General features: G+C 46.6%; 5 protein-coding genes across 7 annotated transcripts in view; 2 read left to right on the top strand and 3 right to left on the bottom strand.

Moving 5' to 3' along the window:
• Positions 1-9,904: 9,904 nt before the first annotated feature.
• On the bottom strand, positions 9,905-21,503 carry bcs1l (BC1 (ubiquinol-cytochrome c reductase) synthesis-like). Its single transcript, XM_080535373.1, has 7 exons — positions 20,406-21,503; positions 17,227-17,366; positions 16,797-16,991; positions 14,937-15,000; positions 12,699-12,874; positions 11,861-11,978; positions 9,905-10,310 (listed from the first exon to the last, which is right to left on the bottom strand). The coding sequence occupies exons 1-7, from the start codon at positions 20,723-20,725 to the stop codon at positions 10,058-10,060; spliced, it is 1,266 nt and encodes a 421-aa protein (XP_080391499.1). The 5' UTR covers positions 20,726-21,503; the 3' UTR covers positions 9,905-10,057.
• Positions 21,504-22,300: 797 nt separating this feature from the next.
• On the top strand, positions 22,301-23,368 carry LOC308160965 (zinc finger protein 142-like; the record flags this gene model as incomplete). The annotated part of the gene is made up of 2 exons (XM_080534888.1): positions 22,301-22,814; positions 23,238-23,368. Coding segments are annotated over 2 exons (645 nt in total), but the record flags the coding sequence as incomplete, so codon positions are not given.
• Positions 23,369-23,384: 16 nt separating this feature from the next.
• Positions 23,385-31,222, top strand: znf142 (zinc finger protein 142; the record flags this gene model as incomplete). Its single annotated transcript, XM_080534889.1, has 7 exons — positions 23,385-23,501; positions 23,807-24,673; positions 24,901-25,078; positions 25,564-26,159; positions 26,382-28,588; positions 29,085-29,190; positions 30,711-31,222. Exons 1-7 carry the CDS (start codon positions 23,444-23,446, stop codon positions 31,220-31,222), a joined length of 4,524 nt encoding a protein of 1,507 aa, XP_080391015.1. The 5' UTR covers positions 23,385-23,443.
• A 1,250-nt stretch (positions 31,223-32,472) lies between these two features.
• Positions 32,473-55,423, bottom strand: plcd4b (phospholipase C, delta 4b). Of its 3 annotated transcripts, none has more exons than XM_080535293.1 (16): positions 55,117-55,423; positions 49,642-49,689; positions 47,970-48,128; positions 47,280-47,508; positions 46,459-46,588; positions 45,324-45,555; positions 42,122-42,323; positions 41,034-41,178; positions 39,979-40,131; positions 38,279-38,425; positions 38,000-38,147; positions 37,351-37,467; positions 36,040-36,218; positions 35,436-35,568; positions 34,771-34,920; positions 32,473-34,171 (listed from the first exon to the last, which is right to left on the bottom strand). In XM_080535293.1, exons 2-16 carry the CDS (start codon positions 49,661-49,663, stop codon positions 34,062-34,064), a joined length of 2,256 nt encoding a protein of 751 aa, XP_080391419.1. In that variant the 5' UTR covers positions 49,664-49,689; positions 55,117-55,423; the 3' UTR covers positions 32,473-34,061. The 3 variants fall into 3 exon arrangements, with proteins under 3 accessions (XP_080391419.1, XP_080391418.1, XP_080391417.1); XM_080535292.1 differs by having other exon boundaries at positions 49,642-49,692; XM_080535291.1 differs by lacking the exon at positions 55,117-55,423 and adding an exon at positions 51,363-51,702 and having other exon boundaries at positions 49,642-49,692.
• Positions 55,424-61,563: 6,140 nt separating this feature from the next.
• The window catches only part of osgepl1 (O-sialoglycoprotein endopeptidase-like 1), a 16,380-nt gene continuing 6,596 nt past the window's right edge, over positions 61,564-71,347 (bottom strand). Inside the window, exons 4-8 of the mRNA XM_080533333.1 lie at positions 66,277-66,481; positions 64,097-64,245; positions 63,613-63,743; positions 61,833-61,904; positions 61,564-61,727 (exon numbers count right to left, since the gene is read on the bottom strand). Of these exons, the coding sequence (XP_080389459.1) occupies positions 61,643-61,727; positions 61,833-61,904; positions 63,613-63,743; positions 64,097-64,245; positions 66,277-66,481 (642 nt within the window). The 3' untranslated portion in view covers positions 61,564-61,642. The remainder of the gene's footprint in view (positions 61,728-61,832; positions 61,905-63,612; positions 63,744-64,096; positions 64,246-66,276; positions 66,482-71,347) is intronic.

Below are 71,347 nucleotides of genomic sequence, written 5' to 3' on the forward strand. Positions count from 1 at the left end.
TACCTCCTAAGTGAAACGTGATTGCTGCGTGATCGCTGTACCCCGTGAATTTGTGTTGTATATCTCCTATTTCCTTTTCTATCCCCTGTGATACTAAACATAAATCTATTCTACTCTGCTTCAAAACCCCACTAACTACCTGTCTTCTTGAAAACTCTCTCTTACTTGTGTTCCTAACTCTCCATACATCTATTAAATTCCTCTGCTCTATCATTTCTAATAACCCTCTCCTAGCTGAATCTGTCTTAAAACTATCTACTCTATAAACATCCATCTTAGTGCAAAATACGTTAAAATCACCCACCAAAATACAATTCCCTGTGCAGTGCAAGCTCAGTTCTACAAAAAAATCCCTCTTTTCAACCTCTCTATTTGGTGCATACACATTAATTAATCTAAACATTACATTATTTATATTAAATTCTATCCCTATTACCCTGCCCTTCCCGTCATTCAAAACCTCTCTTACATTCTCTACCCTATTCTCTTTAATTAATATCGCTACCCCACATGATTTATTCGTCCCATTATTTGTAAACAGCATACCCCTCCATTTCCCCTTGATTTCTGTCATTTTGGTGTCTGTCCACTTTGTCTCCTGCAGTACCAGAACATCAGATGTGAAAGTCACCAGCACCTCCTCTAGCTTCTCCATGTTATTGAGCCCATTGATGTTTATGGAGGAAATCGTGACCATTGAAAACAAGTGTAGGAGGATAAATATATTTACTGCCATTTTTATTTCATTTCTTCTTTCCCTCTATGTACTGCAGCTTTGATTTGCGCTTTAGTTTCCCCGCTAAAAGCGCCCTCTTCCTCCCTCCCACTATCGTCAACAGCTCAGACTCGTCTTGCTCACCGCACCCCTCGTCACTGTTTGTTAACATCTTTTCAGATGTTTTCGGGGGGGGGCTTACGGGTACGGCCTCTCGCCATTCCGACTCGTTGTTCATGGGGGTTCCCTCCTTCGATTTGTTGCCTGCCTCTTTTGCTTCTTTCGGGCGCACGACTCTCGGGGGCAAAGGCTCTTGTTGGGAACCTCTCCCCCCGGTCGTCTGTGCGCTCCCTTGCAACTCCGATGCCTGGGTTACCCCCATAAAACTGTCGAGGCTCGACCCCATGCCCCCCCCCTTCCCGCTCTTTCCTGTCAGTCTCGACCACTCCGTTCTCTGAGTCTCTGGCACAGTCTGAGCTGTCAACGATACTCCCTCCTCCATCCCCTCTTCCTCCTCTCCCTCGCTCTTCTCTTCCTCCTCTCCCTCGCTCTTCTCTTCCTCTTCTCCCTCGCTCTTCTCTCCCTCTTCTCCCTCTCCCTTTTCTCCCTCTCCCCCCTTTCCCCCCTTCCCTTCTTCCTCCCTCTGTCTAAAAACAGTGGATGGACTCATCACTACTTCTTCCTCCCTACACTTGCATTGGGATTCCAGGTCCCCACACCCCCTGCACTTGTTTTCAAAAGTCGCGCATTCCCTCGCATAATGCCCGCTGAGCCCACACCTTCTGCACTTGAACTCGGGACATTCCCGTAGGATGTGCCCTGGCTGCAGACACATCCTACACACCTTCACCTGTCTGTCATGAATCACCCGAAAGAAATCAGACCCATTGTCCGTCTCGAACTTGGTCGAGTACGGCAGTGATTTTACAACATCATTAAACTTCACTTTTACAAACCGTGTACCCTCGCATATGCTGGTCCCCGGCCACATCCTCCTCTTTATCGGGGAGACCGCTTGCACCCCCCAGTCCGTTAATTTCCGGATAATGTCCCCGTCCTTGGTGTAGACTGGCAGTCCAATGAATGAGACCACCATCTCGTCCCCGCACAACTCCCTCGCCATGACCCTCGTCTCCTTGATTTTAAAGCCGTCGAGCAGCCTCTCTTTCCCCTTCGGATGGCTCATCGTGACTTCGTATTTATTTAATCCGATATAGCGACAGCCCACGACGAGCCCGCACACCTCCTTCGTCGCCCGTAGCAGTGCCATCATTGTGATCCTCTCCTCGCCGACCAGTTCCACCGCCACCGTCAGTTCCTTGCTGTATGCGGGGACCTCTCGCTCCGCTTGTTGTCTTGCTTCCGCCTCCTGTTTCTCCCTCGCGATTTTCTCTTTCTCCCTTCTTATAAACCCTTCAATTTCCTCTCTTACTTTCTGTCTCTCCATCTCTTCTCTTTCACTCTCTCCTTCTTTCTCTCCTTCTTTCGTATTGCCTGCTTCCGTGTCATTCTCCGTCTCTGTCATTCCGCGTGTCTTCACCATTTTTGAGCCGTCCATGCACAAACAAACCGAAAAAACAAAAATATCCCCCCTAACAGCAAGCTGCTGGGGGAATAAACTCTCACACACTAACTCTCCTTTCACTCACACAAACTACGCAAATATCCAAACACTTAAACTCTCATGCACACAAACAAATTCCAAACGCTCACGCTGCTAAACCGCACTTTTTACGACAGGTCGTATTCAGGGTGGTATGGCCGTAAATGTTCTTTCTGAATGGTGAATCAATCTGAGCATTGAATTAAAGCTGAGAATCTCTCTTTGTAACCCCATAGTAATTGTTTGATTTCAAATCCAAACTGTTTAAGTATAATAGACCTAAAAGAACACCAAATGCTTCCTCTTTCCAATACTTATGGAGGACAGTGTTCACACACAGTTTGCTGTGCTCCAAGTCGTATATAAGTTCGGTGCCAGTCAGAATGGACACACACACACACACACACACACACGCACACACGCACACACGCACACACACACACACAGTGAGTGAACTTAGTTCTAACTACAAGGTGGATAGGTGTTCCTAGTGAATCAAAGACTATAGGCCTAGTTGACTACCCTCTGCCAATGATTCCAAATTCATTGGAAACATGCTATGGCCAACATGAAGCTGCCTTCATAGTTTGTAAAGCAGTGTAATAACCATGATTTTCTTCCACTTGTTAAAAGGGTGGCATAGTGCACTCTACTGGTGGAGGTTGAGAAAAGCTTACGGCACCGGGTATTCCCAGGCGGTCTCCCATCCAAGTACTAACCCGGCCCGACCCTGCTTAGCTTCCGAGATCGGACGAGATCGGGCGTGTTTTTTTTTTTTTTTATCTTTTATTATCAAAAATACATTTCACAGATAATTTGTTCAGTTGGTTATTTACATTATTCACAAAACACATACAGATACGATACATAAATAACACAGTGAGACATGACTGACAGCACAACACACAATGTGGGACAGACATAGAATAGACAAAGGACGACAACAAAAAAGACCAAGTAGCATACCAGGTCTTATCTATGCCTGGCAGCCCTTGGTCAAATCAGAAAAATCATAACGTCAAACATAACAAATAAACCATACGCAAAATAATCCAAACAAAGAGACAAAAAGAATGCTACAACAAATATAGAAATGATAAAACAGTAAAAAATGATGAAGCAAAGGACATATGACACATAAAAAACGGGTGATTCATGACAGACAAAAAGTGGGACAGACACAACCCTAACCCTAACCCTAACCCTAAACCTAAACCAGAATAGACAAACCAACATGAGACCAAGTAGCATACCAGGTCTTATCTATGCCTGGCAGCCCTTGGTCAACTCAGAAAAAACATAAAACAAACAAAAACACTGACTCAAAACCAAACACAGATACTAATCTTCTATATTATAACCTAACATCCCTGATCCTGTAATAGTCACCAAAGTGCTATTATTGACAAAGTGTTTACAAAAATCTGCTTTCCCCAGTGTGTGCACTAACCTAACATCCTTTTTAAATAGTGACACAAACAACTCCCACACCCTGGTAACTTTCCCCTCATAATGTGCTACATTCCTCCTACATACAATTGCATACCTTACGTGACTCAACAAAAAATTAACCAAAATCTACATTCACTTCTTTCTTTTTTCCCACCACCCCAAACAATAACAATTCCTTCCATTCAATCTCATTCCTGACGGTAACCCCACAGTGTACACTTAACAACCCCTTTACTTTCACAAATAAGACAGACAAACTTGGACATTCAACAAAATAGTGGTCAAAGTTTTCATCCCTCCCTTTACATACATCACATACCCTACCTATATTCCTATCCATTTGGTGCAAAACGACATTTGTGTAAACCCTATTGTGCCTAATCTTAAAATCATTGTGCTCACATTCTACGCTATTATATTTCACACCCAGATTTGCCCATACCTTTCCCACATCAATACCTTCAAAAACCCTTTTCCACACCTTCTCTGACGCTGGCCTCACCAACCCATCACCCAGTAAATCCATGTATATCCCTTTCGTTTTCACATCCTCAAACTTGACCTCTAAACCTTTCCTTTCTACCCTTAATTCTACCATCATTTTTTCCTCACCTGCCTCTCCCTGTCCTAACATTAACGTTTTCCATTCCCTACTTATACTGTCCCTAATTCTATTATACACTCCTGCAATCCCACCTTTCCTTATATCCCTATTCCCTGCCCTTATTCCCTGCACTATCTCCTGCTCTGTTTTGAAATTGTTCTCTGACACTATATGTTTTATCTGTCTAAACCCTGCCTGTTCAAAATGCTTACTAACTATCATCTTGTTATTGTACTTTATCTTGGGGTTGAAAAAGATGGGCTGATTTAAAACCTCATCTTTCCCTACACACTTGTACCTTACCTGCTCTAAATATTTCCCCCATGCTTCAAACACCTCTCTATAAAACAGTGACATTCCCTCGTACCGTGGTTTATTAAAAACCATTAAAAGACCATTCACACCACACCCTCCATATCTGTGCAAATAATCCTCAAAGAAACCCATCCAACAATATTCATCCCTACCATACAAAAACTTTTTCACAATTTTGACCCTAAGTGCCCTTTTCTTCACTTCTATATCTATCAATTTTAACCCCCCATTCTTATAACTATTTATTAACACCCCGTGCCTAATTAGTGCCTGCTTGCTATCCCACAAAAAACTATTTATCACCCCATTCAATTCTTTCGTGACCCACAAAGGTAAATCTAGTGCACTCAACACATGATTCACCTTTGATAGGATCAGGCAGTTTATTACCGTCACCTTTCCCCTTAGTTTCAGTTTTCTCCTTCTCCATGAATTCAGTGCTTGTTTCACCCTGTTCAAAACCCCTGTCCATGTTACATCCCTTGCTTCTTTTTCATTCACACCCACATTCACTCCTAGCACTTTTATCATTCCTTTTGCCACTTTCAAAGGTATATCACATTCACTCATGTCTACACTCCCTACACACAGTATTTCTGACTTCTCTACATTCATTTTGGCCCCTGATGCTTTCCCATATACTTCTAATAACTTGACTACTCTCTTCACACTGTCTACATCCCTAACTGTTATGTTTGTGTCGTCTGCATACTGATGTATTAAACTCCTCCCACCCCCTGGAATATGTATACCCTGAATGTGTTTGTCTGATTTTAACAACGTCGCCAGTGGCTCTGCTGTAATGCTGTACAGCAGACTGGACAACGGACAACCCTGCCTAACTGATCTTTCTAAACTAAAACTATCTGTCAAAACTCCACTACACTTTACCCTACTCTTTGCACAACTATACAGTAACCTAATCCACTGAACTATCCTCTTCCCAAAACCAAACTTCTCTAACGTCCTAAACATAAACTCGTGCTCTACTCTATCAAAAGCCTTATTGAAATCTACACTCAACACTATCCCTCCCTCTTCCTTCATGTGTTTCACTGTATCTCTGACTGATCCTATTGTATCCGCTATATCTCTTCCTGGTATGCTATACGCTTGAGTCGATGATACTATGGACCCTACTACTGACTTAATCCTATTGGCTAAAATCTTCGCTAACACTTTGTAGTCTGTATTCAATAAACTAATCCCTCTGTAATTCCCTAACTGTAACTTACTACCCTTCTTGTATAATAAAGTAATTAACCCTGTTGCCATCGACTCACTAACCTTCTCTACACTTTCCATTTCCTTATAAACCTTCAACAAAATCTTACTAAGCACTGCACTAAAACACTTGTAGAATTCACCTGGTAAGCCATCAGAGCCCGGGCTTTTGCCATTATTTGAGCTCTGAATGGCTAAGGTGACCTCCCCCTCTGATAAATCCCTATCACACCCTTCCCTGTCACTATCTGCTAACCTATGCTCAACTGTCCCTAAAACTTCTCCTACACTGTCATTGTCTACACTACCTTTTTTGAATAAATTCTCATAATACTCCTGCACTGTCTCTAAAACCCCTACATAGTCCTTCACTATCTCCCCTTTTCCATTCTCTATCTCTTCTATGTATGTTTTCCCCTGCTTCTGCTTCTCTAACCCTAAAAAGAACGCTGTGCATTTCTCCCCTTCCACTGTATACTGTGCCCTACTCCTAACTATAGCCCCTCTACACTTCTCCTTTTCATACGCTTCTAATTCTCCCCTAATCTCCATGTATTTCACTACGCTTCTATCTGGGTCCCTGTCTATTTCTTTTAGTTCCTCATCCATCCTCCCTCTCAATACACTTTCTTTTCTCTTTCTATCCTGACTTCGTTTTCTGCAATAACTAATACTTAATTGTTTTACCTGTCTCTTAACACACTCCCACCATTCACACACATTCTCTTCATACATTCCACACTTCATTCGCTCACTAATATGCTCATTCACCATATCCCTATACTCATTCTCCCCTAATACCCTCGTGTTCAAACACCACACCCCCCCCCCTTTCCCTGTGTGCCTACCTCCTAAGTGAAACGTGATTGCTGCGTGATCGCTGTACCCCGTGAATTTGTGTTGTATATCTCCTATTTCCTTTTCTATCCCCTGTGATACTAAACATAAATCTATTCTACTCTGCTTCAAAACCCCACTAACTACCTGTCTTCTTGAAAACTCTCTCTTACTTGTGTTCCTAACTCTCCATACATCTATTAAATTCCTCTGCTCTATCATTTCTAATAACCCTCTCCTAGCTGAATCTGTCTTAAAACTATCTACTCTATAAACATCCATCTTAGTGCAAAATACGTTAAAATCACCCACCAAAATACAATTCCCTGTGCAGTGCAAGCTCAGTTCTACAAAAAAATCCCTCTTTTCAACCTCTCTATTTGGTGCATACACATTAATTAATCTAAACATTACATTATTTATATTAAATTCTATCCCTATTACCCTGCCCTTCCCGTCATTCAAAACCTCTCTTACATTCTCTACCCTATTCTCTTTAATTAATATCGCTACCCCACATGATTTATTCGTCCCATTATTTGTAAACAGCATACCCCTCCATTTCCCCTTGATTTCTGTCATTTTGGTGTCTGTCCACTTTGTCTCCTGCAGTACCAGAACATCAGATGTGAAAGTCACCAGCACCTCCTCTAGCTTCTCCATGTTATTGAGCCCATTGATGTTTATGGAGGAAATCGTGACCATTGAAAACAAGTGTAGGAGGATAAATATGTTTACTGCCATTTTTATTTCATTTCTTCTTTCCCTCTATGTACTGCAGCTTTGATTTGCGCTTTAGTTTCCCCGCTAAAAGCGCCCTCTTCCTCCCTCCCACTATCGTCAACAGCTCAGACTCGTCTTGCTCACCGCACCCCTCGTCGCTGTTTGTTAACATCTTTTCAGATGTTTTCGGGGGGGGGCTTACGGGTACGGCCTCTCGCCATTCCGACTCGTTGTTCATGGGGGTTCCCTCCTTCGATTTGTTGCCTGCCTCTTTTGCTTCTTTCGGGCGCACGACTCTCGGGGGCAAAGGCTCTTGTTGGGAACCTCTCCCCCCGGTCGTCTGTGCGCTCCCTTGCAACTCCGATGCCTGGGTTACCCCCATAAAACTGTCGAGGCTCGACCCCATGCCCCCCCCCTTCCCGCTCTTTCCTGTCAGTCTCGACCACTCCGTTCTCTGAGTCTCTGGCACAGTCTGAGCTGTCAACGATACTCCCTCCTCCATCCCCTCTTCCTCCTCTCCCTCGCTCTTCTCTTCCTCTTCTCCCTCGCTCTTCTCTTCCTCCTCTCCCTCGCTCTTCTCTCCCTCTTCTCCCTCTCCCTTTTCTCCCTCTCCCTTCTCTTCCTCTTCCCCCTTTCCCCCCTTCCCTTCTTCCTCCCTCTGTCTAAAAACAGTGGATGGACTCGTCACTACTTCCTCCTCCTCCCTACACTTGCATTGGGATTCCAGGTCCCCACACCCCCTGCACTTGTTTTCAAAAGTCGCGCATTCCCTCGCATAATGCCCGCTGAGCCCACACCTTCTGCACTTGAACTCGGGACATTCCCGTAGGATGTGCCCTGGCTGCAGACACATCCTACACACCTTCACCTGTCTGTCATGAATCACCCGAAAGAAATCAGACCCATTGTCCGTCTCGAACTTGGTCGAGTACGGCAGTGATTTTACAACATCATTAAACTTCACTTTTACAAACCGTGTGCCTTCGCATATGCTGGTCCCCGGCCACATCCTCCTCTTTATCGGGGAGACCGCTTGCACCCCCCAGTCCGTTAATTTCCGGATAATGTCCCCGTCCTTGGTGTAGACTGGCAGTCCAATGAATGAGACCACCATCTCGTCCCCGCACAACTCCCTCGCCATGACCCTCGTCTCCTTGATTTTAAAGCCGTCGAGCAGCCTCTCTTTCCCCTTCGGATGGCTCATCGTGACTTCGTATTTATTTAATCCGATATAGCGACAGCCCACGACGAGCCCGCACACCTCCTTCGTCGCCCGTAGCAGTGCCATCATTGTGATCCTCTCCTCGCCGACCAGTTCCACCGCCACCGTCAGTTCCTTGCTGTATGCGGGGACCTCTCGCTCCGCTTGTTCCCTTGCTTCCGCCTCCTGTTTCTCCCTCGCGATTTTCTCTTTCTCCCTTCTTATAAACCCTTCAATTTCCTCTCTTACTTTCTGTCTCTCCATCTCTTCTCTTTCGCTCTCTCTTTCTTTCTCTGGTTCTTTCGTATTGCCTTTGTCCGTGTCATTCTCCGTGTCGTCTGTCATTCCGCGTGTCTTCACCATGTTTAGCCTTCCGTGTACAAAACAAAACGAAAAAACAAAATATATCCCCCCTAACAGCAAGCTGCCGGGGGAATAAACTCTCACACACTGACTCTCCTTTCACTCACACAAACTACGCAAATATTCAAACACTTAAACTCTCATGCACACAGACAAATTCCAAACGCTCTCGCTGCTCAACCAAACTTTTTACGACAGGGCGTGTTCAGAGTGGTATGGCCGTAAGCAAAGTTTGCTGTGCTCCAAGTCGTATATAAGTTCGGTGCCAGTCAGAATGGGCACACGCACACGGACACGCACACGCACACGGACACGGACACGGACGTGACACGACACAACATTTTTTGGGATTTATTAATTCACAAACGTACGAACAAACATAACAACAACCCAGTGAGGCGACAGTGGAACATGTCGTCAAGTTAACACACACGTGTCTGAGAACATTAGTTCATTTTCGGAGCAGTGCGTTGTGAGGAGAAAAATGTCCCCTAAAGGCTTCTGGGTAAATGAACATCCATGCAGTGGTTTCCAACATGACCATCATACATGACACACTGTATAAAAAGGTTGAAACGTTGCGAATTCCAGTCAGTCTTGTTCACAGTAAAGTCCCTCATGTCCTCATTGTCCACTGTCCATGTCCACTGCTGCTTCTGTGACCTCTGACCTTCTTTCCCAGAAACCCTTCGCAGGGTTCGACAGTATATATAGCGCTTTTATCCAAAGCGATGTACAAAACGACATTTTGTACATCGCTTTGACGGCGCAGGCGCCAGACCAGACTAGATGATCGTGGAGTGAAGATATTATCAAAGCGTACGCGCCTGTCGATCACCCACTCCACGATCATCTAGTCTGGTCTGGCGCCTGCGCCGTCTGTTGTTCTTCCTGCACACAGGTAAACATATCCGGGATCCAGCAGCGTCGTCGGGCTCGCGCAAACAAACCTGGCGAATGTCTTACTGCTCCGGGCAAGCGGGCAAGCGTTACTGTGGACCCCTGCTTTCTGAGGCTCCCTCACTGTACCATCTGGGCCAGGTTGTCTATCGAGCCGGCCGGGTCCGTTTTGTACATCATGAAGTGTCCCTGCACCGTGGCGGCGCTGATCTCAGGGTGGGCCGCCAGCGCTCGCTCTGCGAACCGGTCTGCCTGGCCGGCCGGCTCCGCAGGGTAGAAGCGGCGGAACATCTGGGTCAGCTGCCAGTGGGTGCAGGGCCCGACGTACTGCTTCAGATCCACGCGCCCGGGCCTGATCAGAGCAGAGTCCAGCCTGGAGGGAGAGAGAGAGAGAGAGAGAGAGAGAGAGAGAGAGAGAGAGAGAGAGAGAGAGAGAGAGGGGCAGGGTTCCTACGAGTTTCAACTCACAAGTCAAATTTAAGACCTTTTTATTTAAGGCCTTTGGCCTCTAGTCTAGTTTGTCACTCTTGTTGTCTTTGTTTCTTTGCTTTGTTTTTCTGTTCTGTCTGTCTGTCTGACTGTCTGTCGATGAAATCTGTTAAGTGTGCTTGGGTCTGAGAAAGGCGCTATATAAATCTAAGATATTATTATTATTATTATTATTATTAGGGGACTGAGATGGCCATTGGCAGAAGCTTGATGTTGTGTTCAGTGAAGCATTTTTGTGTTCATTTGAACGTAAGTTTTGGATCATTGGCCTGCTGTAAGACCCAATGACCCTGCTGTAAGACCCAATGACCCTGCTGTAAGACCCAATGACCCTGCTGTAAGACCCAATGACCCTGCTGTAAGACCCAATGACCACCCAGTTTTAGTTTCCTGGCAGAGGCAGACAGATTTAACATTTCCAGTAGCGTTTAGCATACTCAAATGGTGAATGGTAAATGGACCGACTTACATAGCGCCTTATTCAAAAGCGCTTTACAACGGCCTCTCGTTCACCCATTCACACACACATTCACACAACAATGGCGGCCAAGCTACCATGCAAGGCGCCGGCCCGCTCACTGGGAGCAATTTGGGGTTCAGTGTCTTGCCCAAGGACATTTCGACATGTGGCCAGCCGGGGCTCGAACCGCCGATCTGCCAACCTTACGATCATTAAACGGCGGCTCTACCTCCTGAGACACAGCCGCCCCTACTCCAGAAGTTTACGTTTGTGGTGAGATAACAGGAAAGGGTTTTTCTGGCGTCTCTTCCAAATAATGTGTTGGCATGGAGGTGGCGTGGGGAGGGAGAGAGAGAGAGGGAGGGAGGGAGAGGGGGAGGGAGAGAGAGAGAGAGAAGGTGGCGTCTAACGGTAGTTTTGGAGACCCCGAGATGCGACTCTCCTCTGTCGTTCTCCCACAGTGATGCTTGGGGAGGAAGGGATGGAGAGGGAGGGATGGAGAGGGAGGGAGAGAGAGAGAGGGAGAGGGAGAGGGAGGGAGGGATGGAGAGGGAGGGAGAGTGTGTGGGGGCAACATAAACGTGGGTCCTCTTTCAGGCAAGTTCGTAACAGTTCCAGTTGCTTTGAACTTTTTAGATCTCTAGAGGCCGTTAGCTGTGGCAGTTGTTTGCTGTGGTGCTCAAGTAGATTTCCTGTATTATTGTCATGCTTTTTTGTTTTGTTGCATTGAATTATCAAAGAGCATTTGTATATACTGTATACTAACTACAATCTAAATGTACAAATTCTGCATACCACTAGAATCTAGATCTGGACATATTGTCATCATATTCCATCACCTCTTCAAACAAGACACCTCAACATGGCAAAGACCATACCTGTCAATAAAGTTGGTTGTCAGGGGCCGTACCTGTCAATAAAGTTGGTTGTCAGGGGCCGTACCTGTCAATAAAGTTGGTTGTCAGGGGCCGTACCTGTCAATAAAGTTGGTTGTCATGAAGACGATCCGGGCCTCAGCCGAGGCCACGCCGTCCAGGGAGTTGAGGAGTCCGCTGAAGGTCAGTCTGCCCAAGCCCTGGTAGGCCAGCGGGTCTGGACAGGGACGCAACAGACAGTCATACAGTCAGCCAGGCCTTCAACAGACAGTCATAGAGACAACCAGTCAGTCATATATAGACAACCAGTCAGTCATACAGACAGTCAGCCAGGCCTTCAACTATCCTCCTCTCTCTCTCACCCATCCTTCCTCTCAATCTCTACTGTCTCTATCATCCTCTCTCTCTCTCTCCTCTCTCTTCTCTCTCTCTCACCCAACCTTCCTCTCAATCCCTACTGTCTCTATCATCCTCTCTCTCTCTCTCCTCTCTCTTCTCTCTCTCACCCAACCTTCCTCTCTCTCTTACCCATCCTTCCTGTCATATCTCTACTCTCTCTTCTCTCTCTCACCCATCCTTCCTCTCAATCTCTACTGTCTCTATCCTCCTCTCTCTCTCTCTCTTCTCTCTCTTCTCTCTCTCTCACCCAACCTTCCTCTCAATCTCTACTGTCTCTATCCTCCTCTCTCTCTCTCTCTCTCTCTCTCTCTCTCTCTCACCTATCCTTCCTGTCATATCTCTCCTCTCTCTTTCTCTCACCCATCCTTCCTGTCCTATCTCTCCTCTCTCTCACCCATCCTTCCTGTCATATCTCTACTATCTCTTTCACAATAAAAAGAAAGGCTGCCTGCCCCACTCAGAACAAACTAAATAAACAGAATTCTAGAACTTCTAGTTCTATTCTATAAATAGAACGTCTGAGTGCGTAGTCACGTACGCTCTCCTGCGGGCTGCAGGTCCCGGCTGACGAAGGCGGCGTCCACGTCCTCCAGCAGCACGATGCTCTGCTGCGGCGCCACGCTCAGCAGGTGGTTCAGGCGGTCGTCAGACAGGCTGCGGTCAGACAGGCTCAGCAGGCAGATGCTGTAGCCCAGCTCCCCCGCTAGAGCTGTGCTGTAAACACACACACACACACACCAGAGATCAACACACACACACACACCAGAGATCAACACACACACACACACACACACACACCAGAGATCAACACACACACACACACACACTCACCAGAGATCAACACACACACACACACACACACACACACACACACCAGAGATCAACACACACACACACACACACACCAGAGATCAACACACACGTACACACACACACACAAACAAACACGTGTGTACATACTAGGGATGGGACGATTATCGTTTTTATCGTTAATCGCGATAAAAACACCCGCGATAACTTAATAGTGGAGAATTTTAATTATTTGAATAATCGTCATAATCGTATGTTATGAATAAACTGTGTTTAACAAATGTCTGGCGCTATTTTTCAGCCTAGGCTACATTACTTTTGCAGTCAAGTTAGCGACTGTTACTGTAATATAATTGCAATTCCTCACATGAGCCGCGCGCGAATATCCTCACAGAACTTGTCTCGCGCTATTGTTCAGCCTGCATGGGTAACGTTACTGTCAAGTCAGCCTTGTCAGTCAGTCACTAGGTAACGTATGCTAGCCTACTCACCATGGCTGGTGAAACACTTTAGACGGGATACTGTCATTGGCCTTCCTTGTTATTACCAGGCAGTGACAGTCTATGGCTGCAAAAGGCACGGTCGCCCCTAAGCTTTAGCAAATATATTGTGGTTTACTTAATACTGTTCAGCACTTGAGGTTACATTCAATGCATGACTTGTGCTATATAGGCTAAATACAATGATTAAAGCGGCAAGTAGCAAGTGTGCGCATCAAAGGCATTAGGCACGTAACATCCATGCTGTATAAACACATGACAACCGTCCGTTATTTCCCGAACTTTGCCCGAACCCCCCGCGAGGACCCGGGGAACAACGGTATGCTCCCCGCGGCTGCTATCAGACTGGCCGCGGGAGTGAGTGTTGAGGGAGAGAGGAGACGGCAACCCTCGCTCGCCATAGACTGTATCCCTACTCGTCTCTCCTGAGCTCGGTTGTAACGTGAACCGTGGAATACAGGATATGTTAGATGCTTTACAGTAATTCCCCAAATGACCAGAAAAGGAAGTTAGATTTGTCGCTGGTCGCTTTTGACTAATTAAGTCGCCAAGGGGCTCTGGAAGTTGGCAACACTGGGAGTGCGTTCTTTAAACTTCCTTGGGTACGTTAATGAAAGGTGCTGATTGGCCGAAAAGGAATTGCTCTTTCTTAAGGACCCGGATTATGGCCAGAGATATGTGCCACTAGAATCTGAATTTGAATTACTGACTTAAAATGTCCTAAAAATACAACAAAATCTAAGTTAAAGTGATTACAGTGTGTTTTATTGGCACATATAAAAAAAAAAAATATATATATATATATTCTCGCGATAATATCGTGGATCGCGATTATTTTGCCCACGATAATCGTGACATGACATTTTCTAATCGTCCCACCCCTAGTACACACACACACACACACACACACACACACACACACACACACACACACAGAGACAGACACGTACACAGACAGACACGTACACAGACAGACAGACACACACACACACACACGTACAAATACGCATGCACACAAACACGTGTACACACACACGTACACAGACAGACACAGACACACACACACACACACGAAGACACACTCTCTCTACACACTCACATGAAGACACACACACTCTCTACACACTCACATGAAGACACACTCTCTCTACACACTCACATGAAGACACACACTCTCTACACACTCACATGAAGACACACACTCTCTACACACTCACATGAAGACACACACTCTCTACACACTCACATGAAGACACACTCTCTCTCTACACACACACTCTCTACACACTCACATGAAGACACACTCTCTCTACACACTCACATGAAGACACACTCTCTCTACACACTCACATGAAGATACACTCTCTCTACACACTCACATGAAGACACACACTCTCTACACACTCACATGAAGACACACTCTCTCTACACACTCACATGAAGACACACACTCTCTACACACTCACATGAAGCTGCTCTTCCCACAGCCTGGAGGTCCATAGAGCAGGTAGCCTCTCCTGTACGGGATGCCTGTGTGTGAACAACAAGTTAGCGAGTCAGAGTCCTGTCCCAGTTGTCCTTTCATGTGCAACCAGCAGAGGGCGCTGGAAACCCACGAGAAGCGAGGCTGCCTGAAGGTCACAATTCACAGCGTTCCAGCCATGTGTAAGCACTGTTGTATGTTTGTGGGTACTACATCACCCATGCTGCTCAGCGGGTGATATGACGTAATATAAGTGGGACGAAGGGGAGTGAATGTCGTTGTTGTCGGTACATAATGAAGAGAGTGAGAATAAAGCACATGTTATTTTTTTCTACCGGCAAAACGACTACATTGTCCTGTTATTGCCGTCACTCCTACGATATTTGTATTTTGGGGTACGCAGTATTTGTATATGTAATGAGATTGTATTAAATTGAACAGGAAGCATCTTTAGGATTTATGGAGAAGGGCTGGGAGTGAATACGTTGTTCTTCTTTCCACTCCTTTTCGATTGATGTGTATTTTTGTTTGTTTGTTTTGTTTTCCGTTATATTAATTATTGTTGCTTTATCCTTTTTGCACATATTTGAAATAAACACATCAATCAATTGAGACACAAGCGTTCGTACCCTAACCCTACCTCTGTCTGTGTTCACACCCTACCTCTGTCTGTGTTCATATCTCTGTCTGTGTTCATATCTCTGTCTGTGTTCATACCTCTGTCTGTGTTCATACCTCTGTCTGTGTTCATACCTCTGTCTGTGTTCATATCTCTGTCTGTGTTCATATCTCTGTCTGTGTTCATATCTCTGTCTGTGTTCATATCTCTGTCTGTGTTCATATCTCTGTCTGTGTTCATACCTCTGTCTGTGTTCATACCTCTGTCTGTGTTCATATCTCTGTCTGTGTTCATACCTCTGTCTGTGTTCATATCTCTGTCTGTGTTCATATCTCTGTCTGTGTTCATATCTCTGTCTGTGTTCATATCTCTGTCTGTGTTCATATCTCTGTCTGTGTTCATATCTCTGTCTGTGTTCATACCTCTGTCTGTGTTCATACCTCTGTCTGTGTTCATATCTCTGTCTGTGTTCATATCTCTGTCTGTGTTCATACCTCTGTCTGTGTTCATACCTCTGTCTGTGTTCACACCCTACCTCTGTCTGTGTTCATATCTCTGTCTGTGTTCATACCTCTGTCTGTGTTCACACCTCTGTCTGTGTTCACATCTCTGTCTGTGTTCATACCTCTGTCTGTGTTCACACCTCTGTCTGTGTTCACACCTCTGTCTGTGTTCACACCTCTGTCTGTGTTCACACCTCTGTCTGTGTTCACACCTCTGTCTGTGTTCATACCTCTGTCTGTGTTCATATCTCTGTCTGTGTTCATATCTCTGTCTGTGTTCACACCTCTGTCTGTGTTCATACCTCTGTCTGTGTTCATACCTCTGTCTGTGTTCACACCTCTGTCTGTGTTCATACCTCTGTCTGTGTTCATACCTCTGTCTGTGTTCATATCTCTGTCTGTGTTCACACCTCTGTCTGTGTTCATACCTCTGTCTGTGTTCATATCTCTGTCTGTGTTCATATCTCTGTCTGTGTTCATATCTCTGTCTGTGTTCATATCTCTGTCTGTGTTCATACCTCTGTCTGTGTTCATATCTCTGTCTGTGTTCACACCTCTGTCTGTGTTCATACCTCTGTCTGTGTTCATATCTCTGTCTGTGTTCATATCTCTGTCTGTGTTCATATCTCTGTCTGTGTTCATACCTCTGTCTGTGTTCATATCTCTGTCTGTGTTCATATCTCTGTCTGTGTTCACACCTCTGTCTGTGTTCATACCCTACCTCTGTCTGTGTACCACTTGGGGTTCCCGATGAACTCCTTGACGTCGTCCACGATCCTCTCGGTGACCCCTCCCTCCAGCACCACCGAGCTGAGGGGGCGCCGTCGCCGTGGGAACCCGAAGGGCCTCCACTCCGAGCCCAGCGCCGTGTACATCACCGTCCTCCCCTCCTCCTGCTTCAGAGCCAACTCTCTCGCTGCGCCAAACGACAGACAGACAGACGGACGGACAACTGTTGTAGTTTTATATCAAATATACAGAGAATTGAAGTCCGTCTCTCTACATTCTGGGAAATCGTGCTCGGGTGGGGGGGGATCACTGAACACCCACGTGTCCTGCGACGGCACTAAACGGAACATAACACAACTGCATCGGGTTCCCCAGTCGATTGCAAATATCTGACAGAAAAAAAAAATCCCCTTTCGCTTTACCTTCTTGCAAGATGTTGAAGAAGACTTGTCTGTCTCTGCCCAGAGCTGTGAAGGTGACGGACTCCCAGGGGGTTCCTGTGTGCAGGTCCACCATCTGCTTCTCCCTGGTCCTCTCCACACGGATCCACTTCCTCCCGTACCTGCAGACACGGACAGACAGTAGGCGGCAGCACTGAGCATGCGGTTAACACCACCTACGGTTACACACTATGCATGTAGGTGTACATGCACAGGTACGCATGCATTCTACGTGTGTGTGTGTGTGTGTGGGTGTGTGTGTTGTTGGGTTGGAACATGACAGCATTACATCATATGTAAAAATGGGATGCATGCTGCTATGTTCCAATAATGGTCGATTGAGTGGAGTGACACACTACAGGTGCGCTTTATGAGCCAGGTTTTTACATAGACATTTGTATAGACACAGGCTTTTGGATAGCCCCAAGGGCCTGTCTCTCTGTGTTCTGTTGATGTTGTTGTACACCTGTTGTCTGTTACTTGTTTTGCCTGTTTTAACCTGCTGTGGCTTTCGCTCTTGTATGATGTTTTATTTGTGTTTCTTCCTTGTTATGTAAAGCACTTTGTGACCCCTGGTCTGGGAAGGGTGCTGTATAAATAAACGTTACTTACTTACTTACACACTATGCATGCAGGTGTACATGCATAGGTATGCATGCATTCTACGTGTGTGTGTGTGTGTGTGTGTGTGTGTGTGTGTGTGTCAGGGTTTCCGTTAACCGGTAATTACCGGTCTTTGTCCGGTAAAATTTGTTGAAGTCCGACAAATTGAAAACTCGTCGGACATAAATGTCCGGTGAAAATAATTCCCTCTAAGCACAATTTGAATACAATTCGCTAAAGTTCACATTCTGATTCCTTCTATTTTAAAAAAGACGAATATATAGGCTATGTATTTCTTTTATTATGATATGATTTGACACCGGCATGATGATGACTCCTAATGTGTAGGCTGCCTATGCGAAACAGCGGTTGTTTCCGGTGTGCGCTATAACTCGTGCACAATCGAGTCGAGGCAGAGAGGAGGATAGCGATGTTTCTCTCTGTGATAGTGTGATTATGCAAGCCTTTTCTGAAAGGGATGAGAACCCGATTGTTTCAGCTTCTCCCAGGGAGAAAGTGGTAGAGTTACCATCCTCCCCGAGTCCTACCATACCATCCGCTGACAGCCTATCTCTGCCTGTAACCGGCGAGCGATTGCGTGTCGCTCAAGTAGCTGATCAGTCATTAAACAAATGTTTTTTACATGCAGCTAGTGAGGAATCTGAAATAGGGGGCAACGTAGTTTATTTCCTTAACGATGGGATATTAATGCGTAAATGGTCTCCTCCTAATGCAAATGGTTGTGAGTGGAATACTGTAAAACAAGTGGTTGTGCCTGTGGGTTATAGACAACAGGTGTTATCTGTAGCACATGAGAGCCAGTGGTCAGGACATTTAGGTATAACTAAAACGTATCAGCTGATATTGAAACATTTCTTTTGGCCCGGACTGAAGGCGGATGTTGCCAAGCACTGCCGCTGTTGCCATACTTGTCAGATGGCGGGTAAGCCTAATCAATCCATTCCACCCGCACCATTGCATCCCATTCCTGCTATAGGGGAGCCATTTGAACGTGTAATAATTGATTGTGTTGGACCTTTGCCTAGGACTAAAAGTGGAAGTCAGTATTTGCTCACTATTATGTGCGCTGCTACTCGTTTTACCGAAGCTGTGCCGTTGCGTAACATATCAGCCAGCTCAGTGGTGAAAGCTTTAACAACGTTTTTTTCCACATTCGGTCTTCCTCTTGTTATACAATCTGACCAGGGCACTAACTTTCAGTCTAAGCTTTTCAAACAAGCCCTAAGAACGTTAGGGGTACGATGTCACGCCAGAAGCCTACATGCTTGCACTGTTCAATAAAATGTTATACATCTAGACATTGTGGTATTTCTTTATATACGTATCCCAGCCTGCCTATTGTTTCTCAATAAACAGTTATGTTCTCCTCATTGTCATACTCCCGAGTCCGATTAAGTATGATTTGACAGGCAGCTAAACGAAATGCCTTCCCAACCAGCGAGACCTGGTTATAGAAATGACGTTGTTTTATTGATAAAAAAAGGGTAAAACTGGAAAGAGAAAATAGAAAACTCACATTAATCCTAAACAATTTAACAAACTTCAGTTAACGTAATGTGGAGTCCGTTCATTGATCGATGCTGTCTGTTCAGTTCCCAGTGAGGCGCCCGTTCAGCGCTGGACATAATGGCATAGCGCGCATGCGAATCATGTTATATTATTATATATTATATAGCTCGCATCTAATCGTATCGGATGAGAAATAGACATTAAATGGCATATATAGGCCGCTACACAACAGTAATCACCGCGACAAACAGCTATATTAGATTTGAAAAAAAAATATATGATTTTTTTTTTTTTTTTTTTTTATTATATTTTAATATGATGACCGGAATATATCACGTTTGTCCGGTAAATCGAAATCTTCCCGGACACGATGTCCGGCGGCAATTTTTTCTAACGGAAACCCTGGTGTGTGTGTTGTTGGGATGGAACATGACAGCATTACATCATACGTAAAAATGGGACACATGCTGCTATGTTCCAATAATGGTCGACGGTTGGGAGGGACTACAGGTGCGCTTTATGAGCCAGGTTTTTACATAGACATTTGTATAGACACAGGCTTTTGGATAGCCCCAAGGGCCTGTCTCTCTGTGTCCTGTTGATGTTGTTGTACACCTGTTGTCTGTTACTTGTTTTTATTTTCACTTGTTTTGCCTGTTTTGACCTGCTGTGGCTTTCGCTCTTGTATGATGTTTTATTTGTGTTTCTTCCTTGTTATGTAAAGCACTTTGTGACCCCTGGTCTGGGAAGGGTGCTGTATAAATAAATGTTACTTACTTACTTACACACTATGCATGCAGGTGTACATGCATAGGTATGCATGCATTCTACGCGCGTGCGTGTGTGTGTGTGTGTGTGTGTGTGTGTGTGTGTGTGTGTGTGTGTTGTTGGGATGGAACATGACAGCATTACATCATACGTAAAAAAAAAGGGATACATGCTGCTATGTTCCAATAATGGTCGACGGTTGGGAGGGACTACAGGTGTGTATTATGAGACTGCAGGTGTACAGGTGTTATCTATCTTACCATATAATATGGTTCCCTGGGCTGGGGTGGAAGTCGAACTGCGTGTGCACGCGTCCGCTCTCGTGCTGCAGGTAGGAGGTCTCCACGCTCAGGTGCTGCGTGTGCTTGGCGTGCTTGGTGATCCAGCTCAGTAGCCAGTGGTAGCTCTTGTCCCGGCTAGGGACCTCCAGGGTGATCATGTAGTTCCTCCGGAAGAAGATCATGCCGACCTGGGCTGATTTCCTGGCCACAGCCAGCGCCGTGCCCACCCCGACCAGCCCGAAGCCGGCCCCGAAGTACGGGTTGTCCTTCAGGGCACCGAGGAAGTCCGACAGAGGCATGGTGCCTTTTACGTGCGTTCGCTATGGGTACTATGGGTACTATTGGTACTACTGGGAGCTCAAACCCCCCCCCCCCCCCCCCACTACAACACCATGACCTACAACGAATGAATGAAGTGTTGTCAGACGCTAGGAGGTCGTTTGTAAGAGGCAAGCTGACTGCTGACTGTGTAATTTAAAAATGTTATTAATTTATTTTTGCCATTTAGCAGACGCTTTTAATCCAAAGCGATTTACAATTACGAATTACAGCGACAGGGACATTCCCCCTGGAGTAATTGAGGGCTAAGTGCCTTGCTCAAGGGCACACTAGTAGTGGTGGTGGTTTCAGGCGGGATTTGAACTCACAACCTTCCGATCACAAGTCCAACTCACTATCCACTAGACCACCACTACCCCTCTGTCTCTCTCTCTCTGTCTCTCTCTGTCTCTCTCTCTGACTCTGTCTCTCTCTCTCTCTCTCTCTCTCTCTCTCTCTGTCTGTCTGTCTGTCTGTCTGTCTGTCTGTCTGTCTGTCTGTCTGTCTGTCTGTGTCTCTCTCTCTCTCTCTCTCTCTCTCTCTCTCTCTCTCTCTCTCTCTCTCTCTCTCTCTCTCTCTCTCTCTCTCTCTCTCTCTCTCTCTCTCTCTCTCTCTCTCTCTCTCTCTCTCACTACCCCCTATGTGTCTAGTAGCTGTTGACTGTCACTGACCTGAGACCTGTTCTTAGAGTAGCGACACACCTTATTAAAATGTCTTCACATCCCATCACTGTCTCTCACCCTCTCTCAGTCCCATCGGTACAGGCATGTCACCCTGGTTCCACCGCAGACGGCTTGGGGGACTTCACTTCCGTAGTGGGTGTGATGTTCTTTTTCCTCTTGACAAATCACACGTGGCGACCTCTAACTACACTTCCGGTGTTCAGTGTCCACAGCTCCGACCTCGGGGCGTTGGTTGTTCACAGTTGGTTCCTAGTCTGGAAGTCAAACACATCAACAACACTGGTGTTGCATCTGCAACGGTACCAATATTATATATCTATCTGTGTTATGTATATATAACAATATCTATGCTGTGATCGATCTGTGTGTCATAGAAATGAGCGAATTACATTTACGAATGTGTCACTCAAAGACATAGAGGACTGGAACGATAGCGCTGCGCTGCACAGTTACGGTAAGTCACTTAGTAAGGAAACTAACAATAGACCCGTTTGTTTAGATGAACATTAATGTTAATTATATATATATAATAAGACTATAATAGACTACCTCCATAGGATAGACTACCTCCATAGGATAGACTACCTCCATAGAATAGACTACCTCCATAGGATTGTGAACTCATATGCTTCAAACGAAAACATCCAGGATTGGCTAGGAGACACACATGGAAATGGAATTTGAGTTGAGAAGTATCCTAATGTTTCCCTAACCGCTACGTTTTAATAAATACTACTCTACCTTACTACTTTTTATTTTTCTCCAACAGGTGAATGAAGTGACGGAGAAGGAGGGGTTGAAGTGATGGAGAAGGAGGGGTTGAAGTGATGGAGAAGGAGGGGTTGAAGTGATGGAGAAGGAGGGGTTGAAGTGATGGAGAAGGAGGGGTTGTACCTCTGTGAGAAATGCGGGGAGAATGTTCCAGAGGGCGGTGATGATGATCTGTCCTCTCACCTTTGTGCCAAGGACCTGATGATGACGTCAGTTCACAACAATGTAAACAAGGGACAGTTAGGGAAAGTTACAAGTTACCAGTGCCCTCTGTGCAGCGAGGCCTTTCTCATGCCAGGCGCCTTGAAGCGCCACTTCCCAACCCACCGCCGAGATGAGCCCGAAGGTCCGTTGCGCTGCCCTGAGCAGGGCTGTCTGTTCAGCCACCCAGACCCGCGTGCGTACCGGGACCACCTGAGCTCCCAGCATGCTCTCACGCCGGTGCCTTGCACCTTCCGCTCCTGCGGCCTGCCGTTCCGCTCGCAGGCGGAGATGCAGGTGCACAGGCGCAACCACGTGCCCTTCCACTGCCCGCGCTGCGACTTCGCCACCGCTCACGCCAAGATGCTGAGTGTCCACCGCCTGGAACACGACTGCCCCCCCGCTGCTCCTGAGGGTAAGACCTGTGTGGCGACGCCGCAGGTGTGAGCTTCACTCCCACTAAGGGAGTCGGGTTTGAGCCGTTGTTGTTAGACAACGCCTGGGGACGAGGTTACTGTGACTTACCTTAGCAGGTCTTGTAGTGCACACAGTGGGGAGAGAATAATGCCGATTTATTTTGTGTATACACACACACACACACACACCACACACACACACACACACACACACACACACACACACCACACACCACACACATACACACACACACACACCACACACACACACACACGCACACGCACACACACACACCACACACACGCACACGCGCACACACACGCACACGCACACACACACACACACCACACACACACACACACACGCACACGCACACACACACACAGAGTATGCCTCACACTGTACACATTCATTTGGTCAGGAAGCAGGAAAGTGACGGACAGAGTGACGGACAGGCTGTGTGGAGGTGCGGACAGAGTGACGGACAGGCTGTGTGGAGGTGCGGACACGAGCTCCGGCCGCCCGAAAAGGGCCCGCAAACGCAACCCAGCGTATATGACATCATCACAAGAGGAGGAGGAGGAGGAGGAGGAGGAAGAGCACCGCAGCAAAAGAGCAAAGGAGGAAATGAAAAAAGACAAGTCATCTGTTGCTACAAACATCAATGGCCACCACCACTCTAAAGGTAGTGTGCACTTCACTGTACACTTGGAGCCTACTAAGAGGAGCATAATGCAAAATGAAAAATTATTAGTACTGTTGATAATTAATTAACTAATTGGATTGTATCATTTAAGTATTATTGTTCTCACTTGAAAGTGACGGATAGGGGTAGGACATGATAAGCTTAGGCTTCATCCTACTCCCTTTCCAACATTGATAGGCCGGTCTTCTTTTATTATTTAAAATCATGTTCGAAATAAAAGATTAATTAATTCATTAATTCAAATAATAATAAACTGTTTAATTTGCTCTCTTCCTGTCACGAAGGTCACGTACTGGAGGACACGGAGCTCATGTATCGCACTCACATGTGCCCGGAGTGCCGCCGCTGTTTCAAAATGCGCTCCCACCTCCAGGAGCACCTCCACCTGCACTTCCCCGACCCCAGCCTCCAGTGCCCCACCTGCCAGCACCACTTCACCAGCAAGAGCAAGCTGCGCGTCCACATGCTCCGCGAGGCCGGCCAGAAAGGCCACCGCTGCCACCTGTGCGACTACGCCGCGGTAGAGCGCAACTCGCTCCGACGGCACCTGGCCAGCGTGCATGCTGAAGAGGTGGCGGTGGCGACGGCGGGGGCAGGGGGGGGCGAGGGGGTTCACGCGCTAGACGCTATGCTAGACCTCTACCCCTGCCCTTCCTGCGGCGAGAGCTTCCGCCAGAGCCGAGCCCTCAAAGCCCACATGAAGTCTCGCCACACCTCCCGGGACGGCCAGCCGCTCGCGTGCTTCCAGGAGGGCTGCGCGTTCCAGAGCTGCGACCGCAAGGAGTTGCTGAGGCACGCGGCCGACAGCCACCAGGTGAAGGCCGTGGAGTGCTGCCACCACGCCTGCAGCGCCCTCTTCAGGAACCTGGTGGACATGGAGGCCCACCACAGGACCCACATGGCCTTCCACTGCTCGCTGTGCGACTTCTGCTCCTCCAACAAGAGCCTCTTTCAGCAGCACAAGAGGCAGGGCCACGCCGGGGACGACGAACTGAGCTGCGACTTTTGCCCCTTCACCACTTTTAACCTGGTGGAGTTCCAGCAGCACGTCAGCCATTTCCACGCCAGCGAGAAGATCCACCGCTGCCCACAATGCAACTTTGTCACGGCCCACAAGCGAGTCCTCGGCCGGCACATACTGATGCACAGTGGTGAGAGTTCGACGATTCTTAAGTTCTAATCGAATGTTGTATTATTGATGTATTAACGGGTTAGTTTACTATTTTACCACTTAAAGTCAGACGGTTCCTTTACCTTGGAAGTAGTGTGTGGGCCAGGAGTCACTGTAGTCCATGGTTCAGAGTAGAGCAGTAGAGTAAACTGTTATTTGTACTGTGTTAACCGTTCATTCATGTATTGAACACATTTTTCTTTCAAGGTGAGAAGCCCCACAAGTGCAACCAGTGTGAGTTCAGGTGCCGGGATGAGACCTACCTCTCCAAGCATATGCTCACTCACTCAGACGACAAGAACCACATGTGTTCTGAGTGTGGCTATGTCACCAAATGGAAACACTACCTAAATGTGCACATGCGGAAACATGCTGGCGACCTCCGGTAGGTGTCCTCCCAGTAACACGTTGATGGGACTACACAGTCATAAAATTCTTGTGAGGAAACAGTTAATACACCCCTACATTTATCACTGCTAAAAATGGCAAAGATTAGAGTCAAGTGCACCAAATCAGGTGCAAATGATTAGAACATTGTTAGGAGGAGCCTGTCTTATTTAAACCTCAGACATTTGAGGCCTTCATAAAGAAGGTTGTAGATGCATATGAGTGTGGGAATGGATTTAAAAAGATCTCCAAACTATTAGAAATCAGACATTCCACTGTCCGGAAAATAATTTACGAGTGGAGAACATTTAAAACAGCTGCCAACATGGCCAGGCCAGTCCGTCCTAGCAAGTTCAGCCCAAAGAGGTGTCCACAACCCTAAAATGGCTGGGCTAATACAAAAGTCTGCACTGTCCTAAATTGGTATCAAGTTGGATATCCAAGGTTGGGGTTATTAACAAATGTATATTTTTCTTCTCCTAGGTACCAGTGTGACCAGTGTTCATATCGTTGTCATCGCATAGACCAGCTGAACAGCCACAAGCTCCGGCATCAGGCCAAGTCCCTAATATGTGAGGTCTGTGCCTACTCCTGCAAGCGCAAGTATGAGCTTCGCAAGCATATGCTGCTCAAGCACTCTCAGGGAGAGGGGCATCAGCCACCCATCTTCCAGTGCAAGTACTGCACCTATCAGACAAGCTACCGCCAAGCCCTTCACAACCACGAGAACTGCAAACACACCAGGACCAGAGAGTTCCGCTGTGCCCTCTGCCCGTACTCCACCTACAGCAGCACAGGGCTCTTCCTACACAAGAGGAAGGCCCATGGATACGTGCCTGGGGATACGTTGTGGCTAGAGAAGTACGCCAAGAAGGAGAGTGAAAACAACTCGGTCGACCTTCTGCAGGGCTTCTACACGGTGGCGTCTCAAGACGGAGCCAAGAATTCCGCCGAAGTTCCTGTTGAGACCGAAAGAGAAAAATACGCTGTTGTTGCAGGCTCTTTGGTTCAAAACGGGAACAACCAAAAAAACGTACCACCCGTCTCAGAAACCACGGAAATAGCAGACAGCAACGCAGGTGTTGTCGCACAAGAGATGGTCATTTCAGCTAGTAACTATTCAACAAACAATCCAGAGCAACGTTGCCTTACGTTGCCTTTGACCACAATAGCAAAAACGGAATGTACTGGGAAAACGTCCTTGCTGAGTGAGACAACAGAGGTTTGTGGGGACTTAACTCACAGTTCCACTCTTGATGACCCTAAAACACCTCAAAGGGACTCTCCGAGGGAAATGTCAGCCATCACCTCAGCAAGTGAGGTAGAAGAGGATGACGCTCTGGACGATCAGCCCGACCCAGGTGATACGTCAGACGGGGAAGCTCCTCTCGTTTCTACGAGCCAGCAAGTACGGGCTGCGGAGAACGAGCCCCATACAACTGAACCAGCAGAAGCTGCAGCTAGTGTGAGCGGCTCTCTTACCGAACCGTCGGCACCAGCCACCGAGTCTGAGATCCGTCTGAAGGCCATGAGGAAGCGGGACAAGGACCAAGCAGAGGCGCTGGTGTTGGAAGGTCGGGTGCAGATGCTGGTGGTGCGGAAGGAGGCTAACGGCGCCGCTGTGTACCGATGCGACCACTGCTCCTACGTGACGCGCAAGCAGACTTCTCTCCAGCGCCACTGCCACTCGGTCTGCCGCGCCAGGTGGAGGGATCTCAAATGCAAGGCCTGTGGAGCTCAATTCAAGCAGAAGCGTGGTCTGGACACCCACTGCCTCGGGAAGTGTCCTGCACTCCGGTTAAAGACCAGGAGGTTCGTCCGAATGCCCTCTACGGGTCAAGAAGCTACAGAAGGGGAATCCATTCAGAGTGGGGATGGATTAGAGCGCCCTAATGAAGCCACGTCCACAGATCAGTCGGACACACGTCCTTGTGTCAACGAGACCACCCGAGGTTCCGTAGCTGCAGAATCAGAGCCGAGAGGAGGGGAAGAAAACGTGCGCATTTTAACCAATCCCAGAGGCTCTTTTGAAAAAGGATCTAACGCCAGTCGACGAAAAAGAAAAGGAAAGAAAATTGGAAAAGCAAAGAGGCGTGTGAAGAGAGCTTCAGAGAAAACAGAAAAAGTTAATCCTGGGAACTCCCAGAAGGACAATGCGCAGAGCTACACAAAGGATAATGAAAAGTTCATGTGTCGGATCTGCAGTTTTTCTTCATGCAGGCTTGCAACCATAGAGCGGCACTGCTCAATGTGCACAAACAAACCTCCCGCAGCAAGCCCTCAGAGACCGGATGATTGTGATGAAGAGCTGGAAGAGGAGAGGGAGAAGGAGAACAGTGATAGAACAGGGGATTCTGGAGAAGATGTATTAACGGTATCAAAGCTAGGCCATAAATTCTCCTGTCCCAGTTGTCCTTTCATGTGCAACCAGCAGAGGGCGCTGGAAACCCACGAGAAGCGAGGCTGCCTGAAGGCCAATGAGCTGCAGTGCCAACTCTGCTCCTTTGTGGCCATGTCCAAGAAAGCCCTGGCCAATCACGTACTGGTCCATCAGAAAAACAAGCAGACGCCGCTCAAGCTTGGGAAAAAGGTTGTGTTACGTTGCAAGAAATGCCCCTTTGTTTGTAAGCAAGAGCGTTGCATGGCCCAGCACGTGGCCCTCAAGCACGACGGCGCCAGGCCCCACCGCTGTCGCTTCTGCGCATTCGGTACCACTCGGCGCTACCGCCTAGAAGCCCACGAGTCTCTCCACACCGGCGTGGGCCGCCACAGCTGTGAGACCTGTAACCGGACCTTCGGGACCACCTCCAAGCTCCGGCAGCACCGCGAGCGTGTCCACGACCAGGACAAGCAGCCCTGCCACTTCTGCTCGCTCTGCGACTTCAGCAGCTATGCGCTCAACGACGTCAGACGCCACACCCTCAGCTGCCACACGGGGGAGCTCCGGCACACCTGCGGGAAGTGCGAGGCCCCCTTCAGCTCGGACGCGGCGCTCAAGCAGCACTGCAACCGGCGACATCCGAGCCAAGACAGCCTCCTAGCCTGCCCGAAGTGTGACTTCACCTGCCGCAGCCAGGCCTCGCTCAGGGGCCACCAGCGAAGCGAGCACCCCCGGTTGGAGTGCACCACCTGCCAGGAGGTCTTCCACACCCGGGAGAGCCTGGAGGTGCATCGGAGGACGCACCTCGCCCAGCGGTGTCAGCTGTGTCCTTTTGCCACCCGCAAGCGGCAGCTGCTCGTCCAGCACGTTCTGGACAAACACGAGGACGGCCCCGCGGAGGACAAGCCCCTGAAGTGTGCCATCTGTGAGTTCGTCTGCCGCCACCAGCTGGTGTTTGAGCAGCACGCCCGCTCCCACGGGGGCACCCGCCTCTACAAGTGCACGGACTGCCAGTTCTCGACCCGCAACAAACAGAAGATAACGTGGCACATTCGCATACACACAGGGGAGAAGCCATACCGCTGTGAGCAGTGTAGCTACACCTGTGCTGATCCCTCAAGGTTAAAGGTGAGCTGGCCATTCTAAATAGATTTATTTATGGGTGGGTTGGTGACAAACACCCTCTGTTTCTTCCCCATGGTTGCACACACACCTGTTTTGTTGGCTTATAATCAAAGCATTATCTGCAAAATGTCCCCAATAAATAATGAATGTTCGATATAACCAAAATGGCTAGACACATTACAGCTGCCCTTTGACCCAGGTTATGCGTGGGTATTTTTATTTGACGTGACCATGACAACCCACCAGTCTATATGTTACATCCTCATTTGTGGGCACCTTTAGACAATTAAGTCAACTTTCAGTTGCTGTATGTATTGTGATTTTGTGGTCCTATTGATGCAACCACAGCAAGTATGAATGGTCGAATGGTGAATGGTCAATACTTATTATAACAATGCATTTTAGTAGTGTGGCCAGTGGAAGATTTGGCTATTATACTCCTTGAATGTGACCTGTGACCTTTGACCTTTTTAATGCTAAGCTCTTCTTATTGGTTCAGTATCACATGAGGATCCACCAGGAGGAGAAGAAGTACCTCTGCCCCGAGTGTGGCTACAAGTGCAAGTGGATGAGCCAGCTGAAATACCACATGACCAAACACACAGGTACTGAAGTATCACATGACCAAACACACAGGTACTGTAGTATCACATGACCAAACACACAGGTACTGTAGTATCACATGACCAAACACACAGGTACTGTAGTATCACATGACCAAACACACAGGTACTGTAGTACCACATGACCAAACACAGGTACTGAAGTACCACATGACCAAACACACAGGTACAGCTGAAGTACCAGGCACTTACAGGGCTTAAAGTTCTCCGGCACGGTGCCGGATTTCCGGCGCGGGGGAATACAAAAATAATTTTAAAAAGTCATTTCTTACTGCAATTGCGGCATTGCGCCGACGTGGTGGCGGGGGCGCTGTTTCGCAAATAAGTTAGCTTTCGTGTTTGCTAGCGAAACAGCTGATAGTTGATGTTGACTGCTCAAGGAGAATACATATTTGAAAGTACAGAATGCCTGAGAGCCTTATATTGCATTATATTACATTATATTTTGAATGGTCACCTGGTGCCTGAATATTGTTTTTTCCTTTACATATAGTATAATGAAATGTCCACCATAAATTGATGGAGAAAGGGCACAAATTGGTGCATATCAATTCACCAGAATGCAAGAAATTAAGTGTTTGATGCTCGTTTAAGGACCCCCAGACAGCCCCGCTTCATGGGTCCCCCCCGATGTCAAACACCACTGGTACCACCTCCGCCTCATTTTGAGCCAGGAAAAACCCTGAGTAGTGACGGGAAGCCTTATGGGACGTGGTGCCAAGAAGGAGAATATAAGTGATAGTGGCTTAATAAGTAATCAGTTTGTTCTTATAAAGACAAGTATATATTTTATTCTGTATTGTTATAGTGATAGTGGCTATAAGGTTGGCTATAAGTGGCTATAAGTGATGCAATCAGTTTGGCCTTTTAAAGACATCTAAATATATTATTTTATTTTGTATTGAGTATAAAACAGTATTATGAATGAATGAATGAATGGTCTTTATTGTCATTAATACAGTACAGGTACCATACAACGAAATTTAGGAGGGGGGGCTCCCCTGGTGCTTGGAAAAAGACTAAAAACACGAGGGCCAAGGGTAAAATAAAAAAAGGAAAAGAGCTGGTTTACATAAATAAAGGCTATGTACACTATCTACTATACTACTATACTATACAATAAAACACTGTGCTGTACTCTATGCTATGCTATAAATATCCTAACTTTTCCTATATCTGAACCTTATGTACACAAGGGTTGTCATATTGCACATAGTATTGTTGCACATTCATTTAAAGTATTAATGCATTTTAACATTGAGACATATATTTTCTATTGACTATAAAATAGTATTAATGCATTTAAACATTGAGACAAGAAGCTGTCTTCTGTACCCGCTCTCCCAATATCTCAAACTGTGACCCCCTCACCAAGAAAAAGTTTCAGGCACAGGATTTTTTCCCACTTTAAGCCCTGCACTTACCTTTCTTCCTTAGAAGAATCAAGTAGAATAACGTTATTATCGTTATTATTATCTTATCACCGTCGTCTCTCTCCTCAGGAGACAAACCATACTCGTGCGAGGAGTGCGAGTACCGAACCAACCGACGCGACGCCTTGCGCGTCCACCAGGAGACGCGGCACTGCGACGTGCGCTCCTTCATCTGCGAGAAGTGCGGCAAGGCCTTCAAGACGCGCTTCCTGCTCAAGACCCACCAGCGCAAGCACAGCGAGGACCGGCCCTACGCCTGCGGCCAGTGCAGCAAGGCCTTCCGCTGGCCCGCGGGCCTCCGCCACCACTACCTCAGCCACACCGGCCTGCAGCCCTTCCTGTGCTGCCGCTGCCCCTACCGCGCCAAGCAGAGGTTCCAGGTGGTCAAACACCTGCGCAGGCACCACCCCGGCCAGCCCGTGGAGGGGGGGGTGGTCAGAGACCCCTCGGCCCTCAGCCTCACCCTGCAGGAGGCACGGGTAGGGTCACTGGGGGGGGGGGAGGAGGCACGGGACGGGGCTGAGGGGGAGGAGGAAAGTCTGGTACAGGAGGTCAGAGAGGCCATTACAGAGGAGGGGTGACGGGACTGAGGGGGAGGAAGAGGAGGAGGAGGTGGTGGTGGAGGAGGTCAGAGAGGCCATTACAGAGGAGGGGTGACAGAGCTTTTTGACAGGGTTCAAGATGAAAAAACATTCTCTCAATTGGGACGACTGACAGTTGAAGTATTGTTATGATGTATAGTTCATTCTTCATACTCCCCATATTGTGGATGACAAACTTTTGTAGTTTGAACACATTTTAAGCCAGTCTTCAGTACACGCCTGGTGTTCTGTGCATGTCAATGTGCCCTCTAGACATGCCATGGTCATTTTAAAACCTTTAAAACAATGTCGTTATGAATCATGTTGTATAGAAATAACTAGATAATTTTAAGGGAATGGTTGAAATGTATTTAAAATGGATTAACAAATGAAGGTTGAAATGACTACCAGACCTGCCAATCTATAATTTCCCATAATAATATGCCTTTTTGTACGAAACATACTTGTATATAAGCTTTCAAAACAACAGTCTTTCACCTGTCTCTTTATTTACAGGACTTGATGAACCTAAACACATGTAAACACATTCACACCATATACAGTAAATACATTCACACCATATACAGCAGGGGGGGGCTACATCACCAGGGGGGTGGGCTACATCACCAGTACATCTAGACTTTTCATTAAAACACAGAACCAATTAAAAAACAGCCAAAGACTAGGAGTGTAAAGCCATAATGAGTTGGCGAAAAGAAAAAAAAGGGCACCTACTGCACAACATGGGACCCCCCATCAGTGCACATGGTCAAGTTTAGACCATTGGAAGGGCAGCCAATAGGGCACATCCTCTAATTTTGCCACTCAAAAGGGCACTTTAGTGCAACGTTTTTCAACTGTGGGGGCACATGGTCTAGTTTAGACCATTGGAGGGGCACCAATAGGGCACATCCTCTCATTTTTGCCACTCAAAAGGGCACTTAAGAGAGATGTTTTTCAACTGTGGGGGCACCAGGAGGGGCGATCGCCCCCCCCCCCCCCCCCGAGTCCGCCAGTGTTTCCATTGCAGCTACTCACATGAAATGTAGACCAGACCTTGGTATTAACTCAATACAACTACACCGCTAAAGACATTCCAATCCATAAAAAAAGCTATGTGTAATAAAGTGGAATGACACAGGAAAAAAGTATTGAACACAGCAGTAAGAAAAAGCACCACACCAGTTTATGCCACCTGAGTCCTTCACTGTGTCTTGCATGAAATCTATTCTGTAATCCATAGGTGGCAAGGCAAGTTTATTTGTACAACACATTTCATACAACAGGGGCAATTCAAAGTGCTTTACATACATTATTAAAAAATACAGCAAGAGGAGCATAGTAAGAACATAAACATGACAATGAATAAAAGCAAATATAAGAAGTAAATAGATAAAACATTTAAAAAGACAATAGTTAATGGAAAAAAGACATTGATAGAAGTGTTTGTGTTTAATCATAACTGCTGCAAAACATGAAGGTTTTTAGCTTAGATTTAAATATTTTAAGGGTTTGAGCCTGTTTGATTTCTTCAGGGAGTTTGTTCCAGGAGCATGCAGCAGCGTGACTGAAAGCTGCTGCGGCGTGTTTTGTTTTTTTTGCATTAAAGATGAGTCATGCTTATGTCAAATTACCGTTAAAACATTTCCCACATGTTGCATGATGACCGCAACATTATTTCGCATGTGTTCCCAGGTACTATAGTCAAGTCAAGTCAACTTTATTTGTATAGCACATTTACGTACAGCAATGCTGAGCCAAAGTGCTTCACAGTAAAAATAGATAAATGCAGGAAATAAGTAAGCACAATAAACACAATACAATGTAATACAAAATATGGTCAAATTAAAAGAGAAGAAAAAGTACTAAAAACAATAAAACAATAAGACAATAAGAGCCAGGGACTTACAATAAAAACTATGAAATAATGAAAGCCATGCTATAGCCCACTGCTGCCATGACAACATGCATATTTTAAACAGTGACCTACTGTACTTCATGCCAAACTGATCGCACACATTGAAGAGCTGTTAAAATGTTCCTTCGTATATTTAGGTCTGGACTAATTGTTTGTGCGTTAACTCTCTAAGCTCACAGTGCACTCTTGAATACTTGAATGATTTTTAAACACAGTTATACAATCACAGAAGTCATAGAAGTTGCATAGCCTGTTACTCCAGCTTTCAGGCCCAGCAGTATGTTGCTGCATTACATAATTGTTCGCGTAGTTGCTGATATGGCGTATGAAATAAGAGCATAATGGCATTCCATAATGGAAGAAACTATTTATTTTGTGTGGTCCCACCGATTCTCCTATAATTGGCCTGGGTGATGATTAAAAGATTTGTTGGAGAAATATTTAAACAATTAGCATAAAAGCTGGACATCTGCAGGTATGCCCGTACAGGCACGGAGAAACCTTTCTTTTTTAAATTTTATTTTAAATGTACCGGCGTAAATAGAACATAGTAGGCTACGTCCCTGTTCAAAGCACTCTACACTACAGCCTACATTTTTAGCCATCAATCCTTAATAAAATGAGAATATAATAATAATAATAATAATAATAATATCTTGGTTTTATATAGCGCCTTTCACAAACCCAAGGACGCTTTACAGCTTTTACAACTTTTTACAAATCGTGAGCTTAGAATGATAAGGTTCTATCTCCGTTTAGGGTAGTTCAGAGATATTGAGCGTCAAAGTTTTTACATTCCGTTATGTTCTGTGAGATGGAACCTTTGTATTTTATGAATTACTAACTCAAATATGTCAACATTTAACAAATAACACCACACAGGCATTACCTTATAATTCTAACGTCACGAAATGCTAGGGATCATGAGGTGCTGTCATCAGACCCCAGCTCAGAGATCTTGACGTTAACAAACAGAGAGGAGGGGGGGATGGCGGTGCCGTCTCTGGACAGCAGGTGGATGTGGCGATATCCTAGGAACAAATGGATGAAATACGGTTCGTTGTCATGGAGACCTATTTTGAAACAATCACTCATACAGGAAATGTATTTACTCAGTTCTGTACTCTCTTCTTCAGGGTTGGCACTACCAAAAACTAACCGTAGCACACGTGATGTCAACCCGGATGAAGGGAATTGATATAGGTCTACAAACTCACTTGCATTGAAACTAATACTTTATAAACTAATTATTTATTGTCCCTAAGGATCGGGCGCCACTAGCAATTATACTGTATCTAGGCGATGAAGTGATAGCTGTCTTGTTACATCCTAAACACACTGTAGGCAGAAGGATGTTGGACACCCCATACCAAAGTGGTCCATTATGTGTAAATGTGTGTGTTGAAGCCATATTAAGGCTTTTTGAGTTTGAGTAAGAAAATCTATTAATGAGATATTTTGTGTTGAATATTATGAAATATGTATACGAAATGTTTTGTTTACCTTTTTGATTTTGTCATGTATGTACCTTTAAGGATGTAGTAGATTGGTCACCTACCTGATACTGAGCTGATTACCTGGTGGGATGGCTGTACATAGGTGATCTAAGTGATTTTCACGGCCTGATTACCTGGCTGGATAGATGTGAACGGCAGAGTGAACTGGCCCATGAAGTCGTTCCTGGAGGCCTTGTCGTAGTCTTCCACCACGAAGCGCACCAGAGCCAGCTCAGGGGTGTGGACCACGAAGTTCAGGGTCTCGTTCCACAGGGGGTTAAAACCTGAACGCAGAGGGAGGGACAGCAGAGAAGGTTCTGGATTTGGACAAAAACACTCTACTACGCAAGAGCGTCGACAACACCCCCCCAGCCCATAGCGACCAACCTCCGAGGCAACACGCACGTTTGGTTGGGGCTGAGCCCACCCCGGCCCATAGCTTACGCCAGCCTTGGCGTTAATACAGACATGTAGTTGGTACTACTGAGATATACACGATACACACTTATTATTGTACCTGCACACTGTACATAATTGGGCCGACTGTGACGCAGTGCGCGCAGGAGGTAGAGCCGCCGTCTAAGGATCGCAAGGTCGGCAGATCGGCGGTTCGGCGCCTTGCATGGCAGCTTGCAGCCGTTGGTGTGTGAATGTGTGTGTGAATGGGTGAATGAGAGGCCGTTGTAAAGCGCTTTGGATAAAGGCATACCTACAGTATATAAGTGCAGTCCGTTTACCGTTTACCATTACAGGGTTAAATGTTATAGCGTCAAGCCTCTGAACAAAGTGATGTGCTCACCGTTGTTGTCGATGTAGCTGGTCTCTTCCTTGGCTTGGTCCTGAGGCACGCCGAAGACCTCCACCCTGACCAGGGGGTCCACGATAGACCCCTCCTTCTGGTTCACCTTGGGGAGCTGCTGCCCACTGATCACCTGGCAGAACACACACACACACACACACACAGACACACACACAGTCAACTACACACATGCACATACATGTGTAGATTGTGTGTATGTTAGTAGGTTAGACACATGGTACAGTTGACACTAGAACAGCCATGTGTGGGGTCATTTGACCCTGTGAGTACATTTCTTCTATATCTTTACACTCGATAACATTTCAGGACCCTCCTTTCATGACTTGTCCTAGATATGTGCGTTCTACCACCCAGTATCCTTACATGTTCTAAAACACCTCAGGATAAGCTAGTATGAAGCTATTCTGCAGTTTTTCTGTGTAGGAGGGCAGGCTAATTTACAAGCCGGCCAACTAGTGGTCGTTGTGTGTAAATAGCAGCTTCCCATCGTAACTGACTATGGTCATTTGACCCCCGAGGCGGCTCTTATAGTAGGTAAAAAAGGCACAGCTGTTCTATTGTTATCTAACAGTTATTTCTGAACCTGGATGGACAGGCGAAGGGGCCTGTAGTCCTGGCGGTCCTGGGGTTTCTCCGGGTCAAAAGCACCCGTGTCGTCCCTCATGAAGTCAGGTTTCAGGACGTAGCCGCTGCGACCGTTCTGGTTGAACAGGCCGTCGTTCAGGTCCATCTCCAGCCCGGCCGTCTGGAAGTTCAGAGCCACTGAGGAGGAGGGAGTCAGAAGGCCGCAGATCAAAGCCTCGCACGCTAGGTGACAATGGTGTCACTGTGCATCTCAACACTCCAGACCTCTAGCACGCTAGGTGACACGGTCACTGTGCATCTCAACACTCCAGGCCTCTAGCACGCTAGGTGACAAGGTCACTGTGCATCTCAACACTCCAGAACTCTAGCTATTCACGGTTTTCTTTCTTTTCATTTTTATTTTTTTATTTTTTTCTGAGTGGGGCAGTCCCACTCATAGTTTTCATTTTATTGACAGATACAGTAGAGATTTAGACAGGAAGGATGGGTGAGAGAGAGAGGAGGGATGACATGCAGGATATGTCCCAGGCCGGAATCGAACCGGGGACCCTGCGGTTACGTGGTCTACGCTTAACCCGCTACGCCACCTAAGCGCCCCTCTTTTCATTTCTGACCGTAAGATGGACCTCATAGCATCGGTACAGACCAACGCATTATTTCCATGTAATTATCATTTTACAGACTTTTAAATCTGTTCAAGAGCAAGCCACTTTTTTAGTACTCCCAGTATCGAAGTATTGATTTTATTGATCTTGTTATAATTGGGTGGGTTATACATATGAACTGTCTACAAAGCCTTTACGAACCACAATAGGTATATTATAAGTACAGTGCCCTGCATAAGTCATGGGAGAGGGAAGCATTTCTTCTTTTGGCTCTACAATACAAAAGTTCGGATTTGAAATCACACTTACTGTGAGGTTAAAGTCGACATTCACAGGTTTTATTCGATGTTATCTCTAGACCCTAGGGTTATCTCTAGACTAGGGTTATCTCTAGACTAGGGTTATCTCTAGACTAGGGTTATCTCTAGACTAGGGTTATCTCTAGACTAGGGTTATCTCTAGACTGTAGGGTTATCTCTAGACTCTAGGGTTATCTCTAGACTAGGGTTATCTCTAGACTCTAGGGTTATCTCTAGACAAGGGTTATCTCTAGACAAGGGTTATCTCTAGACTAGGGTTATCTCTAGACAAGGGTTATCTCTAGACTAGGGTTATCTCTAGACTGTAGGGTTATCTCTAGACTGTAGGGTTATCTCTAGACTAGGGTTATCTAGGGTTATCTCTAGACTCTCGTTGTGCTTCACCTATCTGGCACCCCACGTTCCACAGCTCCTGGGGGTTGTAGTTTGAGGAGTCGGTCCGCAGCCCGCTGGGGTACACTCTGCTCAACTGTCTGGTGTTGTAGCCCACAAACTCCGTCCCTGGTAGGACACACACAGGGACAAGGGCCAGGGTTTAATCAGGCCTCAGCTATTGCAGATAGATAGTGTGGTGGATGTTCTCTGTTGCGTTCACACACCAAGTCCTGACAAAGACCAGAACCAAGAGAGAGGTCGCAGACGATCACAGCCGTGCTGATATTCAGTATAACAGCACGACCTCCAGTGTGATGTTGCTTTTATACAACAGTTCTAACAGCGCCATTTATTAGTTAACAGTAAGTAAGTGACAACAGATTATGATTTGTTTGTTTATTTAATCATTTATTTTGGCTCCGTCAACAAAAAATTGTTCCGCAACTGGACTGTTGCCTAGTAACCTGAACACAAACATCTGCAGGCGAGCTACTTTGTATTAACGGTCATTTCGGAGTGATACATATAGTTAAAAGTCCCAGTGCTGTTATACTGTATATCAGCACTCATGGAATGCCTCTTGTCCAATCAAATTACTTGGTCGGAACTAACTGTTGTATAAATATAAACGTCTTTACAATGACGCGTAGGTAGGCACCTGATTCCTTGGCAAGTTTCCTGGCCTTGGACTCTGAGAACGAGGACATCTCGTAGCACTGGGAATGCAGGCGGGAGCGCTCGAACCCACAGAAATGGACGCTCTTGCAGTACACCACCAGGTCAGACAGCTCCCTGGAGAGATGTGACTTGGATTTCGGATGGGGAGACAGGATATGACATCGTCCTTGCATAAGTGCTCAAATCTTTTTTTAGATGTTTGTGTATTGAAGTGGATGATAGTTTGGTGTAGTCGGCTGTCAGCCACTCCTCTCCCTACCTTGCCTGCAGAGTGGCTCTCAGCTGCCTTTTCCTCGTCGCTATCTTCATCCGTCAACGTTTCAGTGTCTTCGTCCTCCTCTCTCTGGTGACTTTCCTCCAGGCCGCCTATCTTCTTGGCTTTCAGCAGGATCTTCTCTTTCAACTCCTGTGATAATAATAATAATAATAATAATAATAATAATAATAATAATACATTTTATTTATGGGCGCCTTTCAAGGCTCTCAAGGACACCTTACAAGACATAGTTAAAACCACATCTCAAAACATTATCAAATCGACCAAGCAAAGTGAGATAAAATCAGCAAAGTCAGATGTAACAACAAACAAAATACAGCAGATCAAACCAAGTAAGCCATTGTGAAAAGGTGTGTTTTAAGACTGGATCTGAAAGTGGAGAGAGTGTCAATGTTGCGTATGTTAGGCATGGACACACAGGTACAGCAGGGAAACACAAGTAGTATTTTTATTTTACCAATTCCACAGATTTCTACTCAGTGCACTAGGTGGGTATAGTATCAGTGGTGTAGTCTAGGTGATACGCAGGACTACGCCGTATACCCACTAGGAAAGGCCCCGGCAAGAATAATAACAAACATAAAAACAGAAATCCTCAGGGGATTTGGATGGATGGATGGCTGTCTGATTATTATGTTCACGCCCTGCCATGCATACCCCCCCAAAAGAAATGTACCTTTGTACCCAGATTATTTTTTTTAAATGTATTTATATATATTTTTATTTTTGTTTGTCTGCTTCATTGTTTGTGTATTACTTGTATCTTGTTTGTTTTTGTTTTTTCCCCGTTTGTGGCGTCTGTCTCTCCTGTTGTTTGTTTTTCTGTTCAAGTGTTTTGTGTTTTTTTGATGAAAAAAATAAATGAATAAACAGATTATAAAAAATTAAAATAAAAAATCCTCAGGGTCGACAGAGAACAATACATGACAACACATGAGAACAGCAAAGACAGTGAAGATAAATAAATAAAAATACTAATAGAAACAAAGTCAACTAACCTATGTGTGAAAAGAGAGCGGGGTGTGTGTGTGTGTGTGTGTGTGTGTGTGTGTGTGTGTGTGTGTGTGTCTATGTGGGGGGGGGGGGGCAATCAGCAGTTACAACAGTCAACTATGACCTGCTTTCCTGTAGCAGTGATCACCCTAAGTGCTCTGACTGGAAAATACCGAACAGTCATACTGCACACAACTCCCCTTGGCGTCATGGCTAAATGAAAGACAGGCGGCGTAAACAGGAGACGACAGCCTTTTACTGGCTTTTGGGAAAGTGTGGTATGGCTTGCATTATTAATATCCATGCTGGAAACCCACGGACTGGAAACCAGCTTGTGGAGAACAACTGGCCCCCCCCAGCGGGTCTCCAACCCTGATCGAACCCCGCTCGCCAACCGGCCTCCGGGAACACGGGCGCCAGTGTGGCGAACCCCAGGGTAGCGTGGCGGGTTAGGAAGCAGGAGATCGGGGGGGGTTGGAGAACCTGCTGGCGGCCAGTTGCTCTGCCCTGGGGGTTCACCACATCCGCCTTCAACACGGAGTTAACTCCTTTGGTGTTGCGGCTAGCGTGGCCGGTTGGGAGAGGGGAGATCAGGGTTTGAGACACGCTGGGGGGAGGGCAGTCTTACCTGAGAGAGAGAGAGAGGCCAGTCTTACCTGTGGAGAGAGAGAGAGAGAGAGCAGTCTTACCTGTGGAGAGGGCAGCTGTTGAGGCACCAGTCCATCCAGCGTGGCTCTCAGCAGCGTGTCCCCCAGGATGTGGTCCAGGTGCTGGGCCATGACCGTCTGCTGCTCCACGCTGCAGTGGTTCTCCAGAGACAGGATGACAGGGAAGTCCGTCGCCTGGAAAAGCGTGGAGAAGAGGAGGCCATGGGCTTTGTGAGCGCTCTGCACGTTATAAACATGACATGTTACGTTTGGTATCTTAAGGAATTTTTGTAATGTTTATTTCCACTAAAACATTGGCATCTACTCGGTTGTTAAGTCGTGACGTGTTTCCGGGTCCAACGTTGGCTGAGGCGCTCTCTTCGAAATGCTGCAGTAATAATAATAATTCTTTATATTTGTATACCGTTTTTCCGAGGCTCAAAGACCCTGATAATATGGGGAAAACGGGAAAGTGCTGCTGTGTCCCTTGTTGTATGAATAGATCCGAGTCTAAAAAACGATTGAACTGTCATTCTACCGCTTTAGTACACTGGTACTTTATTTTTTTATTTGGACCCGGAAATTGCTAAACGTCACGCGTGATGTCAGACTTAACAACCGAACTATCTCTCCCTCAACCACTCAGAGACTCACCCTCACTCACCCTCACACTTTTAAATCCCACCTCAAAACCTACCAGTTCTCCCACGCATACAACCTCCCCTACCCCTAACCATCTCCCCTAACCCTGCCACCCCCCTCCCCCCCTGGACATGCATACAACCTCCCCTACCCCTAACCATCTCCCCTAACCCTGCCACCCCCCTCCCCCCCTGGACATGCATACAACCTCCCCTACCCCTAACCATCTCCCCTAACCCTGCCACCCCCCCTCCTCCCCCCCTGGACATTGCTGTGTTAATTGTTCCCTGTGCCTGTTGTTAACTCTGTGTTCTATGTGCCCATGCTTGTTGTTTCTGTGTTTTCTGTTTTTCCTATATTGTCAGTGTCTTTGAGCCCCGGAAAAGCGCTATATAAATACAATTCATTATTATTATTATTATTATTATTATTATTATTATTATTATTATTCATACCTTGAAGGCGTACTCCTTGAGGGTGGAGATGATGTCTCTGAAGAGGATCTTGGAGGTGAAGGTGTGTCCGTGGTAGACCACCGGCTCCCCGCCAGGCCCATCCCAGCAGTCCACCTCCACACAGCGACAGCCCCTCTTCAGAGCCCTACACACACACACACACGCACACACACACAGGTCACAGGTCAGTCCCATCAGGCAAGCAGACTGATCAAGTACCCACACACACACACAAAATAATGCAATTTTTATTATTAAAAAAATATTTATTTAACCAGGTGACCTCATTGAGATAAGGAATCTCTTTTCCAAGAGGGACCTGGCCAAGAGGGGCAACACAAGGACACAACCATATATTCAATACACAGATATACATAATACAAAATAACAAGACATTAAAAGCAGGTTTGGGTGGGCACGGATACTGAATTAAAGGCAATGACAATTTCCAATACGTTCACCTTCTAAGACCTTTAACATCATTATGAATGAGCATCATAACTGATTAGTTATTTTAATTGAGTTGGGTCTGCATCTCTCACTAGTCAACAGCGGTTCCACACTGCCATGCTACGCTAAGGCTAAGGCTAGGGCTAGGGCTAAAGCTAAGGCTAAGGCTAAGGCTAGGGCTAGGGCTAAGGCTAAGGCTAGGGCTAAAGCTAAGGCTAAGGCTAAGGCTAGGGCTAAGGCTAAGGCTAAGGCTAAAGCTAAGGCTAAGGCTAAAGCTAAGGCTAAGGCTAAAGCTAAGGCTAAGGCTAAAGCTAAGGCTAAAGCTAAGGCTAAGGCTAAAGCGAAGGCTAAAGCTAAGGCTAAGACTAAGGCTAAAGCTAAGGCTAAGGCTAAAGCTAAGGCTAAGGCTAGTAGCTACTATTCGTGAGCTTAGAATGATAAGGTTCTATCTCCGTTTAGGGCAGTTCAGAGATATTGAGCGTCAAAGTTTTTACATTCCATTATGTTTTGTGAGATGGAACCTTTGTGTTTTATTAATTACTATTAAAAGTCAAAAAAATAAAAAGTCAACATTTTAAAAATAACACCACACAGGCATTAACAAACACCTAATGGATCAGATTATGTCTTGTCCTCACTGTATGTAGGCCTCCAGACTGCTCTGGCCCCTGAGCTGGTCCCCCAGCAGGTAGGTGTTATGGGAGGAGGAGATGAAGTAGTGGCTCAGCGGCCGGCCCATGTCCTGGTAGAGGCCCAGGCGCTGGGGGTCCAAGATGGAGCCCTCCCGGGAGCACAGGTACCTCTGGAAACCGTCTAGAGACATGACGCCCTGCTTCCTGGCTGTGTGGGGGAGACATGGGGTTAGGGGTAGATTAGGAACCTGTCTAGAGACGTGACTCCTATCTTGCACCCCCATATCTCTCTGAACTCCTTCACACCTACACTCCCTCTCGCACTCTCCGATCCTCCGCTGCCTTTCAACTCACTATACCTTCTGACCTTCAACTCACTATACCTTCTGACCTTCAACTCACTATACCTTCTGACCTTCAACTCACTACACCTTCTGACCTTCAACTCACTATACCTTCTGACCTTCAACTCACTATACCTTCTGCCTTTCAACTCACTATACCTTCTGCCTTTCAACTCACTATACCTTCTGCCTTTCAACTCACTATACCTTCTGCCTTTCAACTCACTATACCTTCTGACCTTCAACTCACTATACCTTCTGACCTTCAACTCACTATACCTTCTGACCTTCAACTCACTATACCTTCTGACCTTCAACTCACTATACCTTCTGCCTTTAACTCACTATACCTTCTGACCTTCAACTCACTATACCTTCTGCCTTTAACTCACTATACCTTCTGACCTTCAACTCACTATACCTTCTGCCTTTCAACTCATTATACCTTCTGACCTTCAACTCACTATACCTTCTGACCTTCAACTCACTATACCTTCTGCCTTTAACTCACTATACCTTCTGACCTTCAACTCACTACACCTTCTGACCTTCAACTCACTATACCTTCTGCCTTTCAACTCACTATACCTTCTGCCTTCAACTCACTATACCTTCTGCCTTTCAACTCACTATACCTTCTGACCTTCAACTCACTATACCTTCTGCCTTTAACTCACTATACCTTCTGACCTTCAACTCACTATACCTTCTGCCTTTCAACTCACTATACCTTCTGCCTTTCAACTCACTATACCTTCTGACCTTCAACTCACTATACCTTCTGACCTTCAACTCACTATACCTTCTGCCTTTCAACTCACTATACCTTCTGACCTTCAACTCACTATACCTTCTGACCTTCAACTCACTATACCTTCTGCCTTTCAACTCACTATACCTTCTGACCTTCAACTCACTATACCTTCTGCCTTTCAACTCACTATACCTTCTGCCTTTCAACTCACTATACCTTCAACTCACTATACCTTCTGCCTTTCAACTCACTATACCTTCTGCCTTTCAACTCACTATACCTTCAACTCACTATACCTTCTGCCTTTCAACTCACTATACCTTCTGCCTTTCAACTCACTATACCTTCTGCCTTTCAACTCACTATACCTTCAACTCACTATACCTTCTGACCTTCAACTCACTATACCTTCTGACCTTCAACTCACTATACCTTCTGCCTTTAAATCACTATACCTTCTGCCTTTCAACTCACTATACCTTCTGACCTTCAACTCACTATACCTTCTGCCTTTCAACTCACTATACCTTCTGCCTTTCAACTCACTATACCTTCTGCCTTTCAACTCACTATACCTTCTGACCTTCAACTCACTATACCTTCTGACTTTAACTCACTATACCTTCTGACCTTCAACTCACTATACCTTCTGACCTTCAACTCACTATACCTTCTGACCTTCAACTCACTATACCTTCTGCCTTTCAACTCACTATACCTTCTGACCTTCAACTCACTATACCTTCTGCCTTTCAACTCACTATACCTTCTGCCTTTCAACTCACTATACCTTCTGACCTTCAACTCACTATACCTTCTGACCTTTCAACTCACTATACCTTCAACTCACTATACCTTCTGCCTTTAACTCACTATACCTTCTGACCTTCAACTCACTATACCTTCTGCCTTTCAACTCACTATACCTTCTGCCTTTCAACTCACTATACCTTCTGCCTTTAACTCACTATACCTTCTGACCTTCAACTCACTATACCTTCTGCCTTTAACTCACTATACCTTCTGCCTTTCAACTCACTATACCTTCTGACCTTCAACTCACTATACCTTCTGCCTTTAACTCACTATACCTTCTGCCTTTCAACTCACTATACCTTCTGACCTTCAACTCACTATACCTTCTGACCTTCAACTCACTATACCTTCTGCCTTTCAACTCACTATACCTTCTGCCTTTAACTCACTATACCTTCTGACCTTCAACTCACTATACCTTCTGACCTTCAACTCACTATACCTTCTGCCTTTCAACTCACTATACCTTCTGACCTTCAACTCACTATACCTTCTGACCTTCAACTCACTACACCTTCTGACCTTCAACTCACTATACCTTCTGACCTTCAACTCACTATACCTTCTGCCCACCTGACTACTATGGGATCTAGAGCCTTCAGTCACTCTGCCCCCCGCCTCTGGAACTCTCTGCCACCTAACAGACGCAATATTGACACTCTCACCACTTTCAAATCCAGTCTTAAAACACACCTTTTCACAATGGCTTACTTGGTTTGATCTCCTGTATTTTGTTTGTTGTTATATCTGATTTTGCTGTTTTTATCTCATTTTGCTTTGTTGATTTTAATGTTTTGATATGTGGTTTTAAACTGTCTTGTAAGGTGTCCTTGAGAGCCTTGAAAGGAGCCCGTAAATAAAATGTATTATTATTATTATTATTATTATTATTATTATTATTATTATTATTATTACTCCCTGCTTCCTGGCTGTGTGGGAGACATGGTAAATAAATACAATTGTAAATGGACTGCACTTATACTGTATAGCGGCCTTATTCCAAAGCGCTTTACAAGCCCATCCACACACACATTCACACACCAATGGCGGCAAGCTACCATGCAAGGCGCCGGCCGGCCCGCTCACTGGGAGCCATTTGGGGTTCAGTGTCTTGCCCAAGGACACTCCGACATGTGGCCAGCCGGGGCTCGAACCGCCGATCTGCCAACCTTGCGATCATTAGACGGCGGCTCTACCTCCTGCGCCACAGCCGCCCCCTGTAGAAAGGTTGCATAGACTTCCAATAGAGACTGTATGTGTTTGACATATATACGAACACGTTGTTGCTTCTTACCGGTGTCAGAGAGCTCGTGGTGGTCGATCAGCTCCTGGGCGTGCTGCTTGCTGCGTTCCCCCTCCCCCTGTTCCACCTGCAGGAAGTCCTCCAGCTCAGCCAGGGTTAACTTCTGCCCGTCGCGCGAGTAGTCCTGGAACATGCGCCACACGTCCTCCCTCTCCGTCAGCATCTTGTAGAACTGGACGAACTCCTCGTTCTCCAGAGAACCGCTCTTTGACTCGTCGGCCATCTGTGGGCAGAGACCAGCAGCAGAGAGGTCAGACCTTGGACAGCGTCTGACAGTATTAGTTAGGAGTGAGTGTGCTGAGTGTGACTTTCAACAATGTTGACATTTATTTACATTTTTCGAAATAAAAGTCTGATCATTTGATCGGCTGCCGACTTGTTCCCGGTTTCACCAGCTGCTGTCACGGAACAGTGTTGATCGTATGGTGTGTGGTGTGCTCCGATATTCCCAACACAGCACAACACATACATAAAGATCTGTCCTACGACAGTCTAGAGTCTCGTGCCCCAAGCCAGAAATCTGGCGTGATCAGGGTAGTAGTACCCTGACTGACCTGTAGAGGCAGCCATGTGCGACAGGGCAAATAAAGTTCAGAAGAAAGAAAAGAAGAAGACGCGTCAGTCAGCTCGCTTCTTGATTGGCTACATTCCATCCCACGTCACAATCGGACTCGGGAGTTGTCAGTTTCGCCCACACACACAAGAGGACTTTTGATGGTAAATATTGAACACGTTTAATATTTACGATCGTCAGCCTTGACCGTTTTACGAGCAGATTGTCGGGAGAAATTGACTCTGAACACACCTCACACCACAGGATAATCTAACTACCTACCACACTAACTAACACACCTCTAACACACCACAGGATAATCTAACTACCTACCACACTAACTAACACACCTCACACCACAGGATAATCTAACCACCTACCACACTAACTAACACACCTCACACCACAGGATAATCTTGTAGGATCATCTTTAGAGCCGTCCGATAATCGGGCGTTTGCTGTCCTTGGTCGGAAGGGGGGAAATCGGGCCAAAATCGGCCAGATTATCTTATGTGTGTACCAGACTTGACAGTGGCGACACGTCAGACTGAAGGCAGGGGGGGGGGACCTCACCGTGAAGAGGCGGAGCGTGTGCTCCTCGTTCATCTCCACGTTCATCATCTTCAGCAGCGTGCGCACCTCCTTGAAGTTCATCCGCCCGTCCTTGTTCTTGTCAGCCTTCTGGAACCAGTCCCAGATCCACCTGGGGGGGGCGGGGCTTAAGGGAAATGAGCTGTCAGCCGTAATCATCAACATTAAAACAAAAAAAGGCAGAAATATTTCACTTCATATGTGACGATTCTAGAATATATGAAAGTTTCACTTTTTGAATGAAATTACGGACAATAATGAACTTTTTCCCTGATAATATTCAAATGTTTTGAGATGCATCTGTATATACAGTATACTTGGGTTAAGGATACTGGTCAATACCGTATTCTTACAGACTGTGTTTTTATTTAAAAAATAAATATATATACAGTATATGAATGAATGAATGAATGAATGGTCTTTATTGTCATTGCTACAGTACAGGTACCAAACAACGACATTTAGGAGGGGTGGCTCCCCTGGTGTTAGGAAAGAAGAAAAAAAACTTTAAAAAAAAACACAAGAAGGGAAGGAGCTAACTTATAATATATATAATATATATATCTTTTATATATGTTTTATTATTATTATTATTTTATTTTTTCATTTTGATCTTTTTTATTATTTGTGGCCCAATCACACCTGTGGGTGGGAGGTGGGCGGTTAAAAAAGAAAGTTAAATAAAAAACGTTTTTTTGTTGTTGTAAACAAGCACTCTCTATGGACCTTGACTACGACTTGTTTGCAATAAAAAAAGATTTAAAAATAAATAAATAAAATAAAAATAAAAGAAGAAAGGATACTGGTCGAGTCTCTCCTGGTCTCCCATGGTCTCGGCGCTCTGGATCAGCGCACGCACCCCCTGGACCCAGGCCCGCGCCTCGGACACGCTCGCCGCCACCAGGTCCATGTTGCCGTGGCGACCGTGGAACACCAGGGTGAAGCAGAGGTCGGGGGGGAACTCGTCCGCGATGCTCAGCAGGACCTCCGACTGGTGTCCCTCGCGCACGGTCTCCACCTCGCTGACGGAGACTGTGGACGGCATGTGTACGTGTTGACACTAGAACAGCCGTGCCTTTTTAACCCACTAAAAGAGCAGCTGCTCTTTACAATGCTAAGCTGCTACTTACACACAACGACCACCGCTTGTAAATTAGCCTGTTTCGTTCACAGAAAAACTGCAAAATATCTTCATACTAGCTTATCCTGATGTGATTTAGAGAATGTAAGGATACTGGGGTGGTAGAACGCCACATATCTAGGACAAGTCATGAAAGGAGGGTCCTGAAATTTGATAGAGTGCAAAGATATAAAACATTCTACTTTACTCACAGTAACAAATGACCCCTCGTGGCTGTTCTAGTGTTAGAAGGAGGCGACCTAACCCCTCCTCCCCCCCACCACCACCACACACACACACACACACACACACACACACACACACACACACACACACACACACACACACACACACACACACTCCTAGTACTCACAGGAGGAGTAGCCTTTGACGGACCACCTGGACTTGTAACAGATGGTGAGGCCGTCTGGACGGAGGAAGAACTGACGCTGACTCTTGGACGTGCGAGACTTGACCTTCCTCATCATCGTCCCCGCCATCATCAGCTGGAGGTTCTCATCTCCCTGGACACCTGAGCAGGGTCAATTGGGGGTCAAAGGTCATCTTGGTAAGTCTTGAAAACAAAGAGTTATAAACACTAGAGGGCGCGCGCCTCTAAATCAACCGTGATTATACGGGGAGCACCGCGTAGTGAACTACTTTCTACACCTTGCGTCTTGAGTGGGAATAAATCAAACGTTGGTGATTCACTGCCACCTGCTGTGCCGATAGTGTAGTATCAACTCTGCTCTAACGCAGTAAACACAGAGTCCAAAAGACGTCCTCAGGGAAGCCGGAATGTGGGTTCAGATGACGTCTTTCTAGGACGTCCAGGTGACGTCTTTAGGACGTGTTATGGACTACAGAAGACGTCCTAAAGACGTAATCTGGACGTCCTAGAACCTATGCTGTGTTGCACATTGTCCAAATGAAACTAGAACGGTACCCCGACCGGCCGCTAGAGGGGGATGTTTCGTGTACTTGTTGTTGTGTTTGAACCAGTCTGGTGACGCATGCATGACTGGTTCACATTATCCACACATCACACATTATTGACTTAAGGAGGTATCTCGAGTGGACTTCAGCTTCTCCTACACTATTGGGACACCCTTCAATGGCGACACGAAAATGTATTTCTGGGTCAAGAGGAGGAATGTGTAGCGGTTGTGGAACAATGGTGATCTTTTTTGGGAGCAATGGGACGTACATTAAAGTAGCCGATCTGCCTCTTCCAGGTACAAAACGTTAACAGGCGTTTAAATGGTAAATGGACTGATTTATATAGCGCTTTACAACGGCCTCTCATTCACCCATTCACACACCCATTCATCCACCAATGACAGCTAGCTACCATGCAAGGCACGGCCCGCTCACTGGGAGCAATTTGGGGGTTCAGTGTCTTGCCCAAGGACACCTCGACATGTGGCCAGCCGGGGCTCGAACCGCCGATCTACCTTGCGATGATCACAGGCCTTTACCATTGGCTTCCATCTGGGTTACTCTATGCATTGTTAATGGTAGTGGACAGACATTACATTTTTATTTTTTAAATGTATCTTTCTCTTCATGCATATTATTATTATTATTTGTAAAAAAATTCTGAGTGGGGCAGTCCAACTCATATTTTTCATTTTACTGGACAGATACAGTGAAGACAGACAGGAAAGTAAGGAGAAGAAGGGAGAGAGAGAGGGCATGTCAGCAGGGCATGGGCCGGATTCTAACCCATGTTGACATGGGCATATGTGTGCACTGTAGACCGCGGTGCTGGACCACTGGACCACCCCAGGCCACGGTGCTAGACCACTGGACCACCCCAGGCCATGGTGCTAGGCCACTGGACCACCCCAGGCCATGGTGCTAGGCCACTGGACCACCCCAGGCCATGGTACTAGACCACTGGACCACCCCAGGCCATGGTACTAGACCACTGGACCACCCCAGGCCACGGTGCTAGACCACTGGACCACCCCAGGCCATGGTGCTAGACCACTGGACCACCCCAGGCCACATGCATATTTTTTTAATCAGTGAACTTAACTTACGCAAACTTTGGGGAGAATCCATCGCTGATCTTGGCACATTTAGGAAATCTTCTGCCAGAAAAGAAGAACAAAAACAATTATGTTGATATTTAATTTCTTTATAATTTAGTTGTTTTCTTACTACACGCATGATTCCCTCTAAACCAACATATGGAATTGGTAAATATAAACCTGTTATGTCAGATAGAAAAGACTGGTTCTGATTAAATAAAGATTTCATGGTAAAAAACTAAATAAATCTAGAATTGCACAAGGGGTTCACATACCTTCAAGCAGCACTACATATACATATATACGTATATACTGTATATACTAAGGATATAGTATATATACATATACTACGAATGAAAACTAGCGTTCTTGGCTAATTCTGGTGCATTCTTTGATGTACATTGTTGCCGCCCAATTTATTATTTTTGGGGGCAGGGACAATGTACATCAAAGAATGCACCAGAATAAGGCAAGAAGGGTAGTTTTCATCCGTAGTCCCTGAACAGCTTAAAAGGAGAGACAGGCATTGAACATTACATTACACATGGTTAGCACATCAGCATTAAAAAAAACAATATACAGTTAATAAAAGGCATCAGCATAAAAACATCATCATCATAGAAACAATAAAGACATCGGCACAACAGAGAGATCAGTAGCCTACGGACCGTCGCAGGTGGAATTAGTGACTGCATGGCTGATTACTAATGAGCCATGATTTCAAGCGGTTGGAAAATGATCTGTAGGTGGTGGACTTTCTTATGTTTCCAGGTAGTTTATTCCAATCATGAGATGCTTTGATTGAGGATGCAGTCTGTCTGACTGTGCTCTTTCTGAATGGGATGGAGCAGCCTGCTCTCACAGCAGCTCTGGTGGTACCAGGTGACCGTGGCAGTGGCAGTGATGAGAGCACAGAGGGGAGGAGGTGCAAGGTTGTGGAGAATTTTAACGACTAAACAGAGATTAGCAAATGGACTGCACTTATATAGCGCCTTACAACGGCCTCTCATTCACCCATTCACACACCAAGCTACCATGCAAGGCGCCGGCCCGCTCACTGGGAGCTATTTGGGGTTCAGTGTCTTGCCCAAGGACACTTCGACATGTGGCCAGCCGGGGCTCGAACCGCCCATCTGCCAACCTTGCGATCATTAGACGGCGCCACGGCCACCCCAGGATACTGCAGTGATGGTGTCTAACAAGTGCTACTCCAAAGATGACTCTAAAATATCAATCAATGGAACCATCATTATTCAAGTTCAACATACTAAATTCCTAGGTGTCATTGTTGACGAAGGTTTAAACTGGAATAATCACATCGATCATGTGTGCAAGAGATCAATGAAGATGCTTGGTATAATGAGAAGGGTCTGCCCCCTGATCCACTCCTCTGCTCACTTAACCTTGTACTATAGCTTCTTATTTCCTGACATCAACTACTGTAATATAGTCTGGGCTACTTATCCTTCATACCTCAACAAATTACTTGTTTATCCAGAAGAGGTTCCTAAGGATGATCTCTCACTCTAACAGATTCGAACCATCTGCACCACTATTTAGGAAATATTCATTATTACCCATCAATAAACTGAATATTTTTCAAACATGCTTATTCATACACAAATTCATCAACAACAAGCAAGATCTTCCTTCTACTTTCCATAGTTCCTTTATTTTCTCATCAGACATCCACTCTTATCCAACAAGATTCAATAATGACCTCCACTTACCTTTCTGTCGAACTTCTAGCCACCAATTCAACATTTTTGTTATAGAGGTCCGAGAATCTGGAACACCTTGAGCTCGCCACTGAGATCAACACCTCGATCGGCTTTCAGAAAGCAACTGAAAAAATATCTAATCTCGTTATGAGCTGTTTATTTTATATTGTAGTGCTTTTCCCGTTGAAAGGTGGGCAAGATGGAAATCTATGTTAATTGTTTTACTAATCTTACTATCCTTGTATCTATTTTCAGTTTCAGTGTTTTTGTCTTGTGTGTTTGTATGTGCTATCCTGCCTTTCTGCCCGATGGATATGATTTTGTTTGTGGTTTATTTTCTCCTATTGACTGGCAGTAAGTGTCCCTTGATGTTTATTTGAAACATAGACATTGACGTGGAGTGGAACTCTGTACAAGCCTTCTGGGCTTCGTTCCCTCCTTGCACAATTTCTTGTGTGCTAAACAAATAAACTAAATAAATAAACTAAACTAGGCTTCCTGTCCAGTGTTTTTTATTGACTGTTTCTATGGTGATTCAATGGGCTTCAGTGTGGATGAACTAGCTCGCCCCCAGCTTGTTTAGCAGTGTGTTATGTCAGATATAATCATTGCATTCATGAACATTTTTGCACAATTAGACATACAGTTTCTGGTGTATCTGAAGTTTGTGAGATTAAATGTAATTATCTTTATAACTCTCTTGACATGAGGCTTAATATATACAGTATATATCTACTCTCTTCATGGAACACTATGGTCTGAGTTTCAAACTAATCAATGAAAGTGAATGATGGATTCAACTGTGTCGACACAAAGTGTGCATGCCAGCAGTGACTGCCAATCCAATCACACCAACATCTTCCTCAGTCCGTCCGCTCGTTGGCGGGGGGTAGGGGGTAGATGCTTGACAGCTCAAACCTTGGCGTCTCTTGCGGTCTGTTGGCTGCGTTGCCTCAGATGAAGACTGTATCTGTATCCTAGATGTAGTGATGCGTTGCCTCAGATAGAGTCTGTATCTGTACGCTAGATGTAGTGATGTGTTGCCTCAGATAGAGTCTGTATCTGTACGCTAGATGTAGTGATGCGTTGCCTCAGATAGAGTCTGTATCTGTACTCTAGATGTAGTGATGCGTTGCCTCAGATAAAGACTGCATCTGTACGCTAGATGTAGTGATGCGTTGCCTCAGATAGAGTCTGTATCTGTATCCTGGACTGTAGTGAGCTGAAGTCATTCCTCCTCAGTTAAGACAGTGAATGAACAGGGAGCTCATCCATGGAATGAAGCATATTTACAAGATGATTCAATTCAGTGGCAGAATTGAATTGAGTAGCAGTCAAGTCGATCCAACCGCTGTTCAGCCTCGTCCCTTAGTCCTTGAGACCCAGACCAGTACTTTTCCCCCCAGCATATCAACAGAAGATAACCCTTGTGGAAGAAATCCATCCAGTATACATCAACAGACCTAGTCACCTGAGGGAATAGGTTCTCTAACCCTTCAGTAGCTTCGCTAACATACTCTGTAAGAATGTGCTTTACAAACTGAATATAGGCCTACTATATCTGTTTCAAATGCTTTAAAAAAGAAAAAAGAGGCCATTCTGGTGGCCTGGGGTGGTCCAGTGGTCTAGCACCATGGCCTGGGGTGGTCCAGTGGTCTAGCACCATGGCCTGGGGTGGTCCAGTGGTCTAGCACCATGGCCTGGGGTGGTCCAGTGGTCTAGCACCATGGCCTGGGGTGGTCCAGTGGTCTAGCACCATGGCCTGGGGTGGTCCAGTGGTCTAGCACCATGGCCTGGGGTGGTCCAGTGGTCCAGCACCGTGGTCTACAGTGCACACATATGCCCATGTCAACATGGGTTCGAATCCGGCCCATGCCCTGCTGACATGCCCTCTCTCTCTCCCTTCTCCTCCTTACTTTCCTGTCTGTCTTCACTGTATCTGTCCAATAAAATGAAAAATATGAGTGGGACCCCACACAGAAAAAAAAGAAGAAAAAAAAAGAAGAAAAGGCTGTTCTGAATTGACACTCCTTCTTTATTCTTGGCATTGCATGAGATTTCCTTTCATTGTGCTTCTAATAACAATAACACAATGATAGCATAACTCGATATCAATTCTCTGTGGGTGGGTACCAAATGTTCCCATACTGCTGTAACAGACAGAGTGAACTGTACATTGTATCCCAGTAGATCCAAACCAGACTACAATTCCTACCATAACATTGCCTGTGCATAACTGTATGTCTCTTTCATTCTACCAGTGTACCATTTGGACAACATAGGGTAATAATTAGAGTATCAACTGTTACAGTTAAGAATGTGTTTTACAAACTGAATATACTATATCTGTTTCAAATGCTTTAAAATAACAATAGCACAATGATAGCATAAGTTGACTGTACATATGTACATTGACTGTACATAACTGTACATTGTATCCCAGTAGATCCAAACCTACAGACCGTAACCATTGTTGCTTCAGACTATGATACTTAGCATAACATTGCCTGTGCCTTACTGTAAGTCTCTTTCATTCTAAAGCGCTTTACAACGGCCTCTCATTCACCCATTCACACACACATTCACACACCAATGGCGGCAAGCTAACATGCAAGGCGCTGGCCCCGCTCATTGGGAGCAATTTGGGGTTCAGTGTCTTGCCCAAGGACAGCCGCCCCATAAGTGTGTGCTGGCTGTAGGACTGCATGCACAACAACAGATTGAGTGTGTGCAGATGATTTAAACAGCCTATTCTTGGTAGGGGGGTCTGACCCATATTCATGCCTGGAAGAATCTTGTAATCCAATTTCAGACACCCCTAAAGTGGACCATACCATTTGTTAATGTTCGTCTTGCATCACCACAACCCCGTCCCCCCGTCCCACCCCATGCTGAGCGACTTGCCCAGCCCCCCCCCAGAATCCTCTCAGGGGAGATGAGTCATACAAGGGGACATGTCACAGGGTGTACTGTCCACTACTCCCCCCCCCCCCCCCCCCACCACACACACACACACACACACACACGCACACACACACACACACACACACAGACAGTATCATGACTCATACTTTGTGAAGCTGTCTCGCTCGTGAGTGGAATGAATAACTCAACAGAAATATCTCCTCAACAGTAATAACGTCATTGAAACCCTTCAACCTCAAACTGGGAATGTCCAATTTCCCTTCTCGCGTGAGTGTCATGGGTTTCTATTTCTACCCCACACAAGAGTTATGTGAGAAAGTCTGCAGGCAAATGAAACCCATTGACTCTCATGGCACACACATCAAACGTGCCTACCCTGTGCCTACGGCCGGGGAGGGAGGGAGGGAGGGAGGGAGGGAGAGAGGGAGAGAGGGAGGGAGGGAGGGAGGGAGGGAGGGAGGGAGGGAGGGAGGGAGAGAGGGAGGGAGGGAGGGAGGGAGGGAGAGAGGGAGGGAGGGAGGGAGGGAGGGAGGGAGGGAGAGAGGGAGGGAGGGAGGGAGGGAGGGAGGGAGGGAGAACAACAAAGTGGAACCAGATGCTACAACATTGTCTTGAATCAAAACAGCGACCATGTGGGTTAGACGACAAACCTCAACGCCGGACTCAACACAACACAAAAGCAACCTCTGCTGGACTGGATGCATATTAAAACCAAACAACCCTAACACACTTACTTGGGGGGGGAAACGACACTAACAGACAGAAATGAAGCAAGTTTGGACAGAGAGTTAGTTTGTTAAAAGGTCATCGTCAAAGTCAATGAATGACCCAAACTTACCAAACTGAGGAGGAACACTTCTTCTTTGTGGGTCCTCCTTATACACGCTTGGCTGGAGCTGGAACCGCAACTGCTGTTAACCTCCGGTCTCCCCTGAGACTGAGACGGTTTGGGGAGAGAGCGAGCCCAGAGAAGTGCTCTGCTGCTGTGGACTGACTGCCCCAAGAATGTCTGTCTGCCCTCCTCCCACTGAGGGGGCTGCAGAGATGGGGATAGCCCGGCCGCTAGAGGACTCACCCCTGACACAGGGAGTGGCCTTGCAGACAACCAGCCCAGCACAGAGATCAGGACACCCAGAGGAAAAAGCAGCAGGAGAATCCAGAGGAAAATGTGTCTCAGTCAGTCACAGCCTCTCCTCGTCCTCCTGGCTCCTTTCTGCCTGCTCAGTCTTGGAAAACTGATATCCCAGCCAACACTGCCGCACGCTGGTACACTCCACCCCCTTCAACCCCCCCCCCCCCCCCCTCCCTCCTTCCTTCCTTCCATGCCACACCCAGGCTCCCTTTCCCTTGCATTCCCCTCGCTTCTCTTCACAAGGCTAATTAACTTAGTTTCTACTTTGCTCCACTCCATAAGATGCCTCTTCATTTCTTCCTCCTTCCTTCCTTCCTTACTCTCTCTCTCTCTCTCCCTCTCTCTCCCTCTCTCTCCCTCTCTCTCTGTGTCTCTCTCTGTCTCCCTCTCGGTCTCTCTCTCTCTCTCTCTCTCTCTTTCTCTGTGTCTCTCTCTGTCTCCCTCTCTCTCTCTCTCTCCCTCTCTCTCTGTGTCTCTCTCTGTGTCTCTCTCTCTCTCTCTCTCTCTGTGTCTCTCTCTGTCTCCCTCTCGGTCTCTCTCTCTCTCTCTCTCTCTCTGTGTCTCTCTCTGTCTCCCTCTCTCTCTCTCTCCCTCTCTCTCTCCCTCTCTCTCTGTGTCTCTCTCTGTGTCTCTCTCTCTCTCTCTCTCTCTCTCTCTCTCTCTGTCTCTCTCTCTCCCTCTCTGTCTCCCTCTCTGTGTCTCTCTCTCTCTCTCTCTCTCTAGTCTTGTTGCAGATTGCATCCTCTCCCGGGTGTGAAGGCAGCACCCAGCCAGGCTGCTGTGTGTTTGGGAAAGAGGGTGGCCTGTGCAAGTAAAGGAACAGATACAGGAGAACAGCAACAACAACATACGTAGAGACACAGTGCTTCAGTTCTCACAGGCTGTTATGACCTGCATACACATACTCATTATCATCCAACCACTGTGTTTGCTTCTGTCTGGGGAGCAAAGATGAATTGCAGATTATTGTGGTTTACTGGGTGTATGTTTACTGGGTTAGCGTGTATGTTTACTGGGTTAGCGTGTATGTTTACTGGGTTAGCGTGTATGTTTACTGGGTTAGCGTGTATGTTTACTGGGTTAGCGTGTATGTTTACTGGATTAGCGTGTATGTTTACTGGGTTAGCGTGTATGTTTACTGGGTTAGCGTGTATGTTTACTGGGTTAGCGTGTATGTTTACTGGGTTAGCGTGTATGTTTACTGGGTTAGCGTGTATGTGCAGCACATCCTTTATTCAGACCTCCAGTAGCTGGTGCCTCACATACGCAACAAAACCACAAAACAACAAACAGACAAACACAGTGACAAACATTACATCCAAAACATAAATATTAATAAACATTAAAAAAACTAAGGATGAAGGCAAAAACAATGACATAACAGATGAAGGACCTGGGGGCCGTTCCACTAAGCGAGATTAACTCTGATCCAAGCGATTAACTCTGATCCAGGTTTAAATAAGCTTGCGGTCGGTTCCATCAATGTGGCTCAAATAATTCGCTGCTTGGTTGCTATGCAACATATCCTTCTGAGTAATTCTGGTCCCGAGCAGATAAAATAAAATAAATAGGTATGTCTATCAACTTGCATTGCTTTTGTCACAGCGGTCTGGCTGGCGCAGTGGTTAAGGCAACCAGCTAGAGTTCCGAAGGTTGCGAGTTCGAGACTTAATTTTAGTGATTCTTTTTGGGCCGGTTTCACAGACAAGGCTTAAGCCTAGTCCTGGACTAAAAAACATCTTCAATGGAGATTTTACATTGAAAGTGTGATTTAGTCCAGGACTAGGCTTAAGCCTTGTCTGTGAAACCGGCCCTATTTATTTTTACATTTAACCGAAACCTTCATGCAAAGGCTTCAAACACCATTGTAATCGTGTCAGTTCTTGTAAATTAGCCTGCACCATAATTTTATAGCCTACATACTTTTTTAGATGAGATTTTAGATTAGATTCAGACAACGAAATGCAGTAAAAAGTGTGTCTGAAGAGGGATTCGAACCACCGATTTAAAATTACGAATAAAAACTATGGCAGCGGTCGATACCACTAGGCCATTGTGACGATATGACGGCTTGTAGCCTGCTGCTGATATCACCACAGTAGTAAATATTAATTTATTAAAATATGCACATATAACAATAACTGGGGCTAGTATGACCTACGCATTTAATTGGTCAGCAATTTCTTGCCAAAACATTTCCCTCGCCTTGTTAATTGCGGCAGTATTGCACTATTTTACATCTTATTTTTCCGTCTTCATAAAGATCAATAATTCGGAATGCTGCGCCCCTGCAGAGTGGAGTATCTTCATTTCGACAGATCGACTCTTCGGGGCTCTTTATGTCTGCGTGCACGCGCCCATATCGAGGATTTCTAAGCCGGTGTTCTGTGAACACTGATGACACAAGCCTGATCCTCGTTCGAGGAATTACCTGAGGCTTGAATTCCAATCCCGAGTTGCCTGATCGCCTGATTTATTTCAATCGCCGATATACTAATCCACTTTAGTGGAACGGCCCCCTGGATATCCTCCCGAAAACGCTTGTTTGTGTGTGTGTGTGATACTACAGAGAGAGACGAGGCTGAAGGATGTCATTGTATTAATACATATTAAAACATAATACATTGATATGTTGCATCCTTCTCCGTGCTCGACTCCCCTAACATGTGACACGGTCTGGTGAGAAGGTCTGCAGAAGAAGAGCCCACTCAATATAACAAACAACCGTTTTAGGATCACTAAATACTAAATACAAAATAATTTGTTAGCAATTTGTTAGTTTATAGCTTGTTGTGTTTGGGGGCGTATTCCCGTGGTGTGGTGGGGGACATTCCTTTCGTTTTTAAGGCTGTTACGCTGCAACCACCCCCACAAATATTGGTGTGTGTGTGTGTGTGTGTGTGTGTGTGCGTGTGTGTGTGTGTGTGTGTGTGTGTGTGTGCAATCTTTCAACAGCCGGTTACGCTGCAACAACCCCCACAAATATTGGTGCGTGTGTGTGTGTGTGTGTGTATTTGTTTACAAAATGGAGGCTGCTACTGCCACTGCTATAAACAATCTTTCAACAGCCGGCAGAACCATCGACAGAGGAGCCGTTATGGACTCGTTCATCTCAGGTTCCACACATGCTGTGACTGACCTCAGGTGACCTCAGCTCTGAGGTTTTAATATCAGTTGATGTTACGACAGTGGACACCGATTACATCAAAGAAATGAAGCATGTTTCAGATTTCAATGTAGCCTATGACATCATCATTGGAAAGCTTACAATCACTCTCATAATCTGTAAAAAGAAAAAAAAGAAAAAACATATCGTGAGCTTAGAATGATAGAGAAGGTTCTATCTCTGTCTAGGGCAGTTCAGAGATATTGAGCGTCAACGTTTTTACATTCCATTATGTTCTGTGAGATGGGAACCTTTGTATTTTATGAATTACTAACTCAACATTTTCAACATTTAAAATAAATAACACCAACACAGGCATTAATAAACACCTAATGGATCAGATTATGTAAAAAAACTCAATTTTGAGAAAAAATGGAGATAGAACCTTATAATTCTAACGTCACCATATCACATATCTGGTCCCTTTCAAAGTCTGACACGGCACACCTCCTGGTCTCTGTGGTCTGCTCAGCGCGGGCGGGCGGGCCTATCTGAGAACCCTGGAGGAGACGGGCGGGCAGGCGGGCCTATCTGAGAACCCTGGAGGAGACGGGGGCGGGGCCTATCTGAGAACCCTGGAGGAGACGGGGGCGGGGCCTATCTGAGAACCCTGGAGGAGACGGGGATGGCAGAGCTCGGTTATGCTGAGCAGAGAAATCTAATTGGACAGAAGCATTACATCTGGCAGCGTGCCATGCGGGGCTGCGGGACAGGACAGAGCAGTGTGTACTACGCATGCAGCAGCCTGAACTGCAGCATTACCCGCTCAGAAACCAGATTTACTGCATCAAAAAAAACAAAAACACTATTAACACTTTTATTGCCTCAGAGACTGACAGTGAAATAGATTAGATTGGAGTCCTGTTCGGGGTTCCCAGCAAAGCCCTGGACAGGCTCCAGTATGTACAGAACTCAGCTGCCAGGGGTCCTCACCCACACCAAGCCCTGGCAGCACATCACCCCCACCCTCATCCACCTCCACTGGCTCCCGGTCAAGTCCCGCATCACCTACAAAATCCTCCTCCTCACCTACAAATCCCTCCACGCCTGCGCCCCCCAATACCTAACTGACCTCCTCCCCCAGCATACCCTTTCCCGGGACCTGTGGTCCGCAGACATGGGCCTGCTATCCCCCCCCCGCACCAACCTACGGACCTTTGGGGACAGAGCCTTCAGCGTGGCCGCACCTACCCTCTGGAACTCCCTCCCCACAGTGATCCACAACGCCCCCACCCGGGACTCCTTCAAACTAGCCCTCAAAACCCGTTCAACCTTCCGTAGCAAAATCATCTTCATGCATGACAATGCACCATGTCATGCTGCAAAGAATACCTCTGTGTCATTGGCTGCTATAGGCATTAAAGGAGAGAAACTCATGGTGTGGCCCCCATCTTCCCCTGACCTCAACCCTATTGAGAACCTTTGGAGCATCCTCAAGCAAAATATATATGAGGGTGGGAGGCAGTTCACATCAAAACAGCAGCTCTGGGAGGCTATTCTGGCATCCTGCAAAGAAATTCAAGCAGAAACTGTCCAAAAACTCACAAGTTCAATGGATGCAAGAATTGTGAAGGTGATATCAAAGAAGGGGTCCTATGTTAACATGTAACTTGACCTGTTAAGATGTTTTTGTTGAAATTTTGATTTCAGTAAATATGACCTCCTAATATGACCTCCTAACCCTAAATTAATCAAATTACCATTTTTAGTTCTTTACAACCTATAAAATGTTTTGAAACTCTGTTGTGCATAATAATTTGGAACAGTGCATTTTGATTTTTTTCAAATAAAAAAAAATACTGTTATCATTGGGAGGTTTGTTCAATAAAATTTGAATTATACTCTAACGGTTGATGACTTGAAAATTATACTGATTGTCATTTGCATCGACTATTTAGGAAAATCTGAGAAATATATAATTTGCATAATAATTTGGAACGAGGTGTACAGTAGCAGTCAAAAGGCTCGACACACCTTCTCATTCAAATGAATGACAAACCTTTGACTGGTACTGCTGGGTTCAGTGACCTGCTTTGGCTCATTGTGATTTCCAGTCGGTGCATTTCATCCTCATCCTCCTCACGCGCTCCTCCTGTTCTCCCAACACAACGACAAAAGAGAAAGGAGCGACTCAACTGAAAGTTTAGAGAGGAGAAGAGAAACACATTAGACACATTTCAGCAGAGATCCTCCAGGGATCTCATAATCCCTCACTGTACGGCCCTGCGACGCGGACCTTCTGACGGTAAGTGAAATTACAAAAACATTAGCTATATTGATAATGGAACCTATGGAGGAAATGACCTATCTTTGCCCAGTGCTAGCTAAAGCATTACGGCTTGGTGGGAGGCAGGGGCACTTAGCAGCCACGGTGCCGGCCAACTAACTCTCACAAACAAACCTAAAGGTGATAATAATGGTTTATTGAGAGTTGCGAGTCAGTCATAAACATTTATATTTATTATTCTCCCGGTGCTCCAGGCTTCAGCACCGGCCTGGCAAGGTCAGGTTCTAATTCTTCTAGAACTAGGGCGTGAAGAATGTGTAACTTTCTCACTAGAACATTTGCTTCACTTGGAATCGGAGTTTAGGATAAAATTCGCTTTGCTCTGCGTCGTTTGGAGCTGTGAGAACGCGCATTCGAAGTCGGTTCCGACTATACATTTGACTAAGCAAGTGAATCATTACATTTACATGTTTGGCATTTAGCAGACGCCTTATTCCAAAGCGACTTACAATCAATACATTTGAATACTAAGCAAGTGAATCATCAATCCACCATTCGTTGCAGGAAGAGTAATCCAGCTCAGGCCCGGGGCCATTGATAGAAGGAAAAACTTTCTTCTATCACCTTCTTCTAAACCTAACCTTTGTTACTTTTGAATTATTTAGACACTGGAGAAACAGAGAAACAGTACAAGGGGGGCAAATAGAAGAACATATCCTGGATTAATTAACTTTATTTGCACATAAAGAAATGACCATACAAGAGCCAGAAAAGCTGGATCAAAAAGCAAAAAACATGAATACATCAGTGAAAAAAAAGTACATTTTAAAAAGAGTTCATCAGCTCACTATCCTCAGCTTCAACGGTGGAACTTTGATAGCTGCCTCCTTCACGTCCGCTGTGATGTCCACACCCAGCGGAGCCCTGGAACACAAACATCTTTGTTAACTTACTAACTCTTTGTTAACTTACTAACTCTTTGTTAACTTACTAACTCTTTGTTAACTTACTAACTCTTTGTTAACTTACTTAGGCTCATAGTTGACCGTCTCCTCGTGGGACAAGACGCCCCTTCCTTGTAGAAGTCTCTCAACTCCGTTCCTGAAAAGTGTTGACCAGACCACAAGCTCACAATGACTTATGGTGCTTTTCCACTAGAGGGCTGACCCGGGTCGACCCGGGCTGGCCCGGTTTATTATCCTTTTTCCATTGCCAACCGAGCTGGCCCGAAGCGAGCCGAACCGGGCCGAAAGGTACTTTTTTAGCTACCCTTCAAGAGCAGGAACTACAGGGCCGAAAGGTACTTTTTTGCCAGGCTGCGTGTGACGTGTGACGCTGCACACCGTTGATTGGTACATGGAAATCGTCATCCCATGTTCATAGATTTCATCACTACCCGCCATTTTTAAATACCACAACAGATTTCGCTCTAGGAAAATGTCACTTACTGCTTCTGTAATAACGTATTAATAAAGATTTGAAAAAATATGATAACCATCGTATTATCTTAGTTTAATGTAATTTCAATGCATCATAGAACTTTTATTTACAACAAGCATAACAGAAAATCGCTATTATGGCGATGTCCTGTAGAACTGAAAGCGGCAGGTAACAGGCAGGTAACATCCATATCCTGTATATATAAATAATGTCGGTGTCGACCGTGATAGCAGTGTCGTATCGACACCATTCAAATGGTTTCAGATTCCCTGTCCTCTCCCCTATCCGGACACGTTTTAATTGTTATCCTAACCCACGGTAAATCACAGTTATTAACCCTCAACGGGTGCCTCCGGGCACCGTCTTTGTCCGTGAACACCGGAAGGTGGTACAAACACAATACTACTTTGCTAACTTCACCATCGGTATACGGTCATTTTGAGCCCTGAACCACCGCGCTGACACCCCGAGAAGTTATGATTTTAACCGTAAACTCAATGAACCGGGAGTTCACCCGCTGCTGCAAGCGTATCTATAACGAACGCGGAGATTGAATGAGCCCCGCGTCAGTCAGCCTTTCCATAGAAATACGTCGCACCGTTATATATCTAACGTTACATGTTTTAAGGCTGATCTGTGCATGATAGTGCTGCATTATGTTGATCTATTTATATCGATCTATTCTTGCCAATTCCTTATTACCAGTGGAAAGGGGGAAGACTAAAACACTTTGAATGGAATAGATAGGACTTTCCGTTCAATGGAGGAAGCATGACACTCGCGAGTTCATCTCGCTTTTCCCCCCGTTGATGTATTAAACAATCTAAGCAATCTAATCAGAGCAGTTGTTATTGTGTAATATTATTGATGGATGTGACATTTTTGATGGACAGCAGTGAGCGGATGACTGGATGTGAGCATGTATTTGACTAATGCCGATAGATTGTCTTGCTCCGAAACCCGAGCTGCCGCTGCAGACAGGATTGTTCCTTCAAACTACCGTAATTCATGAACTATATGCCCAATCTAAAACATTCTAACAGTTTCTGAAAGCAGAGAAGTTGCACTTTTTGAACAGTTGAACTTTTCTAGGCTTATTACGGTAGTTCACCAACAAAAAAAAGCATTTCCCCTGTTGAGCTGTATAGCGGCACTTATTACAGTGAAGTGCTCTTATGACACGTAACTCCACCTACAGTCCCGGGTCCAGTATAATGGAGAAGCGTTTCTGAAAGTACGGCACGGCACGGCACGGCACGGCACGGATGCAAATGCGGCCCGGTTCGGGTTGGTAGTGGAAAAGCGCCATTATTCTCCTGAGTTTATGTATTTCTTCAAAATAAGAGTTCACGACGAACCATATACATACCACGCAATCATGACTCCGTTGTCAGTACATAACTTGGAAGGAGGACAGACCAGGTGTAGACCGGTGGCTTCTGTGACGATCTTCAAAGTCTTTCGGATGTACAAGTTACTAGCTACTCCTCCTGACACCACCTGACCCAACAAAACATGAGACAACGCTATGCTGTTAAACATATGACTATTGACACAATGTCCTGTTAAACATATGACTATTGAGACAATGTCCTGTTAAACATATGACTATTGAGACAATGTCCTGTTAAACATATGACTATTGAGACAATGTCCTGTTAAACATATGACTATTGAGACAATGTCCTGTTAAACATATGTCTATTGAGACAATGTGCAGTTAAAAATATGACTATTGCCACAGGATATATATATATATCATTTATTTTTTAACTGGGGGGGGTCTTTAAACATGGACCCAATGACTTATTGTTTAACCACTAACAAGGGACACACAGGACACATTGACTCACCAGTGTTGGGTTGCAGGCAGGGAGAAGGCCTTTAGCCTGACAGAACAGGATGGCCCGGTGGGTCCGCTTGGCGATGTGGGAGGCCACGGTGTGCTGCGTGGCGGCGGCCAGGTCGCTCACACAGGACAGCAGAGACCCCGGCGCCACACCTGGGACGGAGGGGAACACTGTTAGTGCATTCTCTACTTAATAATAATATGAATAATAATAATAATAATAACAATGACTTGGATTTGTATAGCGCCTTTCATAAAACCCAAGGATGCTTTACAATTCTAGAGGAAATGGTCAGACAGACAAGACAGAAAACAAACAGAACAGAACAGAAACAGTGACTAGGGGCCAAAGGACTGGATGGGTTTTAAGGGCTGATTTGAAGGAGTCCAGGGTGGGGGCGTTGCGGATCACTGTGGGGAGGGAGTTCCTATGGGTCACTATGGGGAGAGAGTTCCTATGGGTCACTATGGGGAGAGAGTTCCAGAGGGTAGGTGCACCACGCTGGGATTCACACCCAGCTAGTTGGTCCCAATCAGGGAGCGTTTCCCCCCTGATTTGGTTCGTTTGGGGGTATGAGGACACAGCAACCACACTCTGATCCAGAGCGAATCAACCGGACAGAGTCTGGTGGTCTCAGTCCTAGAGAGGGGGGTCTCAGTCCTAGAGAGGGGGGTCTCAGTCCTAGACTAGGGGGTCTCAGTCCTAGAGAGGGGGGTCTCAGTCCTAGAGAGGGGGGTCTCAGTCCTAGACTAGGGGGTCTCAGTCCTAGAGAGGGGGGTCTCAGTCCTAGAGAGGGGGGTCTCAGTCCTAGAGAGGGGGGTCTCAGTCCTAGAGAGGGGGGTCTCAGTCCTAGAGAGGGGGGTCTCAGTCCTAGAGAGGGGGGTCTCAGTCCTAGAGAGGGGGTCTCAGTCCTAGACTAGGGGGTCTCAGTCCTAGAGAGGGGGGTCTCAGTCCTAGAGAGGGGGGTCTCAGTCCTAGAGAGGGGGGTCTCAGTCTTAGAGAGGGGGGTCTCTGTCCTAGAGAGGGGGGTCTCAGTCCTAGAGAGGGGGTCTCAGTCCTAGACTAGGGGGTCTCAGTCCTAGAGAGGGGGGTCTCAGTCCTAGAGAGGGGGGTCTCAGTCCTAGAGAGGGGGGTCTCAGTCCTAGAGAGGGGGGTCTCAGTCCTAGAGAGGGGGGTCTCAGTCCTAGACTAGGGGGTCTCAGTCCTAGAGAGGGGGTCTCAGTCTTAGACTAGGGGGTCTCAGTCCTAGAGAGGGGGGTCTCAGTCCTAGAGAGGGGGTCTCAGTCCTAGACTAGGGGGTCTCAGTCCTAGAGAGGGGGGTCTCAGTCCTAGACTAGGGGGTCTCAGTCCTAGAGAGGGGGGTCTCAGTCTTAGACTAGGGGGTCTCAGTCCTAGAGAGGGGGGTCTCAGTCCTAGAGAGGGGGTCTCAGTCCTAGAGAGGGGGGTCTCAGTCCTAGACTAGGGGGTCTCAGTCCTAGAGAGGGGGGTCTCAGTCCTAGAGAGGGGGGTCTCAGTCCTAGAGAGGGGGGTCTCAGTCTTAGACTAGGGGGTCTCAGTCCTAGAGAGGGGGGTCTCAGTCCTAGAGAGGGGGGTCTCAGTCCTAGAGAGGGGGGTCTCAGTCCTAGACTAGGGGGTCTCAGTCCTAGAGAGGGGGGTCTCAGTCCTAGACTAGGGGGTCTCAGTCCTAGAGAGGGGGGTCTCAGTCCGATTGCAATCGCTCCGCTGAGCGATTCGTTTGCAGTAACGCACGTTACCCACAAACCCAATACAACTCTTTACCCCCCAACACACAATCAACATTTGATTGTCAAACACAAGATATAATAGGAAAACAAGGGTCCATGACTGTTAGAACCTCTCATTTATTTTCATTTTATATGGTGTGTTTGAACCCAACATGTCAAACTGCATTTAAATTCCAAAGCATGAATGCCCTTAGAATTAGCATACATTGAAAAAAAGTAACAATGTTAGTACACATTGCACCTCTATCACGGAGACTGCCAGTGGCCCCGGGCCTGAGCTGGATTACTCTTCCTGCTACGCCTGGTGGATTTATGATTCACTTGCTTAGTCAAATGTCTCGATTGTAAGTCGCTTTGGAATAAGGCGTCTGCTAAATGCCAAAAATGTAAATGTAAAATGTTAATCAAAATGTTTATGAAGTGTAATTAAATGTTTACCTTCCTCCTGCTCTTTCTTCTGTGTTGCCATGGTCACCTGGTTTCGTAGCCCAGCGAAGGAGAAGTCACAGTCGTAACGCTGCCCCATCGGGGTCCTGAAGGCAAACTTCAGCCTGTCTCCCTGCTGAGCCAGGAGCTCTATGGCCTGGCCCCCGCTCACCGTGGCACACCGGGGGTGTTTGATGAGGGACAAACGTCTTGCAACCTGGGAACCCAACAAAACTGACATGTTTCGGGGCGCTTAGGTGGCGTAGCGGGTTAAGCGTTGACCATGTAACCGCAGGGTCACCGGTTCGATTCCAGCCGGGGACATATCCTGCATGTCATCCCTCCTCTCTCTCTCACCCATCCTTCCTGTCTAAATCTTCACTGTAACTGTCAATAAAAATGAAAAATATGAGTGGGACTGGGGCCCCTGTTAACTTAAAAAAAAAAAATATATGTTTCACTGAGTCATGAAACGCTCCACATTTCATGATTCGCATTTTTCCAAAATTCGCTTAACTTTTATGGAAACACAACTATTGATGTTGAGCTTTAGTAAAAGTAACCAGAGTGACAGTTGAGCTGTGTTACTGCCCTCAGAAGTTTGAGGTCATGTTCTCACATGATGTCATAGAGAGGGCTCTGATGTCATAGGTCATGTTCTCACATGAAAGGCCGAATCAGGACACGGAGCAAGTGGATGAGTTTGCAACATTGTTGCATAAATTATTCCTCAGATTTGCATTCTCACAGCCCTTTATGTAAACGAAGTAACATACGCAATCGAAGCAACAGACGTGGTAGTTGATTGGTCCGAAAAAGAGAAAATTGCCCGTTTGTCCCGCTCTTATCCAGATCAACACGTTTGCGCAACCACCCTTTTCAAGCGGAGCATCCGTCGGTTGTTTGCTCCGGGAGCGACTTCGAATGCGCGTTCTTCTCACAGCTCCAAACGACGCAGAGTAAATCGAATTTTATCCTAAACTCCGATTCCAAGTGAAGCAAATGTTCTAGTGAGAACACACCCTAATGTTCTAGTGAGAACACACCCTAATGTTCTAGTGAGAACACACCCTAATGTTCTAGTGATGTATACCCGCAGAGGTAACCTTATGCCGGCTTTCCACTAATATTTCTCAATGAAAATAAGCTTTTGAGGGCGGTCTCACTGCTAAACTGTCTCCTTATTACACTGAACAAAAATATAAACACAACAATTCGTTTTCGCTCCAATTTTTCATGAGTTTTAGGGGGTGTTCTCACTAGAACATTTGCTTCACTTGGAATCGGAGTTTAGGATAAAATTCGCTTTGCTCTGCGTCGTTTGGAGCTGTGAGAACGCGCATTCGAAGTCGCTCCCGGAGCAAACAACCGACGGATGTTCCGCTTGAAAAGGGTGGTTTCGCTCCGGTTAGAAACGACGCATCGAGGCTGTCCATAGCAAAACAACAGCGCATGCGTGTTGATCTGGATAAGAGCGGGACGAACAGGCAATTTTCTAATTTTTCGGACCAATCAACTACCACGTCTGTTGCTTCGATTGCGTATGTTACTTCGTTTACATGAAGGGCTGTGAGAACGCAAATCTGAGAAATAATTTATGCAACAATGTTGCAATCTCATCCACTTGCTCCGGGTCCTGATTCGGACTTTCATGTGAGAACATGACCTTAATCAAAGACCTAAGACCTTTTCTATGTACACAAAAGGCCTAGTTCTCTCAAATTGTGTTCTCAAAAAGTGTTTAAATCTGTGTTATAATAGTGAGCACTTCTCCTTTGCTGAGATAATCCATCCACCTGACAGGTGCGGCGTATCCCGATGCTGATTAGACAGCAGAATTATTGATACATGCAGTTGTATCACACAGCAGCACAATAATAATAATTATTATTATTATCATTTGTATTGCGCTTTTCCTGCAAATGTTGCAGCTCAAAGTGCTTTAATCATTATACTGTAGGAGTGACGGCAATAACAGGACAATGTAGTCGGTTTGCCGGTAGAAAAACAATCATGTGCTTTATTCTCACTCTCTGCATGCGTACTGACAACAACAAACATTCATTCAACTCTGTCCCACTTATATCCCGTCATATCACCCGCTAAGCAGCCTGGGTGATTGAGTCAACACCAACATATAAGAAAGGCTGGAACGCCGTGAATTAGGAATACTTTGCTCGCTAGCGAGCGGTCACTACACACGTCCCCCCAGAATTCACAAGAACCGGCCCCAAAAAACGGTCAGGGACTCGCCCAAAGCGACTCTGGCGCCCTTGAGCAGGCACAGGAGACCGAGGCAGGGGAAAAACCACAGGCGAACGTTTGGCCGGCCTCGGAAGGCAGGGCAGGGGGTCTGCAGGAGCTAGGGTCGGGGCTGTTTTAACAGGGGGGCGACCGCGGCGGGGCGGGAGGGCCACCTCGACGGGACGGTCCAAGTCCAGATGAGCTGGCTTAAGGCGATCCACCGAGATGCGTTCCTTACTACCCCCCATGTCGATAATAAAGAATTTGTCGCCTGTCTCCACGATCCGGTAGGGACCATCATAGGGCGGTTGCAGGGGGGCTCGATGGGCGTCTTGGCGGATGAAGACATACCCCGATGCCTTCAGATCAGGCGGGACACGTACTTTAGGAACGCCGTGGCATGAGGTAGGGATCGGCCGGAACGACTTGGCCTTGTCCAGCAGAGCACTTCGCTGTTCTGGTGCTGACCAGGGGACCGTAGCACAAGGGAGGAAATCCCCCGGAACCCGGAGGGGTTGGCCGTACACCAGCTCAGCAGAGGATGAAAGAAGGTCCTCTTTAGGTGCAGTACGGAGTCCCAGCATCACCCAAGGAAGCCTGTCGACCCAGCCTCCGCCCCGGAGATCGGCTTTAAGAGCAGCCTTCATGGACCGGTGAAAACGTTCACACAGGCCATTAGCCTGTGGGTGATAAGCCGTAGTGCGGTGGAGGGAGACACCCAGCTGCTGAGTAATGGAAGTCCATAAGCCAGAAGTGAACTGGGCCCCCCGATCAGAGGACAGGTCTGAGGGGACCCCAAACCGGGCGACCCAGGTGCCGATGAATGCGCGGGCCACCTCAACTGTGGTAGTCTCCGTCAGTGGGACGGCCTCTGGCCAACGGGTGGTTCTGTCCACCATCGTCAGAAGGTGAGTGTACCCCCTGGAGGCGGGAAGGGGACCCACCAGATCAATGTTGACGTGGTCGAAGCGTCTTTCAGGGACCGTGAACCGCTCCAGCGGGGCCTTAACATGACGATGGACCTTTGCCCGTTGGCATGGCACGCAGGTCTTGACCCACCCACCAATGTCAACCTTCATCCTGGGCCAGACGAATTTCGCTGCAATCAGGCGCAGCGAAGGTTTCCTGCCTGGGTGTGAGAGGCTATGTATGGCCTCGAAAACTTGCCGTCTCCAAGCATGTGGAACCACTGGGCGCGGCTGCTCCATGGACACGTCACAAAGCAGCGTCGTGCCGTCGTCGCTGAAGGGGATGTCCGCCAACTGGAGGCCAGAAACTTTAGTCCTGTATTCCTGGATGTCTGGGTCCGAAACCTGATCCGCAGCCATACGGGCGTAGTCGATGCCGAGATGGACAGCCCCGATAGTGGCACGAGAGAGGCAGTCAGCTACGGGGTTGTCCTTTCCCGCCACATGCCGAATGTCTGTAGTGAACTCTGAGATATAAGCCAGATGACGCTGCTGCCTGGCAGACCACGGCTCCGACACCTTAGCCATGGCAAAAATCAACGGTTTGTGGTCCACAAAAACCGTGAATGGACGAGCCTCCAGCAGGAACCGGAAGTGCCTGACTGCCAAGTACAGGGCGAGGAGCTCTCGGTCAAAGGTGCTGTATTTTTGCTCACTGGAGCGGAGTTGTCGGCTGAAAAATGCCAGGGGTTGCCAAACCCCCTTGACCAGCTGTTCGTAAACGGCTCCGACGGCATAATCTGAGGCATCAGTTGTCAAGGCCACGGAAGCCTCAGGCACGGGGTGAGTCAGCATGGTCGCGCTCGCGAGGGCTTCCTTGGTGTCTGAGAACGCCTTTGACATTTCGTCGGACCATGCGATGATGTGCTTAGGGGTCTTGCCCTTGAGAGCCCCATGCAGGGGGCGCATTAGGTGGGCAGCCTGAGGGATGAATCGATGGTAGAAATTCACCATCCCCAGGAACTCCTGTAAAGCTCTAATGCTGGTAGGGCGTGGGAGCTGCAGCACAGCGTCCACCTTTGATGGCAGCGGGACCGCCCAGCAGTAGTGATGTGGTGGCCGAGGAAATCCATGGCAGGCAGTCCAAACTGGCACTTTGCTGGGTTGATGATTAATCCATGTTCCCGGAGGCGACTGAAGAGGAGACGGAGGTGGGATAGGTGCTCTGCCTTGGACGTGCTGGCTATCAAGATATCGTCTAGGTAGACAAACACAAAAGGTAGGTTGCCCAGCATGGCGTCCATCAATCTCTGAAAGGTCTGGGCGGCATTCTTGAGGCCAAACGGCATCCTCAAAAACTCAAACAGTCCGAATGGTGTTATAACCGCTGTCTTAGGGACGTCCTGAGGGCTAACTGGCACCTGGTGGTATCCCCGTACCAAATCCACTTTAGAAAAAATAGACGCGCCCGCTAGATGGGCTGAAAAGTCTTGAATGTGTGGAACGGGGTAACGGTCAGGTGTGGTGACATCATTTAGGCGCCGGTAGTCGCCGCACAGACGCCAGCCTCCGTTGGACTTGGGAACGAGATGGAGAGGCGAGGCCCAGGGACTGTCAGAACGGCGAATGATGCCAAGTGTCTCCATGGCTGCAAACTCCTCTTTCGCGATGGTGAGCTTGTGTGGGTCGAGGCGACGGGCCCTGGCATGCACTGGTGGGCCTTCCGTGGAGATGTAATGCATGACGCCGTGTTTGGTGGCAGCGGCCGAGAGGTAGGTGTTGTGATGTCTGAGAACTCCAATAGAAGAGGGGAGAACTCATCAGCTGGCGAGACAGCACTGGACAGCTTCATTGTGGCTGCGTCACTGCGCTCACATGACAAGGAGCCGAACGTCTCAGCGTTGACGAGTCGGCGGTTCCCCGCGTCCACC

Source organism: Nansenia antarctica (assembly GCF_963989245.1).
Source record: "Nansenia antarctica genome assembly, chromosome: 6".
Classification (NCBI taxonomy): Eukaryota; Metazoa; Chordata; class Actinopteri; order Argentiniformes; family Microstomatidae; genus Nansenia; species Nansenia antarctica.

Bases quoted from the DNA above. Each gene is read 5' to 3' on its own strand.
- bcs1l (XM_080535373.1), bottom strand. From the start codon at position 20,725: ATGCCTCTGTCGGACTTCCTCGGTGCCCTGAAGGACAACCCGTACTTC. The intron at 15,001-16,796 runs GTAGGGTATGAA...GTTCACACACAG, and splicing joins CAAGTGGTACACAGACAGAG to GCATCCCGTACAGGAGAGGC. The intron at 12,875-14,936 runs GTGAGTGTGTAG...GTGTGTTTACAG, and splicing joins TGTGGGAAGAGCAGCTTCAT to CACAGCTCTAGCGGGGGAGC.
- plcd4b (XM_080535291.1), bottom strand. From the start codon at position 51,396: ATGTTGAATTGGTGGCTAGAAGTTCGACAGAAAG. The intron at 37,468-37,999 runs GTGCCTACCTAC...GTGTCCTACCAG, and splicing joins GAAACTTGCCAAGGAATCAG to GGACGGAGTTTGTGGGCTAC. The intron at 34,172-34,770 runs GTAATCAGGCCG...ATTTGTTCCTAG, and splicing joins GTTCACATCTATCCAGCCAG to GATATCGCCACATCCACCTG.